Source organism: Petromyzon marinus, chromosome 17 (genome assembly GCF_048934315.1).
Source record: "Petromyzon marinus isolate PM22_M1 ecotype Great Lakes invasive population chromosome 17, UKy_Petmar_22M1.pri1.0, whole genome shotgun sequence".
In the NCBI taxonomy this organism is placed as follows: Eukaryota; Metazoa; Chordata; class Hyperoartia; order Petromyzontiformes; family Petromyzontidae; genus Petromyzon; species Petromyzon marinus.
The window spans coordinates 8,128,307-8,200,395 of record NC_133683.1 but is presented as its reverse complement, the minus strand read 5'-3'; the positions used below and the strand labels follow the sequence as shown (position 1 = coordinate 8,200,395).

General features: G+C 44.6%; 1 protein-coding gene across 1 annotated transcript; it reads left to right on the top strand.

Moving 5' to 3' along the window:
- Positions 1–31,698: 31,698 nt before the first annotated feature.
- On the top strand, positions 31,699–67,217 carry LOC142924851 (fructosamine-3-kinase-like). Its single transcript, XM_076067745.1, has 6 exons — positions 31,699–31,734; positions 48,424–48,571; positions 59,986–60,077; positions 63,167–63,289; positions 64,147–64,304; positions 65,058–67,217. The coding sequence occupies exons 1-6, from the start codon at positions 31,699–31,701 to the stop codon at positions 65,074–65,076; spliced, it is 576 nt and encodes a 191-aa protein (XP_075923860.1). The 3' UTR covers positions 65,077–67,217.
- The last annotated feature ends 4,872 nt before the right edge of the window (positions 67,218–72,089 follow it).

The window sequence follows — 72,089 nt, the reverse complement described above, 5'->3', positions numbered from 1 at the left end:
ACTGAGAATTTTATCATCGCCTGCAGCTGGGGTTGGCATGGTCCCCCACTCCTCCTGATGTCGAAGGTAAATGGGTGATGATTAAGGCTGTGACTCAAGCAGCTGCAATGGCTGCTTTGGGTACGCGGTCCAGACCTCCCCAGAAACCCTGGCTGACAGAGGAGGTGTTCAGAATGGTTGAGAAAAAGCGACAGGCCCACTGTCATCGGCTACAGAATCCCACGTCAAAGAATGAGGAGGCTTACCGCAGCCTTCGCTCGGAGGTTCGGAGAGCCGTGAGGCGCTGTAAGGATGGGTGGTGGTCGCGGGTTGCTGAGGAGATGGAGTCTGCCTCAGTGGCCCACGATCACAAATCTCTATTCAACGCCATCAAAAAAGTAACCTGCAGCGCCACACCTATTACCATCATTAGGGGAAAAAACGGTGATCCAATCTCCGACCCCCCGGGGAAACAGGTTTGCAGATTTGCTGAGCATTTCTGTGAGGTCCTGGGGGAGGAAAAATCCTTTAGCCAGGGAAACATCGTGGCACAAAGTGAGGATGACTCTGCTGAGGCTGAGGTGCCTCAAATATTGGAAGAAGTCACCGCCTGTGAGTGGCTGACTGAAGTGCCATCTGTTGAGGAAGTACTGAAGGCGATCCGGAGTCTGAGACCAGGAAAGGCAGCGGGCAGAGATGATCTCCCAAGCGAAATGCTGAGGGAGGGTGGCGTTGGTGCACAGACTGCCCTATATGACATCATAACAATAGTCTGGACCACTGGATGGGTTCCGCAGGATTGGAAGGATGCTCTGGTGATCCCCCTCTTTAAAAAGGGGGACCGCACAGACTGTAACAACTACAGGGGAATCTCACTCCTCAGTGTGCCGGGAAAGGTGCTGGCAAGGATTATTCAACATCACCTTGCCAGGAACGCTGAGGAGAGGCTTGCGGAGCCCCAATGCGGTTTCAGGAAAGGGCGGTCCTGCACAGATGCCATATTTTCTGTCCGTCTGCTACAGCAGAGGTGTAGGGGATTCCAGCAAGACCGACATCTCTGCTTTGTTGACCTGGTCAAGGCCTATGATACCATCAGTAGGCCTGGGCTCTGGGTTGTTCTTCGTGCTTTTGGAGAACCTGACCCTTTGCTCACGATCATTAAGGACCTTCATGATGGTGAGCGGGCCCGGGTAAAACTACATGGCCGGGAGTCCGAGCCATTCCCTGTATACCTTGGGGTGCGACAGGGATGTCCTCTGGCTCCCACATTATTTAACATCTATTTTGACCACGTAGTTCGTGAAGCCTTCAATAGCTGTACCGGGGGAATCTCCATATGGTACAAATATAATGGGAGGCTGATCGATGCCCGGGTGCGGTCAAGGGATGGCTCCCTATTGCTCAACCACGTTATGTATGCCGATAATTTGGTAATAGCTGCTCATTCAGAGGAGGAGTTGGAGATGCTGCTGCTAAGACTGGAGCGTGCCACTCAGAGATGGGGCCTTACCATCAGCCCCACCAAAACTAAGCACCTGCCTGGGTATTTTGTACCATCGGACACTCCACCCCCACAACTCCCAATCGGCGATGGGGCAGTTGTGGAGAGAGTAGAGAGTTTCCCATACCTGGGCAGTGTGCTTATGACCGGCTCCAGTTTAACAGCAGAGGTCTCACTCCGAATCAGTCGGGCGGCAATATCTTTTCATCGGTTGCGTAACGCTGTGTGGAAGCTACCTGGTCTGTCACTCCGCACTAAGCTTCAGGTCTTCTCGGCTACAGTCATTCCCTCCCTTCTCTACGCTTGCGAAACGTGGACCCCCCTAATGGAACATCTTCGCCGGTTAGAAACATTTAGGCTGGCCTGCCTACGATCCATCCTGGGTTTAACCAGACTGGATTGTGTGAGGAGCTCACAAATCCTTGAAAGATCTGGGCAAGGTCCCATCGGTGAGCTCCTCCGGCGGAGAAGGCTGCGATGGCTGGGTCATGTAGCGTGCATGCCCAGCCACCGCATGCCGAAACAGCTTTTGTTCGGCCGGATTGAGGGGGCTAAGCGGGCGTGGCACGGGCTAGAGAAGAGATGGAGTGATGTGGTACAGGAGGACGTGGAGCTGAGTGGACTTGCCGATGACTGGTACCAGCGGTGTCAAGATCGGCCTCTGTGGAGGAGGCTCATGAAGGACGCTATTGGGTAGTTGGAGGCAGTCGCCCTCCAACAACAACGGAGGACGGAAGAGCGACGCTCAGAACAACGAGCGGAGCGCCGGGTGGCTAAAGCACAGCAGGTTGGCACAGTAGGAGGCACAGGTGGTGCATCAGCCAGTCATCTCAGTCAGTCGACCCGTGGCACCTGGGTCTGCCCCGTGACCTCCTGTCCGCGGGCATTCGACACTTCACGTGGCCTCAAGGTGCACATGGCCTGGCACAAGCGTCGTGGTGATGTCACCGCCACTTAGTGATGAATGGCGGTTGTTGTTGTTATATATCTACTGTAATCACCCAGGAATGTATGTCCTTAACGTTTATGACGTCACTCCACATCGACAAGCCCCCCTCATTTATATTCATGAGAAGGTGACGTCCTCCAAATGGACACACCCCCACCCCTCATTCATAATCATGAGCGGGTGACGTCACTCAAAATGGAGTACTCCCCCCCTCACCAATAATCATGAACAAGTGACGTCACTCCACATCGAACAGCCCCCCTCAATAATCATGAACAGGTTACGTCCTCATGGACACCCCCCCCCCCTCATTAATAATCATGAGCATTTCGATTTAAATCTTTCGTGACTGCAGGGATTCATCTTCTTGGTTCTTTCGGTAAAGTCACGTAGAATGGGGAAAAAATAATTAAAATAATAAATAAATAAAATTCTCACAACGTTTCGGACACGACACAAGTAGCCTTCCTCAGGTGAAGAAACAGAACTGTCGGGAAGACAGCGCTTCAGTGAACACTGCCAGGCTTGGCAGCGTCTTTTAAGCTGGGTGGGAGAAGCAGAGCGCCTTGACAAAGGAGTTTACATATCAACAGTCGCTGTGTTAATGTGTTGGATTAGCAGGATGTTAAAGTCAAAAATTAGCATGTAACTGGGGGATTAGCATGATGTTAGTGCGAGGGATTAGCACCACGGAGAGCGACGAGCTTTGTTCAGACGGACGAGTCCATCTATGTTCGGAACAGAGGAGGGGGGAGTTAATGTGTTGGATTACCAAGATGTTAAAGTCAGAAATTAGCATGTAACTGGGGGCTTGTTAAAGTCAGAAATTAGCATGTAACTGGGGGATTGTTAAAGTCAGAAATTAGCATTTAACTGGGGGATTAGCATGCTAATTTCTGACTTTGGCATCCATGCTAATCCCCCAGTTACATGCTAATTTTTTACCTTAACATCCTGCTAATCCAACACATTAACTCTCCCCCTCCTCCGTTCCGAACATAGATGGACTCGTCGGTCTGAACAAAGCTCGTCGCTCTCCGTGGTGCTAATCCCTCACACTAACATCATGCTTATCCCCCAGTTACATGCTAATTTCTTACTTAACACCCTGCTAATCCAACACATTAACACAGCGACTGTTGATATGTAAACTCCTTTGTCAAGGCGCTCTGCTTCTCCCACCCAGCTTAAAAGACGCTGCCAAGCCTGGCAGTGTTCACTGAAGCGCTGTCTTCCCGACAGTTCTGTTTCTTCACCTGAGGAAGGTCCTTGTGTTGTGGCCGAAACGTCGTGAGAATTTCATTTTTTACTATTTTTATTATTTTATTTCCATTCTACATGACTTTACCGAAAGAACCAAGAAGATGAATCCCTGCAGTCACGAAAGCTTTAAATCGAAATTAACCACCTCTATGGGGAAGAATTCCACATAACCCTGAGATCCTTCAACAAACTCCGGGATAAGAAGGCTCAGCTAATCGAGTCTCTCACCTTTCTAAAGAGATGCCACGACTCTAAGGTAATACCAACCACATTTACACTAACCTCTGCTGCTGTAACTTCTTCTAATGCAACACGCATTATATCTAGAACTAGCTTAGCTCTTATCTCAGAAAAAAATCAGACTTACGCGCACTGAACTAGATCAGTTAAACGAGAAACTCTACAAATCACACTTATCATTGACGGCAACAATGTCGACATCGGATTGGGAACATGTAGACAATATGACTGCCTCTTCAGCTGCCACTATGTCGACCAAATGTAAGGACAACTTGATTTCCAAATTCAACTGCCTCTCCAACAAGAAATCGGACCCACATACCGAAAGCTAGACGTTAACAAAGTCCTTATTAATCGCAGTAACAGTTCTCTTTCTTATGGTCTGAAAACCGTTTTAGCTAAAGGACTAAACTTTGCAGTCACACCTAGACACATACTAGTTAATTATATCATTGCCCATGTCGACGTGGCACTCAAGGGCCTGGGTCACATCCCTGCAGACATAGCAAGATCTGAAATCACTGCAACCCTCAAAAACGCTAAGATGCCAGCTAGTAATATCAGCAAAGATGAGCGCTTTGAATTATCTCAATTAAAAAATAGGGATGACATTGTCATCCTCTCAGCCGACAAGGGCAATGCCACTGTCATCATGGACAAAATAGAATACAACAACAAAATTCAGGAACTACTCAACGATGGCAGCTATACAAAAATAATAAGAGAGTCCACCCAACAGCCTCATCACTTAAACCAACAAAATCATTTCTGATTCAACAGCATTAATTGATCAAACCAAACAGTTCTCATTGAAACCTTCTGCGGCCACACCACCAAGATTTTATGGCCTTCCAAAGATACATAAAGAAGATACACCCCTTCGTCCCATCGTCTCTACTATCAACTCCCCCACCTACAAAATGGCTCGTTTTCTGTATGAAATCCTGCGGCCTTTTACTGGAAAAACCACCTCTGCGGTACTAAACTCTACTCACCTGGTATCGACAATCAAAGGTATTTTCCTGTTCCCAGACGACCCGCTTGTCAGTTTTGATGTGGTTTCCTTATTCACTAAATTTCCTGTACCTGACACCATTGCAATCATTGATGACTTGGTTCATCAAGGACTGCATACTGATGTACCCCCTCTGGTGAGACACTGCTTAACCAACACATACTTCACCTGGAATGGAACTTTCTACAAACAAACTGAGGGCACCCCAATGGGCTCCCCCCTATCTCCGGTTGTAGCCAACGTTTTCATGGAAAAATTTGAGACTGACGCCATCCAGACTGCCACTCTACGCCCGACCTTATGGAAGAGGTACGTGGATGACACTTTTGTCATCTGGCCACATGGCCGGCCTGCTCTAGACCAATTCCTCGACCACATCAAATCCATACACCCAGCCATCAGATTTACCATGGAAGTCGAAAAAGATGACAAGCTACCCTTTTTGGATGTCCTAATTAAAAGGATGGTTCAATGAGCCACTCTGTCTACAGGAAAGCTACCCACACGGATGCTTACTTAAAACCGGATTCTCAACACCATCCATCCCAGAGGAATTCCCTCATCAAGATTCTATACCCTAGAGCCCAATGCATCTTCGACCAGGAACACATTGCCATTGAACTCAAGCACGTACACCAAGCTCTCAAGGCTAATGGTTACTCCGACTACACAATCTGCAAAGCCATCACTCCAACCATGAAGAAGGATCCTCTTGAGGACCCATTCAAAACCATCACCTTACCCTACATTGCGGGGGTCACAAAAAAGATCTACAAAATCCTGAATAAACACAAGATTCTGGTCCGATTCAACACAGTACATAAAATCCGTGATCTGGTTCCTTCGGTAAAAGATGCGGTTTCAGACATACAGTACCCGGGCGTCTACAAACTAAGTTGCCTTTGTGGTAGCAGCTACATTGGAGAAACCAAACGACATTTCTCGGACCGCATCCGTGAACATAAAGCAGACTTGAAACACGGTAGGACAAACACCTCAGCCGTGGCAGATCACTGTTATAATTCAGTGGGCTCACATGACATTGACTTCTCCAAAACGGAGGTGCTCTGCAAGCCATCCGGGTACCATTAGAGATTCGTTCATGAGGCCATCCACATATACAAACACAGAGACAATTTCAACCGAAAAGATGGATTCTGGCTTAGTAACCATTGGAAAGACGTTATAAACCATTTCGGTTCTTGATTGATTGTATTTTACGGTGACTTTCAGTCCGCAGTTCATTCGCTGGCACTGCCTCTTAGTACCTTTCACACGACGGTTAATAGTATGGTTTATAGCATTTTGTATAATAATAAATAGTATAACAGTGTAATGTTTAACATAATTCATAAGGCAATATATAGTACCGTAATTGTATAGTTAATATACAGCAGTGTGGTATACAGTAGGGTTGGTAGAATAATACACAGTGTAATACTACAAGTCTAATAATTGATAGTCTAAAGTATAGGGTAGGGTATAGTAACGCATTGTATAATTCAAGGGTGGGGTTTGTCTATGGCAGTGTATATTATGGTGTATAGTCGTGTAATTCAGAATAAAGTTTAGTTGGAGGCATATCAATAAAATTCATAATGTTAGAGCTTACATTGGGCTGTGTATACGATATTATACAATGTACTTTAGATTGGAAGGTATAATATTGTAATGTATAGTAGTCTAGTTTATAGCATAGTTATAACGCAATACAGGACAGAACATCGCATCGTGGCCGTTTCTTTCTCCCCCCCCCCCTCCTCCGTTCCGAACATAGATGGACTCGTCCGTCCGAACAAAGCTCGTCGCTCTCCGTGGTGCTTATCCCTCACACTAACATCATGCTTATCCCCCAGTTACATGCTAATTTTTGACTTTAACATCCTGCTAATCCAACACATTAACACAGCTACTGTTGATATGTAAACTCCTTTGTCAAGGCGCTCTGCTTCTCCCACCCAGCTTAAAAGACGCTGCCAAGCCTGGCAGTGTTCACTGAAGCGCTGTCTTCCCGACAGTTCTGTTTCTTCACCTGAGGAAGGCTACTTGTGTTGTGGCCAAAACTTCGTGAGAATTTATATTATTATTTTATTTCCATTCTACGTGACTTTACCGAAAGAACCAAGAAGAATCATGAGCATGTGACGTCACTCCACATGGAGCGCCCTCCCCCCTAAATAATCATGAGCAGGTGACGTAACTCCACATCCAACAGCTCCCCTCATTAATATCACTGTGTAACAAAAAATAGGTTCCTGGATAGTGTCATTTTCCAATTGCTTATGCATCAAAAGTACAAAACATGTTTGTGCAATTTGTAAGGGCGCAGTGACACACGCATTAATGCAATGAATATCACGTCGTGGTCTGCTTTTTCGCTTGTAAAATTTCAGATTTACTGCAATACACCCGTCCTTGGACGGGCAAAAGGCGAGTCTAACAATGGTTCCCTGTCAGTAACATCTGGCAGTTCACCAGTTCAAGCGAGCCTGACTGCTGATGAGACACTGAAAGACGAAGCCTGTTTCAGGGTGCTGCTTGTGTTGAGTTAATGTTGATGATGTGATTCACTCTCAGAAGCTTGTGCGGCTGAGTAGCACCACTCGCATTGTGTGCGTGGAGAAGTGGCGATGTGGAGGCTGTACAGCTCGGTTATCTTGTTCCTTGAGCTGCAGCAGCAGCAGCAGCTGTAGTTATGCGTTTGTCCACTAGAGAGCATCACGTGCCTTGTGGAGAACCTGCAGTGCCCCTACATCCTGTAGCCTTGACCCTATAGCCCTGACCCTATAGCCCTGATCCTAACCTAATACTTTGATTGTCCTTCCCCGGCACCTCCGATTAGCACGGTTGGCTATGTATGGTGCGAAAGAAATGCAGCCTTCAATAGCTGCCCCCAGACATGAGTTATCATTTGTGGTCAAGTGGCTTCTGAAAAATAAGCTAATAACTCATTAGACTTTACCTGATAACATTTTAAAAAATTGCTTAATTTATTCTTTTTTGTGATTTGTTTATTTTTCCTATACCTTGTTTGTTGCTGTAACGTACAAAGCCGTCCCTACTGGACATCTCTGAAAAAAGCTTTATAGCTCATCGGGTTCCTCCAGTATGATTACATATTCAGATTTTGATTCTTATATACATATCTGGGGCAGCTCGTGTTGGTAGTGAGCCCCGATGAAGGCCAGCAAGGCGCTCGAAGGGGACGGAATGGTCAGAACAGTGTCTGGTCCTCAGACTCACCAGAGACACTCACCAGGGACAGACTCACCACATATCGACACACTCACTCACCCACCCACTCATCCAATCACTCAATCTCCCACCCACCCACCCACTCACCCTCACTCACCCACCAACCTACTCTCACCCGCTCACCCACCTACTCACCCACCCACCCACTCTCACTCACCCACCCACTCTCACTCACCTACTCACTCACCGACCTACTCACCCACCCACTCACTCACACACACACTCACCAACTCACCCATTCACCCAATCACTCAATCATTCAAATACCACTTACCCACGTACTTATTCACCCACTCACTCAATTACCCACTCACCCACCCACTCAAGTACTCACCCACCCACTCACCCAGCCACCCACTCACTCACCCACCCACTCACTCACTCACTCACCCACCTACCTACTAACTCACCCACCCGCTCACCCACCCACTCACCCACCCACCCACGCACCCACTCGCCCACCAACTAAGTCATCCACCCACCCACCCAATCACCTCCCCACTCACCCACCACTCATTCACCCACTAATTTACCCACTCACCCATCCAACCACTCAATTACCCACTCACACACAGACTCACGAACTCACCCATTCACCCAATCACTCATTCAAAAATTCACTCACCCACATACTCATTCACCCACTCGCTCAATTACCCACTGACCCACCCAAGCACCAAATAATGTATCCACCTCCCCATTAATTTAATTAGCCACTCAACCACTCATTCATTCAAACTAACTCACTGACCCGCCCACTCCCTCATCCACCCACCTAATCATTCACCAACTCAACCACCCACTTACTCATTAACACATTCACACATCCACCAATCTACACACTGACCCACTCATTCAATTACCCATCCACCCATTCAACCACCAACCATCCACTCACCCAGGCACCAACTCATCCAATTACGCATCCAATTACCCATCCACTCACCCACACATCCACATACCGATGCACTCATTCATCCACCACCTACCCACCAACTTACTCAATTTCCCACTCACCCAAGCAGTAATGTGATGGTTTATTATGTGCAGTCAATGGCAACCGCGCTGAGACCATTAATTCACTAGACTTGAGAACCTGCTTTAATCGTAGGTGAATGCCTGGATTCAACCCCATTTTAGTGCTCTGACCTCTGAGCCACTGGACCATCTCTAGACAATCAACACCCCCCCCCCCCATGTTAAATACATATGCAGCCTGTTTAGTAAGCAGCATTATTGGAATACTTTGCCAAGGCAATTGGTATTGTGGAGCAGTCCTGCAATTGTTTTCTCATGCCTCTGCTGGCAGGAAGAATTTCCACAATAGATACCTCTAGAAAGGCGTTTTAACGATATTTTGGTCTATTCTTCCATACTCGTCATATGATTTTGAAGAGGAAGGAGTACCCACACATTTACCCACCACACGCAACTTGCCACTCGATTTTGGTGTACCCAGTTGTACTGTTTGGCGGACAGAGGCAGGGGAACTTCAGATACTCGACCATTTGTTTCAACTGCTGTGCCAGAAGGTGGAACCAGCAATCTCTCTATTGCCAGTGAAGTTTACGAGCCATTGCATCACAGCAGCCCCCTCCAGTATGCATTGCTAAACGAGGGTCTCTCTCTCTCTGCGTGCACATCAGGGTAATATTTAATGAGGTGGTATGGACGTTTCGCTGCTTCGTGATGGATGTGATGGCAGTGGGAAAGTGGAGCAATGGAACAGCGGGGCATTAGGGCAGAGTGGCACCAAAGCAGTGGGGCAGCGGAGCAGAGGGGCAGTGAGGCAATGGGGCAGTGGGCAGAGGGGCAGCAGGACAGCGGAAGCAGCTTGGCAGAGGGGCAGTGGGGCAGTGAAGGGGTGGATGTGTCAGACGAATCGCCTGATGATCTTTTCCCACCACTGCTTGTACACGTTCTGAAGAAGGGCCATTGCCTGAAACTTCTCTCATGACATAGTTGTCATTGTACCGCCGCACACATAGCCGGGACACTGCACACGAGCCAAGGCACATTGAACCAACCCAGGCAGCGCTCACACGCAATGCAAGGTTACATTGTTTCCTCATAGGTTTATGTCATAAAGTTTATAATAAAAACAACAATGATAATTATTACATAATGCATTGGATTGATCTTAACTCTTAACAGAGTTAGTCTGTTGGCAGCAGTCAGTGTCCAGTGCAGTCCTGGCATCTGCTGCTCAGTTTCCTTCCCCGGCTGCGGTCCCAGTGGCACCTCCATCACCCCAACTGTGCGGTCGACCGGCCGCAACCAAACAGCATCATGCTGCGGAAGAGCGCACGGATCGCGTTCGCCACACGAGCCAGGCCCTTTCGTTCCTGCACTACCACCGCCTCCTGCCACTCTGTCTCCTCTGTCTCCTCCTCTGTCTCCTTCCCCGTCGCCTCCTCTATCTCTTCCGTCTTCTCTTTCTCCGTCTTTTCGACCTCCTGCATCACCATCTCTTCCACCACCACCATCTTCTCCTTTTCCTCCTCCACAGCCATCTCCTCCATCTCCTTGTCGTCCTCTTCGTCCTCCACCGCTATCTCCTCATTTGTCTTCTCCAACTCCCTCTCCACCTTCTCCATTTCCTCTTTCACCTCCTCCTTCACTTCCTCTTTCATCTTCTTCTCCACAACCTCTCTCTCCTCTTCAACGGCCTGCGAGGATTGCTGCGCTGGCTCCGCTCTGTGAAGAGACGCGCATGACACCGTTCAACCTTCCTGCCATGGCTGACATCGCAGTCGTCTCCTTATAATCTGTAGGTGGACTGTGTGGCGGATTAATTCGAATTGAATAACCACACAAAACATCACAATCAGTGAGTACGCTTGGCATTGCAGCTGTCATTCTCTCAATGCAAGGCTAGCACGAAGAAAGGTGCTGCTGAATCTAACACAGACTGCTGTAGTTTCACAGTAGTAGCTGGCATTGCTGTGTAAATCCAATCGAATTACTTGCAGTGACATTTGTATATGTGTATTATAATTGATCCCTGGCACACGATGGCATACTCATTTACAATGACATCAGGGGAGATTTTTAACGTCTGCTACGAAGGAGAGGGTGTGCGTGTCTTTGTGGTTTACGCAGCAGCAGTAATACCCAGGGCAGTACGCCAGAGCTGAACGGTAAGCAGTGAGTGATGAACCCGCTATCGCTGGCCCGCTTCACGCATGCACGATTGTGGAAAATATCTATGGTGATTCGTGGTCGACTAAGTTGCCCCCTTTGACTTTGATGGCATCTCAGAGCGCTTTACACGTGATGAGCCACTCACATCTTGCATTTCTCGTTTCAATGCATTTGAAAGGGGGCACCCCCCTCCTCCCAATGGTAGCTATCCTTGTGCAGTAAAAATACATTTGGTAGTTGGCCAGGAAACGGGCATTAGTCTGGCAACAATATAGTGGATGTAAGGTTACAGGGTGAATGTATGACCGCATTGTTACGTGGTCTCACCCAGAAACCAATTATGGAGAACATTTCTATCGCCGAATGTACATGTGGGGTTTGCATTGTCTGTGTGTTTGTGCGGGTGGCAGAGCTGGAACATCTTTGCCTCATAGCTAGAGGGATCTGGGTTCGATTCCCAACTTGGGCCACTTTCTCTGTGTGGAGTTTGTTCTCTACCCCTGTTCTGGGTGGGCTCTGCAGCTTTCTCCCCATAACTGAAACCACATAAGCAATGCAAATCAATCAATTGAGATCGCAAACAAAAGCTATTTTATTTTGATTTAAAGCTTTCGTGACTGCAGTAATTCATATTCTTAGTTTTTTCGGTAAAGTCACGTTGAAGGGAAACAACAAAATAATAAAATATATATAAAACAATAAAAAATTCTCACGACGTTTCGACCATAACTCAAACGGTCGTCTTCAGGTGTGTTGGTTTGCATAAATTTATTTTTAAACGGCGCATTTATTTATTTATTAAAAAAAACGTTAGCGCCACGCGCAACGATTTGGCAATTTATTTAGGACTAGTCCATCTATATTCTGAAAAGAGGAGGGGGGAGACGAATTTTTTTATAATGTATGCTGTCTGAAAGCCACTGTAAGCGTGAACAATCAATTAAGACCTGAAATGGTTTATCAAATCTTTCCAATGATTGCTAAGATAGAATCCATCTTCTCGGTTGAAATTGTCTCTGTGCTTGTATATGTGGATAGCCTCATGAACGAATCTCTCATGGAAGCCAGATGGCTTACAAAGAACCTCTGTCTTGGAAAAGTCAATGGCATGTGAGCCTACTGAATTAGAACAATGATCTGCCACGGCCGAGGTGTTGGTCCTACCGTGTTTAAGGTCTGCTTTGTGTTCACGAATGCGGTCCGAGACATGGCGTTTGGTTTCTCCAATGTAACTACTACCACAGAGGCAACTTAGTTTGTAGACACCAGGGTATTGTATGTCCGGAATCACATCTTTTACAGACGGAACCAGATCACGGATTTTATGTAATGTGTTGAAACGGACCTGGATCTTGTGTTTATTCAAGATTTTGGAGATCTTTTTTGTGATCCCTGCAATGTAGGGTAAAGTGATGGTTTTGAAAGGCTCCTCAAGAGGGTTCTTCTTCATGGTTTGAGTGATAGCTTTGCGTATTGTATAGTCGGAGTAACCATTAGCCCTAAGAGCTTGGTGTACGTGCTTGAGTTCATTGCTTATGTGTTCCTGGTCGGATATGCATTGGGCTCTATGATACAGAGTCTTGATGAGAGAATTCTTCTGTGATGGATGGTGGTGGGAATCCGGTTTCAGATAAGCATCCGTATGGGTAGTGTTGTTTATATAGGTGTTATGAAAATTGATGAAAATAATGAAAATTAAATGAAATTTGAAATTTGCATAATTTATCCGAAATTATGTTAATTGGTGTAATTATGCACATAATTATGCTGATTCGAGAGATAATCGTATTAATTTATGCGAGTGGGCGTGGTTAGGATAATGCAGGTCGTTATGGATTATCAGGTCGAGCCTCGGTGACTAGGATTGTGTTATGAATTGGAATGACGCAATTAATCGTATGCAGTGACGCAGGCGTTGTGAGCGTGAATGAGAGAGAATCGATTCGACTCTGCTCTTTAATTCCGTATTATCGATAAGGATACGATTACTCTCGATTGAACATTACGAATTATGTGTGTTATGGATTATGTGTGGTGATAGTGTGCTTATGATAGGTCCCCAGGATTCAGATCTCATACGCAGAACAATATTATGCAGAATTTCAGGAAGAATCACACACAAACCTTCTGCTTTAATCAATTTTATTTTCTAGCTAACTTTAATTTTTGGATAATATGAAACTCAATCTCGGGATTTTGGAATTTCAACACAGCGTTAACATGATACCATCACGATTGCGTTGTTTCACCTCGATAGCGGCACCTGTGGTTAATTCCCGACGCGTAACGCAATCAATCGGTTGTTGAGAGAGAGAGAGATTAAACATGCATACTATTCTATCAAAACCTTAACCTTATAATGTAAATTCGTATTTAACATTGCCCACACAGTACCACATCCATTCATAGACCTTCAAGTCAATTCTTATCACGTTGTTAACAGTAGGACGATTGGTTATTATCCAACTCAATGACAGCAGTATTTCCTTTATGAATTTATTTTTAATGCACCACCTTGGAATGGCACCCTTCTTGATTATCCCGATATGCGTATCGTGTCTTCTTTATCACTGGTTCAATTCCTTGCGTAAAGCAGACGCCGAGGTTAGCATCTCTTGTGTCCAAAATGTGTTTCCTGTGTGTTGCGGCGCGGTGGGGGAGTGAGGGGGAGAGTGTGGAGGAGGGGTTGCATACGACCGGCTGCCAGTTTCTGTCCACCGCTGGCTGGATGAGTCAGCGCGACGCTCGCCGTCGTCGCGCCGATGGATGTTGAGTGCGGGGCCGCTTCCCTCTCAGCCCTGGTGACGCGAAGTTGCGCGCTGTAGCACGCTGGTGGCACGCTGTTGGCACGCGCTGGTGCTGATGCTGGTGCTGATGGCACGCTGGTGGCGCGCGCTCCCTCTCCTTGAAGATGCGCGAACGCGCCCGTGCTGGTTCGCTGACAGCAGGTTTCCTCCACTGCTGGCTGAGCTGCTGCACGCTCTTGCTTGGCGTTGCTGGCCGCGCTCTTTCTCCTTGAAGATGCGCGAACGCGCCCGTGCTGATTCGCTGACAGCAGGTTTCCTCCACTGCTGTATGACTCACTTTTGTTGATACATCGCGACTCAGCGATCCTCGCTACTTAGCGAGGCTCGGAGCCAGCCGCTCCATGCGACTGCTCGTCCTGTGGACGTCTTGACTCGCTGATCTGTCTTCACTCTTGACTGTTAACTTCACTGACTTTTGAAAATGCGGCTGACCGTTATATTCAAAGACAATTCTCTCTGCGCAGTGGAAAAGGGGGGGGGGGTCTGTGTGTGTGAGTTCGTGTGTGTGTGTGTGTACAGATGGCTCCTGCGATAACGATCTGTTTGCCCTGGCGTGAAATTCCTCTCTCGCGCTCTTCGGGAGAGAGACAAAGGTGGTCGGGAGCACCTATCTTCTTATACTTTAGACTTTATTTCTCAAATGCCATTTGGTCCCATGTTCGCCAAGACGTGTTTGTAACTACGTCCTCCCGACACCTCTCGGTTTACCGAGGTTCGCATTGTTATGATGGAATTATTAAAAAGAAAAATAATTTTCATCCTGAGTTTAAGAGGTCCGTTTCCAGATTGTTGGAATCCATATCCCTTGGTTCTGTAAGGTTCTATAATGGAATATCGTTTAAGGTTAACACGTTATTATTAATGTTATATTGCAATTTCTTTAAAACTTGTTTGTCTGGTTGCCGTGTGTGGGGTGGGGTGTGTCTCCTCATCAAACCCGGCTGGCTTTTCCAGATGGCCCCTTGTGATAAGGTGTAATTCCTGCTTCTCCGCGCTGTGAGAGAGACAAAGGTGGTCGGGGTTGCTTGGGATATTGGTTAAACTCTTTCGTAAGTTTGCCCGTTCGCCTCATTCCTTCTCGATAACCTTTGATGTGACTCGGTATTTTGTTTCCAAGCTTTGTTTTAACAGTAAACGTATTAAAGGTGAAAATCATTTGATAGCGAATTAATTATTGGATAATAATTCACTGATGTATCTGGTGTCCTGGTCTTGATTGGAGTGAGCGCGAGGACCGCTAACTTTAGCTTATTCTTGTTATTGCATTTTAAATTTGAACTGTTGTTTAAAAAAAAAATAGTTTAACCCGTGGGCGTCCTCATTTCTGGATTGCGGAGGGCTTCCCTCTGCGTGACCTCCCTTAGGGCACATCAAACTCTTGTTCATCTGGAGATCTTCGCAGATAGCTGCTAACATCCTCGCCTGGAGAGTTTTATTATTTGTTTATTTATTAACGGCCTGTTTATGACCGACACCTGGTTTTTCGTGTGCCTGGCTTACGGGTTTTATTAATTATTTTTTTTATATGATATATATATAATGGCAAATATTGTTGTTAATATCAATTTTGGAAAATGCTCATATACAACAGTAGCTTTCCTGTAGACAGAGTGGCTCATTGAACCATCAGGTCTCTTTTTAATTAGGACATCCAAAAAAGGTATCTTGCCATCTATTTCGACTTCCATGGTAAATCTGATGGCTGGGTGTATGGAATTGATGTGGTCGAAGAATTGGTCTAGAGCAGGCCGGCCATGTGGCCAGATGACAAAAGTGTCATCCACGTACCTCTTCCATAAGGTTGGGCGCAGTGTGGCAGTCTGGATGGCGTCAGTCTCAAATTTCTCCATGAAAATGTTAGCTATAACTGGAGAAAGGGGGGAGCCCATTGGGGTGCCCTCAGTTTGTTTGTAGAAAGTTCCATTTCAAGTGAAGTATGTATTGGTTAAACAGTGTCTCACCAGGGGGGGTACCTCAGTGTTTAGTCCTTGATGAACCAAGTCTTCAATGATTGCAATGGTGTCAGGTACAGTAACCTTGGTTAATAAGGAAACTACATCAAAACTGACAAGCAGGTCGTCTGGGGACAGGGAAATACCCTTGATTGTCGATACCAGGTGAGTAGAATTTTGTACCGCAGAGGTGGTCTTTCCAGTGAAAGGACGCAGGATTTCAGACAAAAAACGAGCTAGTTTGTAGGTGGGGGAGCCGATGGTAGAGACTATGGGACGAAGGGGTGTATCTACTTTATGTATTTTTGGTAAGCCGTATAATCTTGGTGGCCTGGCAGCAGAAGGTTTCAACGAAAACTGTTTAGATTGATCAATTAATGCGGTTGAATCAGAAATTATTTTGTTGGTTTGTGTGACGAGGCTGTTGGTGGGATCTCTTTTTATTTTTGTATAACTACCATCGTTGAGTTATTCTTTAATTTTGTTGTTGTATTCTATTTTATCCATGATGACAGTAGCATTGCCTTTGTCAGCTGAGAGGACTACAATATCATTCCTCTTCTTTGGTTCTTTCGGTAAAGTCACGTAGAATGAGAATAAAATAATGAATTGATAAAATAAAATAACACAATAATATTCTCACGACGTTTCGGCCACAGCACAAGCGGCCTTCATCAGGTGAAGGGATGAGACTGTCTGGTAGGACAGCACTGGAGTGAAAGAGCCACGTTCAGATCACGGCCTTTAAGCTGTGTAAGAGGAACAAAGCGCCTTGACAAAGGAATTAGCATATAATTTAGCATTGAAATGGCTGAATGATTAGCTTGTGACTGGTCACAGAAATAGTTATGTTAAAAGTTAAAGCATACACATCCGCAGAGGCACCCCTTGACAATGGAATTAGCATAGAATTTAGCATTGTTCAAAGTCCCGGTACCTGACACCATCGCTATCATTGAAGACCTGGTTCATCAAGGACTGCATACTGATTGTCCCCCCTGGTGAGACATTGCTTAACCAACACATACTTCACCTGCAATGGAACTTTCTACAAACAAACTGAGGGCACCCCAATGGGCTCCCCCCTATCTCCGGTTGTAGCCAACGTATTCATGGAAAATTTTGAAACTGACGCCATCCAGACTGCCACTCTACGCCCGACCTTATGGAAGAGGTACGTTGATGACACCTTTGTCATCTGGCCACATGGCCAGCCTGCTCTAGACCAATTCCGCGACCACATCAATTCCATACACCCAGCCATCAGATTTACCATGGAGGTCGAAAAAGATGGCAAACTACCCTTTTTGGATGTCTTAATTAAAAGGAGACATGATGGTTCAATGAGCCACTCTGTCTACAGGAAAGCTACCCATACAGATGCTTACTTGAAACCGGATTCCCACCACCATCCATCACAGAAGAACTCCCTCATCAAGACTCTATACCATAGAGCCCAATGCATTTCCGACCAGGAACACATTACCAGTGAACTCAAGCACGTACACCAGGCTCTCAGGGCTAATGGCTACTCCGACTACACAATCCGCAAAGCCATCACTCCAGTCATGAAGAAGGATCCTCTTGTGGAGCCACTCAAAACCATCACCTTACCCTACATTGCAGGGGTCACTAAAAAGATCTCCAAAATCCTGAATAAACACAAGATCCAGGTCCGATTCAACACAGTACATAAAATCCGTGATTTAGTTCCATCTGTAAAAGATGCTCTTCCAGACATACAGTACCCGGGCGTTTACAAACTAAAGTGCCTCTGTGGTAGCAGCTACATTGGAGAAACCAAAAGACATATCTTGGACCGCATCCGCGAACATAAAGCAGCCTTGAAACACGGTAGGACGAACTCCTCTGCCGTGGCAGATCACTGTTATAATTCAGTGGGCTCACATGGCATTGACTTGAGAGATTCGTTCATGAGGCCATTCACATATACAAGCACAGAGACAATTTCAACCGAGAAGATGGATTCTGGCTTAGTAACCACTGGAAAGATGTTTTAAATCATTTCTGTTCTTAATTAATTGTATTTTTACGATGACCTTCAGACCGCAGCTCTTTCGCCAGCATTGCCTCTTAATACCTCTCACACCACGGTTAATGGTATGGTTTTACAACATGGAGTATACTAGGGCCTCGCAGCTGTCTCTCTCCCCCTCCTCTGTTCCGACCATGGACGAACTCGTCCGTCTGAACGGGGCCCGTAGCTATCCGTGGTGCTAAAGTTGAGGGTAAGAATCCACCCATTTTTTCACCATATAGCATTGTGATATATAACGACTTATTGTTGGTAGCCTAGCTGATTGGAGAATATAGAGTTTATTGATAACATTAAGGTAATTTATATTTTAGTTTTTATTGGTTCACTATATAGTACTGTGAATAGCTCAGATGTGTAGGCCTTGACTTCAACATAGTCATTTCTGTGACCAGTCACTAGCTAATCACTCAGTTATTTCAATGCTAAATTCGCCTAGTTATTTCAATGCTAAATTCTCCTGTTTGATTTGTACTAAGTGCCTCGGTGAATGTGTATGGTCTGACTTTAACGTAGCTATTTCTGTGAGCAGTTACAAGCTAATCAGTCAGCTATTTCAATGCTAAATTCTATGCTAATTCCATTGTCAAGGGGTGCCTCTGCGGATGTGTATGCTTTAACTTAGCTATTTCAATGCTAAATTCTATGCTAATTCCATTGTCAAGGGGTGCCTCTGCGGATGTGTATGCTTTAACTTTTAACATAACTATTTCTGTGACCAGTCACAAGCTAATCATTCAGCCATTTCAATGCTAAATTATATGCTAATTCCTTTGTCAAGGCGCTTTGTTCCTCTCACACAGCTTAAAGGCCGTGATCTGAACGTGGCTCTTTCACTCCAGCGCTGTCCTACCAGACAGTCTCGTCCCTTCATCTGATGAAGGCCGCTTGTGTTGTGGCCGAAACGTTGTGAGAATATTATTGTGTTATTTTATTTTATCAATTTATTATTTTATTCTCATTCTACGTGACTTTACCGAAAGAACCAAAGAAGATGAATCATTGCAGTCACGAAAGCTTTAAATCGAAATTTAACCGCCTCTACGGGGAGGGATTCCACACATCCTTAAGATCATTCAAGAGACTTCGGGATAAGAAGGCTCAACTAATCGAGTCTCTCACCTTTCTGAAGAGATGCCGCGACTCTAAGGTAATACCAACCGCATTTACACTAACCTCTGCTGTTGCAACTTCTCTCAATGCAAAACGAATTCTAGCTAGAACTAGCTTCGCTCTTATCTCGGAAAAAATCAGACTTACACGCACCGAACTCGATCAGTTAGACAAGACACTCTACAAATCACACTTAAAATTGACAGCAACAATGTCTACATCGGATTGGGAACATGTAGACAATATGACTACCTCTTCAGCTGCCACTATGTCGAACAAATGTAGGGACAATTTGATTTCCAAATTCAATCACCTCTCCAGCAAAAAATCGGATCCACACACCGAAAAGATAGACGTCAACAAAGTCGTAATTAATCGCAGTAACAGTTCCATTTCTGATGGTCTGAAATCCGTTTTAACTAAAGGTCTAAACTTTGCTGTCACACCGAGACACTTACCGGTTAATGATATCATTGCCCATGTCGACGTTGCACTCAAGGGCTTGAGTCACATCTCTGCAGACATAGCAAAATCTGAAATCGCTGCAACCCTCAAAAACGCTAAGTTGCCACCCAGCAACATCAGCAAAGACGAACGTTTTGAATTATCTCAATTAAAAAAGAGGGATGGTATTGTCGTCCTCTCAGCCGACAAAGGCAATGCCACTGTCATCATGGGCAAAACAGAATATAACAACAAAATTCAAGAACTACTCAACGATGGCAGCTATACAAAAATAAAAAGAGATCCCACCAACAGCCTGGTCACCAAAACGAACAAAATTATCTCTGATTCAACAGCATTAATTGATGAGAACAAACAGTTCTTGTTGAAACCCTCTGCTGCCAGACCACCAAGATTATATGGCCTTCCAAAGATACACAAAGAAGATAGACCCCTTCGTCCCATCGTCTCTACTATCAGCTCCCCCACCTACAAACTGGCACGTTTTCTGGCTGATATACTGCAACCTTTCACTGGAAAAACCACCTCTGCGGTACTAAATTCTACTCACCTGGTATCGACAATCAAAGACATTTCCCTGTCCCCAAACGACCTGCTTGTCAGTTTTGATGTGGTGTCCTTGTTCACCAAAGTCCCGGTACCTGACACCATCGCTATCATTGAAGACCTGGTTCATCAAGGACTGCATACTGATGTACCCCCCCTGGTGAAACATTGCTTAACCAACACATACTTCACCTGGAATGGAACTTTCTACAAACAAACTGAGGGCACCCCAATGGGCTCCCCCCTATCTCCGGTTGTAGCCAACGTATTCATGGAAAAATTTGAAACTGACGCCATCCAGACTGCCACTCTACGCCCGACCTTATGGAAGAGGTACGTTGATGACACCTTTGTCATCTGGCCACATGGCCAGCCTGCTCTAGACCAATTCCGCGACCACATCAATTCCATACACCCAGCCATCAGATTTACCATGGAGGTCGAAAAAGATGGCAAACTACCCTTTTTGGATGTCTTAATTAAAAGGAGACATGATGGTTCAATGAGCCACTCTGTCTACAGGAAAGCTACCCATACAGATGCTTACTTGAAACCGGATTCCCACCACCATCCATCCCAGAAGAACTCCCTCATCAAGACTCTATACCATAGAGCCCAATGCATTTCCGACCAGGAACACATTACCAGTGAACTCAAGCACGTACACCAGGCTCTCAGGGCTAATGGCTACTCCGACTACACAATCCGCAAAGCCATCACTCCAGTCATGAAGAAGGATCCTCTTGTGGAGCCACTCAAAACCATCACCTTACCCTACATTGCAGGGGTCACTTAAAAGATCTCCAAAATCCTGAATAAACACAAGATCCAGGTCCGATTCAACACAGTACATAAAATCCGTGATTTAGTTCCATCTGTAAAAGATGCTGTTCCAGACATACAGTACCCGGGCGTTTACAAACTAAAGTGCCTCTGTAGTAGCAGCTACATTGGAGAAACCAAAAGACATATCTCGGACCGCATCCGCGAACATAAAGCAGACTTGAAACACGGTAGGACGAACTCCTCTGCCGTGGCAGATCACTGTTATAATTCAGTGGGATCACATGACATTGACTTCTCCAAGACGGAGGTTCTTTGCAAACCAACCGGCTACCATGAGAGATTCGTTCATGAGGCCATTCACATATACACAAGCACAGAGACAATTTCAACCGAGAAGATGGATTCTGGCTTAGTAACCACTGGAAAGATGTTTTAAATCATTTCTGTTCTTAATTAATTGTATTTTTACGATGACCTTCAGACCGCAGCTCTTTCGCCAGCATTGCCTCTTAATACCTCTCACACCACGGTTAATGGTATGGTTTTACAACATGGAGTATACTAGGGCCTCGCAGCTGTCTCTCTCCCCCTCCTCTGTTCCGATCATGGACGAACTCGTCCGTCTGAACGGGGCCCGTAGCTATCCGTGGTGCTAAAGTTGAGGGTAAGAATCCACCCATTTTTTCACCATATAGCATTGTGATATATAACGACTTATTGTTGGTAGCCTAGCTGATTGGAGAATATAGAGTTTATTGATAACATTAAGGTAATTTATATTTTAGTTTTTATTGGTTCACTATATAGTACTGTGAATAGCTCAGATGTGTAGGCCTTGACTTCAACAGTCATTTCTGTGACCAGTCACTAGCTAATCACTCAGTTATTTCAATGCTAAATTCGCCTAGTTATTTCAATGCTAAATTCTCCTGTTTGATTTGTACTAAGTGCCTCGGTGAATGTGTATGGTCTGACTTTAACGTAGCTATTTCTGTGAGCAGTTACAAGCTAATCACTCAGCTATTTCAATGCTAAATTCTATGCTAATTCCATTGTCAAGGGGTGCCTCTGCGGATGTGTATGCTTTAACTTAGCTATTTCAATGCTAAATTCTATGCTAATTCCATTGTCAAGGGGTGCCTCTGCGGATGTGTATGCTTTAACTTTTAACTTAACTATTTCTGTGACCAATCACAAGCTAATCATTCAGCCATTTCAATGCTAAATTATATGCTAATTCCTTTGTCAAGGCGCTTTGTTCCTCTCACACAGCTTAAAGGCCGTGATCTGAACGTGGCTCTTTCACTCCAACGCTGTCCTACCAGACAGTCTCGTCCCTTCAACTGATGAAGGCTGCTTGTGTTGTGGCCGAAACGTCGTGAGAATATTATTGTGTTATTTTATTTTATCAATTTATTATTTTATTCTCATTCTACGTGACTTTACCGAAAGAACCAAAGAAGATGAATCATTGCAGTCACGAAAGCTTTAAATCGAAATTTAACCGCCTCTACGGGGAGGGATTCCACACATCCTTAAGATCATTCAAGAGACTTCGGGATAAGAAGGCTCAACTAATCGAGTCTCTCACCTTTCTGAAGAGATGCCGCGACTCTAAGGTAATACCAACCGCATTTACACTAACCTCTGCTGTTGCAACTTCTCTCAATGCAAAACGAATTCTAGCTAGAACTAGCTTCGCTCTTATCTCGGAAAAAATCAGACTTACACGCACCGAACTCGATCAGTTAGACAAGACACTCTACAAATCACACTTAAAATTGACAGCAACAATGTCTACATCGGATTGGGAACATGTAGACAATATGACTACCTCTTCAGCTGCCACTATGTCGAACAAATGTAGGGACAATTTGATTTCCAAATTCAATCACCTCTCCAGCAAAAAATCGGATCCACACACCGAAAAGATAGACGTCAACAAAGTCGTAATTAATCGCAGTAACAGTTCCATTTCTGATGGTCTGAAATCCGTTTTAACTAAAGGTCTAAACTTTGCTATCACACCGAGACACTTACCGGTTAATGATATCATTGCCCATGTCGACGTTGCACTCAAGGGCTTGAGTCACATCTCTGCAGACGTAGCAAGATCTGAAATCGCTGCAACCCTCAAAAACGCTAAGTTGCCACCCAGCAACATCAGCAAAGACGAACGTTTTGAATTATCTCAATTAAAAAAGAGGGATGATATTGTCGTCCTCTCAGCCGACAAAGGCAATGCCACTGTCATCATGGGCAAAACAGAATATAACAACAAAATTCAAGAACTACTCAACGATGGCAGCTATACAAAAATAAAAAGAGATCCCACCAACAGCCTGTCACCAAAACGAACAAAATCATCTCTGATTCAACAGCATTAATTGATGAGATCAAACAGTTCTCGTTGAAACCCTCTGCTGCCAGACCACCAAGATTATATGGCTTCCAAAGATACACAAAGAAGATACACCCCTTCGTCCCATTGTCTCTACTATCAGCTCCCCCACCTACAAACTGGCACGTTTTCTTGCTGATATACTGCGACCTTTCACTGGAAAAACCACCTCTGCGGTACTAAATTCTACTCACCTGGTATCGAAAATCAAAGGCATTCCCCTGTCCCCAAACGACCTGCTTGTCAGTTTTGATGTGGTGTCCTTGTTCACCAAAGTCCCGGTACCTGACACCATCGCTATCATTGAAGACCTGGTTCATCAAGGACTGCATACTGATGTACCCCCCGTGGTGAGACATTGCTTAACCAACACATACTTCACCTGGAATGGAACTTTCTACAAACAAACTGAGGGCACCCCAATGGGCTCCCCCGTATCTCTGGTTGTAGCCAACGTATTCATGGAAAAATTTGAAACTGACGCCATCCAGACTGCCACTCTACGCCCGACCTTATGGAAGAGGTACGTTGATGACACCTTTGTCATCTGGCCACATGGCCGGCCTGCTCTAGACCAATTCTTCGACCACATCAATTCCATACACCCAGCCATCAGATTTACCATGGAAGTCGAAATAGATGGCAAGATACCTTTTTTGGATGTCCTAATTAAAAATAGACCTGATGGTTCAATGAGCCACTCTGTCTACAGGAAAGCTACCCATACGGATGCTTATCTGAAACCGGATTCCCACCACCATCCATCACAGAAGAATTCTCTCATCAAGACTCTGTATCATAGAGCCCAATGCATATCCGACCAGGAACACATAAGCAGTGAACTCAAGCACGTACACCAAGCTCTTAGGGCTAATGGTTACTCCGACTATACAATCCGCAAAGCTATCACTCAAACCATGAAGAAGAACCCTCTTGAGGAGCCTTTCAAAACCATCACTTTACCCTACATTGCTGGGATCACAAAAAAGATCTCCAAAATCTTGAATAAACACAAGATCCAGGTCCGTTTCAACACATTACATAAAATCCGTGATCTGGTTCCGTCTGTAAAAGATGTGATTCCGGACATACAATACCCTGGTGTCTACAAACTAAGTTGCCTCTGTGGTAGTAGTTACATTGGAGAAACCAAACGCCATGTCTCGGACCGCATTCGTGAACATAAAGCAGACCTTAAACACGGTAGGACCAACAGCTCGGCCGTAGCAGATCATTGTTCTAATTCAGTAGGCTCACATGCCATTGACTTTTCCAAGACGGAGGTTCTTTGTAAGCCAACTGGCTTCCATGAGAGATTCGTTCATGAGGCTATCCACATATACAAGCACAGAGACAATTTCAACCGAGAAGATGGATTCTATCTTAGCAATCATTGGAAAGATTTGATAAATCATTTCAGTTCTTGATTGATTGTTCACGCTTAAAGTGGCTTTCAGACAGCATACATTATAAAAAATTTCGTCTCCCCCCTCCTCTTTAAAAAAAAAATAGATGGACTAGTCCTGGGCAAACTGCCAATCGCTGCGCGTGACGTCAACGTTTTTTTTTTATATATAAATAAATAAATGTGCCGTTTTTAAAATAAATTTATGCAAACCGACACACCTGATGATGACCGTTTGAGTTATGGTCGAAACGTCGTGAAATTTTTTTATTGTTTTATATATATTTTGTTATTTTGTTGTTTCTCTTCAACGTGACTTTACCGAAAAAACTAAGAATATGACTACCTCTTCAGCTGCCACTATGTCGAACAAATGTAGGGACAATTTGATTTCCAAATTCAATCACCTCTCCAGCAAAAAATCGGATCCACACACCGAAAAGATAGACGTCAACAAAGTCGTAATTAATCGCAGTAACAGTTCCATTTCTGATGGTCTGAAATCCGTTTTAACTAAAGGTCTAAACTTTGCTGTCACACCGAGACACTTACCGGTTAATGATATCATTGCCCATGTCGACGTTGCACTCAAGGGCTTGAGTCACATCTCTGCAGACGTAGCAAGATCTGAAATCGCTGCAACCCTCAAAAACGCTAAGTTGCCACCCAGCAACATCAGCAAAGACGAACGTTTTGAATTATCTCAATTAAAAAAGAGGGATGATATTGTCGTCCTCTCAGCCGACAAAGGCAATGCCACTGTCATCATGGGCAAAACAGAATATAACAACAAAATTCAAGAACTACTCAACGATGGCAGCTATACAAAAATAAAAAGAGATCCCACCAACAGCCTGTCACCAAAACGAACAAAATCATCTCTGATTCAACAGCATTAATTGATGAGATCAAACAGTTCTCGTTGAAACCCTCTGCTGCCAGACCACCAAGATTATATGGCCTTCCAAAGATACACAAAGAAGATACACCCCTTCGTCCCATTGTCTCTACTATCAGCTCCCCCACCTACAAACTGGCACGTTTTCTTGCTGATATACTGCGACCTTTCACTGGAAAAACCACCTCTGCGGTACTAAATTCTACTCACCTGGTATCGAAAATCAAAGGCATTCCCCTGTCCCCAAACGACCTGCTTGTCAGTTTTGATGTGGTGTCCTTGTTCACCAAAGTCCCGGTACCTGACACCATCGCTATCATTGAAGACCTGGTTCATCAAGGACTGCATACTGATGTACCCCCCGTGGTGAGACATTGCTTAACCAACACATACTTCACCTGGAATGGAACTTTCTACAAACAAACTGAGGGCACCCCAATGGGCTCCCCCGTATCTCTGGTTGTAGCCAACGTATTCATGGAAAAATTTGAAACTGACGCCATCCAGACTGCCACTCTACGCCCGACCTTATGGAAGAGGTATGTTGATGACACCTTTGTCATCTGGCCACATGGCCGGCCTGCTCTAGACCAATTCCGCGACCACATCAATTCCATACACCCAGCCATCAGATTTACCATGGAGGTCGAAAAAGATGGCAAACTACCCTTTTTGGATGTCTTAATTAAAAGGAGACATGATGGTTCAATGAGCCACTCTGTCTACAGGAAAGCTACCCATACAGATGCTTACTTGAAACCGGATTCCCACCACCATCCATCCCAGAAGAACTCCCTCATCAAGACTCTATACCATAGAGCCCAATGCATTTCCGACCAGGAACACATTACCAGTGAACTCAAGCACGTACACCAGGCTCTCAGGGCTAATGGCTACTCCGACTACACAATCCGTAAAGCCATCACTCCAGTCATGAAGAAGGATCCTCTTGTGGAGCCACTCAAAACCATCACCTTACCCTACATTGCAGGGGTCACTAAAAAGATCTCCAAAATCCTGAATAAACACAAGATCCAGGTCCGATTCAACACAGTACATAAAATCCGTGATTTAGTTCCATCTGTAAAAGATGCTCTTCCAGACATACAGTACCCGGGCGTTTACAAGCTAAAGTGCCTCTGTGGTAGCAGCTACATTGGAGAAACCAAAAGACATATCTCGGACCGCATCGGCGAACATAAAGCAGACTTGAAACACGGTAGGACGAACTCCTCTGCCGTGGCAGATCACTGTTATAATTCAGTGGGCTCACATGACATTGACTTCTCCAAGACGGAGGTTCTTTGCAAAGCAACCGGCTACCATGAGAGATTCGTTCATGAGGCCATTCACATATACAAGCACAGAGACAATTTCAACCGAGAAGATGGATTATGGCTAAGTAACCACTGGAAAGATGTTTTAAATAATTTCTGTTCTTAATTAATTGTATTTTTACGATGACCTTCAGACCGCAGCTCTTTCGCCAGCATTGCCTCTTAATACCTCTCACACCACGGTTAATGGTATGGTTTTACAACATGGAGTATACTAGGGCCTCGCAGCTGTCTCTCTCCCCCTCCTCTGTTCCGACCATGGACGAACTCGTCCGTCTGAACGGGGCCCGTAGCTATCCGTGGTGCTAAAGTTGAGGGTAAGAATCCACCCATTTTTTCACCATATAGCATTGTGATATATAACGACTTATTGTTGGTAGCCTAGCTGATTGGAGAATATAGAGTTTATTGATAACATTAAGGTAATTTATATTTTAGTTTTTATTGGTTCACTATATAGTACTGTGAATAGCTCAGATGTGTAGGCCTTGACTTCAACATAGTCATTTCTGTGACCAGTCACTAGCTAATCACTCAGTTATTTCAATGCTAAATTCGCCTAGTTATTTCAATGCTAAATTCTCCTGTTTGATTTGTACTAAGTGCCTCGGTGAATGTGTATGGTCTGACTTTAACGTAGCTATTTCTGTGAGCAGTTACAAGCTAATCAGTCAGCTATTTCAATGCTAAATTCTATGCTAATTCCATTGTCAAGGGGTGCCTCTGCGGATGTGTATGCTTTAACTTAGCTATTTCAATGCTAAATTCTATGCTAATTCCATTGTCAAGGGGTGCCTCTGCGGATGTGTATGCTTTAACTTTTAACATAACTATTTCTGTGACCAGTCACAAGCTAATCATTCAGCCATTTCAATGCTAAATTATATGCTAATTCCTTTGTCAAGGCGCTTTGTTCCTCTCACACAGCTTAAAGGCCGTGATCTGAACGTGGCTCTTTCACTCCAGTGCTGTCCTACCAGACAGTCTCGTCCCTTCACCTGATGAAGGCCGCTTGTGTTGTGGCCGAAACGTCATGAGAATATTATTGTGTTATTTTATTTTATCAATTTATTATTTTATTCTCATTCTACGTGACTTTACCGAAAGAACCAAAGAAGATGAATCATTGCAGTCACGAAAGCTTTAAATCGAAATATCATTCCTCTTTTTTAATTTATATAATTCAAAACGCTCATCTTTGCTGAGGTTGCTAGCTGGCATCTTAGCGTTTTTGAGGGTTGCAGCGATTTCAGATCTTGCTACGTCTGCAGCGATGTGACCCAGGCCCCTGAGAGCAACGTCTACTTGGGCAATTATATCATTAACTGGTATGTGTTTAGGTGTGACTGCAAAGTTTAGACCTTTAGCTAAAACGGATTTCAGACCATCGGAAATAGAACTGTTACTGCGATTAATAACGACTTTGTTAACGTCTAACTTTTTGGTGTGTGGGTCCGGTCTTTTGTTGAAGAGGAGGTTAAATTTGGAAATCAGGTTTTCCTTACATTTGGTCGACATAGTAGCAGCTGAAGAGGCAGTCATATTGTTTACATGTTCCCAATCCGATGTGGACATTGTTGCCGTCAATGATAAGTGTGATTTGTAGAGTATCTTGTCTAACTGATCTAGTTCGGTGCGTATAATCTGATTTTTTCTGAGATAAGAGCTAAGCTAGTTTTGAAAAGAATTCGTTTCGCATTAGAATAAGTTACAGCAGCAGAGGACAGTGTAAATGTGATTGGTATTACCCCAGAGTCGCGGCATCTCTTCAGGAAGGTGAGAGACTCGATCAGCTGAGCTTTCTTATCCCGGAGTTTGTTGAAGGATCTGAAGAGATCGCTGCAACCCTCAAAAACGCTAAGATGCCAGCTAGCAACCTCAGCAAAGATGAGCGTTTTGAATTATATAAATTAAAAAAGAGGAATGATATTGTAGTCCTCTCAGCTGACAAAGGCAATGCTACTGTCATCATGGATAAAATAGAATACAACAACAAAATTTAGGAATTACTCGACGATGGTAGTTATACAAAAATAAAAATAGATCCCACCAACAGCCTCGTCACACAAACCAACAAAATAATTTCTGATTCAACCGCATTAATTGATCAATCTAAACAGTTTTCGTTGAAACCTTCTGCTGCCAGGCCACCAAGATTATACGGCTTACCAAAAATACATAAAGTAGATACACCCCTTCGTCCCATAGTCTCTACTATCGGCTCCCCCACCTACAAACTAGCTCGTTTTTTGTCTGAAATCCTGCGTCCTTTCACTGGAAAGACCACCTCTGCGGTACAAAATTCTACTCACCTGGTATCGACAATCAAGGGTATTTCCCTGTCTCCAGACGACCTGCTTGTCAGTTTTGATGTAGTTTCCTTATTCACCAAGGTTCATGTACCTGACACCATTGCAATCATTGAAGACTTGGTTCATCAAGGACTAAACACTGAGGTACCCCCCCTGGTGAGACACTGTTTAACCAATACATACTTCACTTGGAATGGAACTTTCTACAAACAAACTGAGGGCACCCCAATGGGCTCCCCCCTTTCTCTAGTTATAGCTAACATTTTCATGGAGAAATTTGAGACTGACGCCATCCAGACTGCCACTCTGCGCCCAACCTTATGAAAGAGGTACGTGGATGACACTTTTGTCATCTGGCCACATGGCCGGCCTGCTCTAGACCAATTCTTCGACCACATCAATTCCATACACCCAGCCATCAGATTTACCATGGAAGTCGAAATAGATGGCAAGATACCTTTTTTGGATGTCCTAATTAAACAGAGACCTGATGGTTCAATGAGCCACTCTGTCTACAGGAAAGCTACCCATACGGATGCTTATCTGAAACCAGATTCCCACCATCATCCATCACAGAAGAATTCTCTCATCAAGACTCTGTATCATAGAGCCCAATGCATATCCGACCAGGAACACATAAGCAGTGAACTCAAGCATGTACACCAAGCTCTTAGGGCTAATGGTTACTCCGACTATACAATCCGCAAAGCTATCACTCAAACCATGAAGAAGAACCCTCTTGAGGAGCGTTTCAAAACCATCACTTTACCCTACATTGCGGGGATCACAAAAAAGATCTCCAAAATCTTGAATAAACACAAGATCCAGGTCCGTTTCAACACATTTCATAAAATCCGTGATCTGGTTCCGTCTGTAAAAGATGTGATTCCGGACATACAATACCCTGGTGTCTACAAACTAAGTTGCCTCTGTGGTAGTAGTTACATTGGAGAAACCAAACGCCATGTCTCGGACCGCATTCGTGAACACAAAGCAGACCTTAAACACGGTAGGACCAACACCTCGGCCATGGCAGATCATTGTTCTAATTCAGTAGGCTCACATGCCATTGACTTTTCCAAGACAGAGGTTCTTTGTAAGCCATCTGGCTTCCATGAGAGATTCGTTCATGAGGCTATCCACATATACAAGCACAGAGACAATTTCAACCGAGAAGATGGATTCTATCTTAGCAATCATTGGAAAGATTTGATAAACCATTTCAGGTCTTAATTGATTGTTCACGCTTACAGTGGCTTTCAGACAGCATACATTATAAAAAAATTCGTCTCCCCCCTCCTCTTTTCAGAATATAGATGGACTAGTCCTAAATAAATTGCCAAATCGTTGCGCGTGGCGCTAACGTTTTTTTTTATAAATAAATAAATGCGCCGTTTAAAAATAAACTTATGCAAACCAACACACCTGAAGACCACCGTTGGAGTTATGGTCGAAACGTCGTGAGAATTTTTTTTATTGTTTTATATATATTTTATTATTTTGTTGTTTCCCTTCAACGTGACTTTACCGAAAAAACTAAAAATAACAGCAATTTTGTTCCCGATTACTAACAAAACTTGGCAGGACCCTGCTGAAAAAAGGTCTTGAGACTCAGTGATGCTTATCCTGCGTAAACAATAATAATAAATACACACAGGACACACGCAGAGTTGCTTACCCTGGCTCAGCGGCTCCTTCTCTAAAGACATCTTCTCCAATGTGCAGTGTGATTGGGCCCTGCACAGGAGTGGTAGTGGTGGTTGTAGCGGTAGCGGAGGAGGTGGCGGCGGTGCGGGCGGCGGTGCTGGCGGTGGTGCTGGCGCTGGTGGTGGTGCTGGCGGTGGTGCTGGTGGTGGTGGTGCTGGCGGCGGTGCTGGTGGTGGTGCTGGTGGTGGTGGTGGTACTGGTGGTGGTGCTGGTGGTGGTGCTGACGGTGGTGCTGGCGGTGGTGCTGGTGGCCGTGGTCCGGAGGCAGTGGTGCTTCAATTTGGTGATGCGCTTCTCCTCCTCGAGAGGCTTCACTTCCATGAAATGCTTTAATTGATCGAGGCGCTTCTCCATGAGGTGGTTCACATCTTTGAGGAGCTTTTCCACTAAGCGCTTCACTTCCTCGAGCCGCTGCTCTGCAAGCCGCTTCTCCTCTGCAAGCCGCTTCTCCTCTGCAAGCCGCTTCTCCTCTGCAAGCCGCTTCTCCTCTGCAAGGTGCTTCTCCTCTGCAAGCCGCTTCTCCTCTGCAAGCCGCTTCTCCTCTGCAAGGTGCTTCTCCTCTGCAAGATGCTTCTCTTCCTCGAGACGCTTCACCTCGCCAAGGTTATTCACCTCCCGAATGCTCCTCTGGTTCTTGGGGCGCCTACACTTCAGCTGCTTCTATTCATACATATGCGCAACGATAAGCACAGGAACATTCACACATGCACACACATGCACAAAAGCATACCCACACGCACGCAAACATGCATTTCCACCCATACACAAATGCATACTCACACACCTATGCATGGACGCAAACATGCATATTGACTCATCCAAATATGCTGAGCACACACGTACATATACACAACCACCCGATGTTAAAACAAACCTTTACCAATCAGTACTTTTGAACACATAATTAATGTAGCCCTAACCCCTAATTCACCTAAACCCTACAAACTAATGATACATGTTACACCCTCATATATTCCCACAGACACCTATCGACCCCACAGACCTCATGAACCCCATTGAGACCTTGATCAACTGCGATAATTGAATGGCGATTGTTATCAACATTCATCACGGACAATAGGTGCCAGAGGATGTTCCATTGTAAGGATCTAGCTGCCCATAATCTAGAAAAATCTAAAAGCAGCGCTCATAGTGGGCAACTGGAATAGCACCTTCCAATGAGCTCACAGACTGAGGTCGCGTCACTGCCTGAAAAAAAAGGCCAATTTATGTGCATGCACAAGTGGAATATGGCATGACATGGTGGCAAGATGGGGTGATGTCGGGAGATGATGTGGTGGAATTTAGATGTGATGTGTTGGAATGTTATGGAGAGATCGTGTCATGTGATGGTGTAGACACATGGTGAGGTTCTATGATGGGTTATTGACTGGATGGTGGGGTGGTATGATGGGAAAGGTGGTGTGGAGAAATGGTTTGATGTGATGTAGTTTGATCGTGTGGTGGCATGGTGTGCTATCGTGTAGAGACGGTGTCTTTGACCCTCACCGACCACATACACACCTTTTGGTCGCCATTGTTGTCACCTTGGTCCGGGAAAGGGTCAACTCTGTCCATAATGTCCCCCCACGTGGTCGTTTGGAGCTGCGACTTCCGGGCTACAGAGCACAGACATTTCATTCAAAGGATGAGTAATGGATTAGAGAACGAAGCACATGGAGATTTCACAGAACTCATTCTGAGATCCCTCTAGTTACCTCTTATCACACTACAGGCCCTGCTATTGAGAAATATTCATCACATGGCATTAACACTTTACATGTCATATTTTTTGTGAGCATGTTAAGATCATTCATTCCATAAACTTGAGACCCTAGTTTAATTATAGGTTGCTGAAACCCAGAGCTTAACCAACGTTCTCTGCCATGCTGGATCAGTGTCTAATCCCTTACCCACCAAGCCAGTTCTACTGAATGTCATTATCAGGGAGTTCTCCTCTGCCTTTCGTAGTAATTTGTGAAAAGTAAGTTTATAGCTCAGAATATATAAATATTCTGATTCTAACAAACTATTTTATGTAGGTATATGTAACTTACTCTCATAGTGCTCCAAGATATCAGCCCACTTAAGTTGTTTGTCCATGTTGTAGGTGTTGTGTTTGTTTGATGGTGGTGGCCTGGAGGGGTTAGAACAAGAATCAAATTTATCAACTCAACGAATCACTCATCCTCTCAATTATTACCATTTCCCACTCACAGTACCAGTTCACTCACTCTTGTGCATGTTGATTTACAAGCCCCTTTATTTACTTGCTTACTGCCAACTCACTCACTTGTGCACCTGCTCACTCACTCATTCACTCACCCACTCACACATGTTTATTCCATTCTAGATTTAAAGCTTTCGTGACTGCAAGGATCCATACTCTTTGGTTCTATTCGGTAAAGTCATGTAGGTAAATAATAAAACAACAATAATCACGACGTTTCGGCCACAACACAAGCGGCCTTCATCAGGTGAAGGGACGAGCCTGTCTGGAGGACAGCGCTCGAGTGGAAGAAGCCACGCTTAGATCACGACATTTCAGCTGTGTGAGAAGAAGAAGACCACGGGCTTTGACAAAGGAATTAGCATATAAATTAGCATTGAAATGGCTCATTGAAATAGCTAAGTTAAAGTATAGACATCCGCCGATAAAGGAAACGCTAGTGTTATTATGGATAAAGATTCATACAACAACAAAATCCAGAATCTGCTCAACGATGGAAGTTACTCAAAAATAAAAAATGACCCCACTAATAGCCTAGCGATAAAAACCAACAAGATCATCACAAGTTCGACCTCCCTAATCGACCCAACTAAACGTCCCTCCCTAAAACCTTCTGCTGCAAGACCCCCTAGATTCTATGGTCTTCCCAAGATTCATAAAGAAGGCACCCCACCACGACCCATCGTATCCACGATCAACTCCCCTACCTATAGACTAGCCCGTTTTCTGTCAGATACCTTGCTGCCTTTCACTGGCAAGACCGCCTCAGCAGTACTTAACTCAGCCCAATTGGTCTCTATGGTCAAAGACGTTGTACTGTCCCCTGACGATATCCTTGTCAGCTTCGATGTGGTCTCTTTGTTCACCAAGGTCCCAGTACCTGATACCATTGAAATAATTGAAAATTTGGTCCAACATGGACTAGACCCCGACACACCTGCACTGGTTAGGCACTGCCTCAACAATACCTACTTTACTTGGAATGGCTCCTTCTACAAACAAAATGAGGGTACCCCCATGGGTTCCCCCTTGTCACCAGTGATAGCCAATATTTTCTTGGAGAAATTTGAATCAGACGCCATCCAGACTTCCACCCTCAGACCTTCCCTGTGGAAGAGATATGTGGATGACACTTTCGTCATTTGGCCACATGGCCTCCCAGCTCTGAACCTTTTCCTACACCACATCAATTCCAGACATCCCGCCATCAAATTCACCATGGAAGTGGAGAAAGATGGCAAGCTACCATTCTTAGACGTTCTGTTTGAGAGGAGACCTGATGGCTCATTGGGGCATTCTGTCTACAGGAAACCCACCCACACAGATTCCTACTTGAAACCTGATTCCCACCACCACCCAGCCCAAAATAATTCTCTCATCAAAACTTTATACCATAGGGCTCATTGCATTTCGGACCAACACCACCTGACCAGTGAATTAAAACATGTACACCTGGCCCTCAAAAGGAATGGTTACTCTGACCGTACCATCCGCCAAGCTGTCTCTCCTTCCATACAGAAACAACCACTTGATACTCCGGTCAAAACCATCACACTTCCATATATAGCAGGCGTTACTAAAAATATTTCCAAAAATCTAAACAAACACAAGATCCAGGTCCGGTTCAATACAGTACACAAAATTCGTGATCTGATCCCATCCGTGAAGGATGTCATTCCTGATTTACAGTACCCCGGGGTTTACAAATTGAGTTGTACCTGCGGTTATTGCTACATCGGTGAGACAAAGCGACATGTCTCTGACCGAATTCGCGAGCACAAATCAGATTTGAAACACGGCAAAACGAATTCTTCTGCCGTAGCTGATCACTGTTACAACGCTGTGGGGGATCATGATATAATTTTTTCCGATACCAAGGTTCTTTGCAAACCCACGGGCTTTTATCAGAGATTTGTTCATGAAGCAATTCAGATCTACAAACACAGACACAATTTCAACCGAGAGGATGGTTTCAAATTAAGCAACCATTGGAAAGATGTTCTAAATCGAACTAAACATTAAACTAATTTCAATGGTACAGTATATTTATTGAGTAGTGGTACCCCAAACTTTCGCAGCTCTTATAAATTCCCATTTTCACACCATCAATGGGTAAAATCCCCCTCCCCCCTTCCCCCCCCCCCCCCTCGCCAAACTGCAAGTCCACCGGCACGTACACCACCTCTTTGCTCGCACACAGGTCCGATGTCTGAGCGTGGTTGTGTTTCGCTAAATTCTCCTGTTTGATGAGTACTAGGTGCCTCGGTGAATGTATATAGTCTGACTTTAACATAGCTATTTCTGTGACCAGTTACTAGCTAATCACTAAACTATTTAAATGCTAAATTCCATGCTAATTCCCTTTGTCAAGGGGCACCTCTGCGGATGTGTATACTTTAACTTAGCTATTTCAATGAGCCATTTCAATGCTAATTTATATGCTAATTCCTTTGTCAAAGCCCGTGGTCTTCTTCTTCTCACACAGCTTAAATGTCGTGATCTAAGCGTGGCTTCTTCCACTCCAGCGCTGTCCTCCAGACAGGCTCGTCCCTTCACCTGATGAAGGCCGCTTGTATTGTGGCCGAAACGTCGTGATTATTGTTGTTTTGTTATTTACCTACGTGACTTTACCGAATAGAACCAAAGAGTATGTTTATTCCAATCCACTATTCCATTGAGCATAATCGTCAGACTTAACCATGTTCATGGAGAATCCATTTGTATGAATCCACTGGTTGATAAACGCCTCCCAATGCCTCATGGATGATGAGGGTTTTGTAACCATACTTTAAAACGCTGGTCAGTGTGGGTTGGTGAAGGTCGGGGAGACTACAAAGAAAATATATTTCTGCACTGCCCTCCAATGCTCACAATGGCTATTACACCATTTATAGCACGTGGTGGCCACCCAATGCTAGGACATCCAATCACTCCCCAAGCTAGACCCTGCTTAGCTTCTGAGACATGATGAAATCAGGAACATAACGGGTAATATATTCAGAGGTCAACCAATCGAATAACCTGAGCAATATCCCTCGCCCAGACATCGAAATACTATTACTCAAGCATAACCCGAACACCTGATAGGCAACCCTAACCCCTCATACCGAACACTAACCCTTAATACACAAACCCTAACACACAACCGTAACTCTAACTCCTAAACCGTAACTGTATCACACTTACCCCTACGGCAAACTCCAACCTCTAATTATAACTGTGAACTCTAACCCTTCAATCTATCCCCAAACACTAAAACTCAGCCTGTAACCCATAACCACAACTTTTAATCCCTAATTATTAACAACGATCCCTGATCATTTTTAAAACGCCCGTGTCGGGCTCACTTTTCAGTTGTGATGAAGACCAGGCGCACTACTGACGAGATAAACTTTACTTTTATCACCGGTTGTGCATCTTTTAAAAACTAGAATGCGAAATAATCGCGTCCAGTTGCACATTATTTAATTGTAAATGCATTTACATAATTTTGCTTTACAAACAATGTTTTCTATCAATTGAATAATTGTAGCATAATAAGACAAAATGCAGGAGTATCTGCATTATTATGAAAAAACTATTGTAACATTTACAATATTATAGAAATAAAAGAGAAAATAATAAATTGTGTCAAGCAGACGATCATACACTGTAACAAATAAATTAACAATTGGGAATTGTTTAATGATTAATGTTCACCTTTTTTGCATACCGTTTCTATTTGAAACAATTTTTTACAACAAAGTAAGAAATATCTACATCAATATTAATTCTATCGTCAAGAATCCAAAAATCACAATATCCACGACATTGTACTTTGATTTTCTAATAACATTTGCTAAAATTATATATTTAAACGTATTTGTTACAACACGTTACCATAAGCTGAGCGAAACCCCCAAACCCCTCATGCTCATGTAGTGAGTGAGACCCCCACACCCTTGAAAGCCTCAATAATAAACCCAATTAACACGCAAACAATCCTTAAACCACCTCTTTCAGGCTCACCGGTTAAATGATGTGCAGGCTGACAACGGCTGAGATTAATTTCAGTTTCATCAACAGTAGTGGAGGCTTTAATAACCACGAGGCTAAATAATATCACGTTTATTTTAGCTGAGACAAGAAACACAGCGACCAATAAACACAGCTCTTCCAATATGAATGACACGTGGTACATGACGTCATAGACATCATAATGTCAAAGGTACCACCCACATGACTGTGACACAGACTGGAGAGAACTACGTCATCAGCCAGGATCTGACCTGAACAGCAGACCCCTTCCTAATGTTAAATGTAATGTAACTCAGATTATTTCGGGCACAATTGTCCCAGTAATAAGAAAATTATGATTGTGTACATTTTATTCGTAATCTAGATGACTTAAACAGGCTCGTTATCAACGTTTTGAAAGGTTACACGGTTACGGTCTAAACAATGTTAGAAACAGCAATATATGAAGCGATATTCCAAGTTACCAATCTAATTGTCTTAATTTGATGGCAGACAATCCAATTACCACAATATTATTAATATTTGAGTCTAGTTTGAGGTGACAATGTAAAATTATATTTTTAAAATGGCATCTTATGAAAAAAACTATTGTAACATTTACAATATTATATAAATAAAAGAGAAAATCATAAATTGCGTCAAGCAGATGATCATACACTGCAACACAAATTAACAATTGGGAATTGTTTCATGATTAATGTTCACCTTTTTTGCATGCCGTTTCTATTTGAAACTAATTTTTTACATCAATAATCAGTCACATAAAACGACAGTCAGAAATATGCACATCAATATTAATTCTACCGTCAAGAATCCAAGAATCACAATATCCACGACATTGCAGTTTGATTTTCTGATAACATATGCTAAAATTGTATATTCAAAAGTATTTGTTACAACACGTTACCTTAAGCTAAGCTAAACCCCCAAACCCCTCATGCTTATGTAGTGAGTGAGACCCCCACACCCTTGAAAGCTTCAATAATAAACCCGATTAACACGCAAACAATCCTTAAACCACCCCTTTCAGTTTGATTTTCTAATAACATTTGCTGAAATTATATATTTAAACGTATTTGTTACAACACGTTACCATAAGCTGAGCGAATCCCCCAAACCCCTCATGCTCATGTAGTGAGACCCCCACACCCTTCAAAGCCTCAATAATATACCCCATTAACACGCAAACAATCCTTAAACAACCCCTTTCAGGCTCACCGCTTAAATGATGTGCAGGCTGACAACGGCTGAGATTAATTTCAGTTTCATCAACAGTAATGGAGGCTTCAATAACCACGAGGCTAAATAATCTCACGTTTATTTTAACTGAGACAAGAAACACAGCGACCAATAAACACAGCTCTTCCAATATGAATGACACGTGGTACATGACGTCATAGACATAATGATGTCAAAGGTACCACCCACATGACTGTGACACAGATTGGAGACAACAATGTCATCAGCCAGGATCTGACCTGAACAGCAGACCCCTTCCTAATGTTAAATGTAATGTAACTCAGATTATTTCGGGCACAATTGTCCCAGTAATAAGAAAATGATGATTGTGTACATTTTATTCGTAATCTAGATGACTTAAACAGGCTCGTTATCAACTTTTGAATGGTTACACGGTTACGGTCTAAACAATGTTAGAAACAGCAATATATGAAGTGATATTCCAAGTTACGAATCTAATTGTCTTAATTTGATGGCAGACAATCCAATTACCACAATATTATGAATATTTGAGTCTAGTTTGAGGTGAAATTATATTTTTAAAATGGCATCTTATGAATAAAACTATTGTAACATTTACAATATTATAGAAATAAAAGAGAAAATCATAAATTGTGTCAAGCAGATGATCATACACTGCAACACAAATTAACAATTGGGAATTGTTTAATGATTAATGTTCACCTGTTTTGCATGCCGTTTCTTTTTGAAACTGATTTTAACATCAATAATCAGTCACATAAAACGACAATGTCACAAATATCCACATCAATATTAATTCTACCGTCAAGAATCCAAGAATCACAATATCCACGACATTGCAGTTTGATTTTCTGATAACATATGCTAAAATTGTGTATTCAAAAGTATGTGTTACAACACGTTACCTTAAGCTAAGCTAAACCCCCAAACCCCTCATGCTCATGTAGTGAGTGAGACCCCCACACCCTTGAAAGCTTCAATAATAAACCCGATTAACACGCAAACAATCCTTAAACCACCCCTTTCAGTTTGATTTTCTGATAACATATGATAAAATTGTATATGTAAGAGTATTTGTTACAACACGTTACCTTAAGCCAAGCTAAACCCCCAAACCCCTCATGCTCATGTAGTGAGTGAGACCCCCACACCCTTGAAAGCTTCAATAATAAACCCCATTAATACGCAAACAATCCTTAAACCACCCCTTTCAGGCTCACCGGTTAAATGATGTGCAGGCTGACAACGGCTGAGATTAATTTCAGTTTCATCAACAGTAGTGGAGGCTTTAATAGCCACGAGGCTAAATAATATCACGCATATTTTAGCTGAGACAAGAAACACAGCCACCAATAAACGCAGCTCTTCCAATATGAATGACACGTGGTGCATGACGTCATAGACATCATGATGTCAAAGGTACCACCCACATGACTGTGACATCACAGACTGGAGTCAACTACGTCATCAGCCAGGATCTGAATGTAATGCAACTCCTATTATTTAGGGCACAATTGTCCCAGAAATAAGAAAACGATGATGCTGAAAATTGTATTCATATTCTAGATGACATAAACAAGCTAGTTAGCAAAAGTTTAAATGGATACATGCTTGCGGTCTAAACAAAATATCAGGGAATATGCGACGCAACGAATCTAATTGTAATTTGGTGGCAGAAAATCTAATTATCACAATATCATAACCATTATAGCCTAGTTTGTGGTGAAAATCTAATGATCACAATATCATAACCATTGTAGCCTAGTTTGTGGTGAAAATCTAATTATCACAATATCATAACCATTGTAGCCTTGTTTGTGGTGAAAATCTAATTATCACAACATCATAACCATTGTAGCCTAGTTTGTGGTGAAAATCTAATTATCACAATATCATAACCATTGTAGCCTAGTTTGTGGTGAAAATCAAATTATCACAACATCACAACCATTGTAGCCTAGTTTGTGGTGAAAATCTAATTATCACAATATCATAACCATTGTAGCCTTGTTTGTGGTGAAAATCTAACATTTTTTTCATTTTATTTTTATAGCACTACTGTAAAATGTACAATAATATAGAAATAAATGTGAGATCCTCAGAAATTGAGTCGAGCAGACAATCATACACTACAACAAATAAATCAACAGTTGCGAATTGTTTAATAATTAACTGTAACCTTCTTTGCATGCCGTTTAAATTTGAACCTATTTTTTACATCAATAATCAGTGGCATAAAACGAGAATATAAGAAATATTCGCAATAATATTAATTCTACCGTCAATAATCCAAACATCACAATATCCACGACATTGGAATTCGATTTTTGTTTAATAAAATATGCCAAAAAATAACCCGTACCCATGACCCAAGCCGAAACCTACAACCCCTCACTCTTATGTACTGAGAGAGGCCTCCACTTCTTTGAAACCCTCAGCAACAGACCTCATAAACATCCATGAAATCATATTCCTTGGGTCTTTCGGTAAAGTCACGTAGATAGGTTGAAAGAAATAATTTTTAAAAAATAACAAAAAAACTACGACGTTTCGATCACAGCACAAGCGATCGTCATCAGGAGGAGAAAAGAGGAAAGCTGCTGAGGCAAAACAGTCTGCGACAATTCTGTAAGCAGCCAGGGCCTTAAACGAAGGGCAGACCCCTTCCCAATGTTGAATGAAATGCAACTCGTATTATTTCGGGAACAATTATTTTGGAAATCAGAAAACGATGACTGTGGACATTTAATTCACATTCTAGATGTGAGTGGGGACCGGTGGCACAGCGGTGAGCACACTGTGTGAGAATGTGGAGATTGGTGGCGTAGTGGTTTGCACATTGTGCGAGGGGGGAGTGGTGGCACCGCGGTTAGCACACCGAGTCATTGGAGAGCGGTGGGCACAGCGGTTAGCTATAAATGCTCCGATACGTGTGGCATTGCCTTTGTACTGTTCGCCTTTTGGCGATCTCTGGTCTGACACTGGTGGTGAGTGTTGTATACGGCCCTTTTTCCACAATTAATATCCATAAGAATATTTACGGATGCATACACCTAGATTTCTTTTTCCTTTCTTTCGTGACAAACAATATATATATATTTTTTTTTTATGAATCAAACCCGTAAGCCAGAAACACGAAAAACCATATGTCGGTCATAAACAGGCCATTAGTAAATAAAGAAATAATAAAACTCTCGAGGCGAGGATGTTAGCAGCTATCTGCGAAGATCTCCAGATGAACAAGAGTTTGATGTGCCCTAAGGGAGGTCACGCAGAGGGAAGCCCTCCGCAAGCCAGAAATGAGGACGCCCACGGGTTAAACTATTTTTTTTTTTAAAACAACAGTTCAAATTTAAAATGCAATAACAAGAATAAGCTAAAGTTAGCGGTCCTCGCGCTCACTCCAATCAAGACCAGGCCACCAGATACATCAGTGAATTATTATCCAATGATTAATTCGCTATCAAATGATTTTCACCTTTAATACTTTTACTGTTAAAACAAAGCTTGGAGCAAGAATACCGAGTCACATCAAAGGTTATCGAGAAAGAATGAGACAACGAGCAAACTTGCGAAAGAGTTTAAACAATATTCCAAGCAACCCCGACCACCTTTTGTCTCCCTCACAGCGCGGAGAAGCAGGAATTACACCTTATCACAAGGGGCCATCTGGAAAAGCCAGCCGGGTTTGATGAGGAGACACACCCACCCCACACACGGCAACCAGGCAAAGAAAGTTTTAAAGAAAATTGCAAAATAATATTAATAATAACAACGTGTTAACCTTAAACGATATTCCATTATAGAACCTTACAGAACCAAGGGATATGGATTCCAACAATCAAGAAATGGACCTCTTAAACTCAGGATGATAATTATTTTTCTTTTTAATAATTCCATCATAACAATTCGAACCTCGGTAAAACCGAGAGGTGTCGGGAGGACGTAGTTACAAACACGAGTCTTGGCGAACATGGGACCAAATGGTATTTGAGAAATATAAGTCGAAAGTATAAAGAGGTGCTCCCGACCACCTTTGTCTCTCCCGAAGAGCGCGAGAGAGGAATTTCACGCCAGGGCAACCAGATCGTTATCGCGGGGACCATCTGCCACACACGGAACTTAGTAATAGCCCCCACCCCACCCTGCACACGGGCAGTAAAAGAGCGAGCGAGCTTTAAGTTAAACTGTCACACATTTATAAACGCACAAAGTGACGAAAATTAATAAACTAAGTAAGAGCCAAGGTAACGGGGTGAATTAGGCTGGTAGAATGTGGAGTCGAAATGATATTTGCAAAGTATGGAGAAATGGGAAGATCCCGGCCACCTTTGTCTTTCTCTGCAGCACGTGATAAAATGCATACGCTCGGAAGAGCATCTTCACTTGGAAATAAATCAAATACTATGAATCACAAGCAGGATCATAACTGTGTATGATAAGATACCAACTGTGATGTGAAATGTTAAACTTAAAAAAAATCTTAACCATTTCTTTGTGCGTCGGAACGCGAACGGAAAAGGGGGGGGGGGGAACCCGCCCCTCTCTCTGGGTGGAGGGATTAGACAACCAGACGCCACCGAGATGAATCGAGGTGTCTGTTGTCTTGATGTTTATGGCTTGAGGAAAGACCCGAACAGGACCATGTCATAAATGACACACACACAAACATACACACTGACACACGAACCCCCCCCCCCACCGACATACGATCAGATCAAAGATAGCTCCACCTCGTGAGGGGGAGCCGAGAAGGGGAGAGATTGTTGGCATAAAAAGGAGCCGTTTCAGCATTGAAATCAACTCATCAGCCCTCGGGGGCAGCTCAACAGAAGAAAACTCATCAGCCCTCGGGGGCAGCTCAACAGAAGAAGACTCATCAGCCCTCGGGGGCAGCTCAACAGAAGAAGACTCATCTCAACTCAGCTCAACAGAAGAAGACTCATCTCTACTCACCTCAGCAGAAGACCCGCTCAACTCATCTCAGCAGAAGACGAGCCATCACCGACGCCGGAGATGTCTCTACAATTCGCCGAATTGGCGAGTGTCGCCGATTGGCGACCCGCTGCCGCTGTTAGCGGCCAGCGCCACCACGAGCGAATCGTGAGCCTGCAATCTACAACCGCCGACGACGGAGCACCAGCGCGCCGCTGCGGGCGTGCTTCTAACGCCGTCTACCAGACGGTCATCTCAGCTACAACAACGCATCTACTCGTTCACCAACGTCCGTCGAGTCCGAACCAACTACTGAAAGAAGAATCAACTGATACGTATGATACACTGCCCCCCACTACACACAAACCAGACGTCTGCTTGACGCAAAGAATCGATTCCGAACATTGGCCTACTCTTTCACCACTCACACCATTCAACACACACACACACGGGTCATTAACAAAGCCTAAAAAACCTCAAGCCATTGAACCATCCGTGATTGTGGAAACATCGCAACGACCGAGTGAATAATCTATCGTTTTTAAGAGTGTTCATAATTTCCTCTGTAATATTGTGCTGGGGCTGTACTTCTAACCGCATAAATTACCAACTGACCCATTAACAAGGATTAATTCTTGGCACCTCACCACGGAGCGCCGCTCGCGGGGTTGAAGAGCGGGTTCAACCGGTTCCCTGTCAGGGGTCTGGCCACAATCAATTAAAAGATTGGCCCGAGATAAGGATCTCAAAAGGAAACATCGCCACCCATTGAGTCGCGTTGAGAAGTTGATTAGGAATACTTGAGTCGTTCGTTAATATTTGTCTTTCTGCATAATCTTGCCGGTATCCACGAATGAAATAACGAATTCAAACGCATATTTGTGCCTCCAAGAATAATACTGGTTGGAGTGCCCTGTCAACGAGTAGCGTTGCATAATAATCAGTCATCCTATTGTTAACAACGTGACAATAATTGCATTAAGGGCCGCGCATGATCAGTGACCGAATGCTGTTTTGTGTGACAATTCAAGTAACGAAGCATTGTGGCCATCGAGTGGTGTTGATAAGGCAATTAGAAGTATTACAGTCGAACGCTTTAAATTCATAATCGTTATGAATCAATGAACGAACATCAACGTGGTACTGTGCTGACGATTTCAAGCATAATAACTTCGCATATCAGAATGTATTAAGGATTGGATACGAATCAAAGACCAAGTGCCGTGTTGTGTAACAATTCAAGCATACGAGTTTGCATATTATAAAGTTAAGGTTTGATAGAATAGTTCGCATGTTTTTAATCTCTCTCTCAACAACCGATCGATTGCGTTACGCGTCGGGAATTAACCACAGGTGCCGCTATCGAGGTGAAACAACGCAATCGTGATGGTATCATGTTAACGCTGTGTTGAAATTCCAAAATCCCGAGATTGAGTTTTTCATATTATCCAAAAATTAAAGTTAGCTAGAAATAAAATTGATTAAAGCAGAAGGTTTGTGTGTGATTCTTCCTGAAATTCTGCGTAATATTGTTCTGCGTATGAGATCTGAATCCTGGGGACCTATCATAAGCACACTATCACCACATAATCCATAACACACATAATCCGTAATGTTCAATCGAGAGTAATCGTATCCTTATCGATAATACGGAATTAAAGAGCAGAGTCGAATCGTCTCTCTCTCTCATTCACGCTCACAACGCCTGCGTCACTGCATACGATTAATTGCGTTATTCCAATTCATAACACAATCCTCGTCACCGAGGCTCGACCTGATAATCCATAACGACCTGCATTATCATAACCACGCCCACTCGCATAAATTAATACGATTATCTCTCGAATCAGCATAATTTATGCGCATAATTAAACTCAACATAATTTCGGATAAATTATGCAAATCTCAAATTTCATTTAATTTGCATTATTTTCATCAATTTTCATAACACCTATACATACAACATGAGACTGGGTCATAAAGAAGGCTGTCTCTGGTGTAGGCCAATCAGTTTCAAAGACAATTCAAATATTATCAGAGCATGTTTGTTTGCATATTCACCACAAGTCACGTGTGTGGTTAATGCAGTAACTTGATTCCTTGCAACAGGTTTCTAATTGGTTGCTTGAACATTTTAACACCACTTCCTGCTTTACTGCCACAAAGGGTAAAACCTTTTATTATTTTTCACACTTTGATTCTGGAAAAAGGTCCCATGACACAGCTTGTTTGGCTGGATGGGGCTAAATGGATGTGTCATAGGCTAGAAGAGAGATGGAATTATGTGATGGTAAGACCCCACCTCTTAGTGGCACACTCCAGTTTTAGCAGCAGCGCCTCCAACTCCTCCTCTGAGTGAGCCGCAATTATCACGTCATCGGCATACATAACGTGGTTGACCAATAGGGAGCCATCCCTTGACGGCATCCGGGCATTGATCAGCCTCCCACTGTATCTGTACCAGATGGAAATTCCTCCGGTACAGCTACTGAAGGCCTCACGAACCACGTGGTCGAAATAGATCTTAAATAATGTTGGAGCCAGAGGACATCCCTGTCGCACCCCAAGGTGAACAGGGAATGGCTCCGACTCCCGGAAATGTAGTTTTACCCGGGTCCGCTCACCATAATGAAGGTCCCTAAAGATCGTGAGCAGCGGGTCAGGGACTCCGAAAGCACGAAGAACCCAGAGCCCAGGCCTACTGATGGTGTCATAGGCCTTTACCAGGTCAATAAAGCAGAGATGTAGGTCTTGTTGGAATTCCCTACACCTCTGCTTTAGCAAACGGACAGAAAATATGGCATCTGTGCAGGACCACCCTTTCCTGAAACCACATTGGGGCTTCGCAAGCCTCTCCTCAGCATGCCTGGTAAGGCAGTGTTGAATAATCCTTGCCAGGACCTTTCCCGGCACACTGAGGAGTGAGATGCCCCCGTAGTTGTTACAGTCTGTGCGGTCTCCCTTCTTAAAGATGGGGATCACCATGGCATCCAATCACCTCACTTACACCACTATCACTAATACCACCAACACCAACACCACCATCACTAACACCAGTAACACCACCACTATCACCACTACTAACAACCACAATCACTAACACCACCATCACTAACACAACTAACACCACCACCATCACGAGCACCCCCACCACTAATACCACCAACATTAACACCACCACTCCTCCCCCTGCCAGTATGGGACACCAAAGGGTGTTGGATTGCCAGCACCATGCCCGGCCGCCTTTGTCTCCCCAGTGGCGATCTTTACACACCACACCAGGTACTCATTCGAGGTTGAGTCGATCTAGGGGAGGCCCAACACCGGTTGAGATAATCGTTACTGCTGTTGGCCTTTAGAGGGAATCCAACTCGGGTTCGCCGGGTTCATAGCGCGGCGCGCTGTCAGCTCCACGACCGTTCCACACACACACAGACTCACACAGATAGTCTCACACACACAGACTCACACAGAGAGACTCACACACACACAGACTCACACAGAGAGACACACACAGACTCACATAGAGAGACTCACACACACAGACTCATACAGAGAGACTCACACACAGACTCACACAGAGACTCACACACACACAGACTCACACAGAGACTCACACACACACAGACTCACACAGGGAGACTCACACAGAGGCTTACACGCACACAGAGACTCACACAGAGAGACTCACGCACACAGACTCACACACACAGACTCACACAGACTCACACACACACAGACTCACACAGAGAGACTCACACACACAGACTCATACAGAGAGACTCACACACAGACTCACACAGAGACTCACACACACAGACTCACACAGAGAGACACACACAGACTCACATAGAGAGACTCACACAGACTCATACAGAGAGTCTCACACACAGACTCACACAGAGACTCACACACACAGACTCACACAGAGACTCTCACACACACAGACTCACACAGAGAGACTCACACACACAGACTCATACAGAGAGACTCACACACAGACTCACACAGAGACTCACACACACAGACTCACACAGAGAGACACACACAGACTCACATAGAGAGACTCACACAGACTCATACAGAGAGACTCACACACAGACTCACACAGAGACTCACACACACACAGACTCACACAGAGACTCTCACACACACACAGACTCACACAGGGAGACTCACACAGAGTCTCACACGCACACAGAGACTCACACAGAGAGACTCACGCACACAGACTCACACACACAGACTCACACAGACTCACACACACACAGACTCACACAGAGAGACTCACACACAGACTCACACAGAGACTCACACACACACAGACTCACACAGAGTGTCACACACAGACTCATATAGAAAGTCCCACACACACAGACTCGCACAGAGAGACTCACACACACAGACCCGCACAGAGAAACTCACACCACCACCGCCACCACTCACCCACAGCTCGGTTCCACTCCCTGCTCTGGGGTCTGTCAGCGCCTCTCTAACGGCCAAACTGCAAGTGGGAAGCACGTGGCGCGAGAAGCGGGGGTGGTCCAAGGTAACCACGCCCCCCGTGACGTCAGAGCCATGAGCTCCTCCCCCTAACACCTGAGCTCCTCCCCCCCTCGCGACCACGCCCCATGGTCCGCCATTTCCCTCCCCCTCGCTACCCCCCTGCCCCCCCTGCCCCTCCTCGTGACCCCCCTTCCCCCCCGCCCCTCCACATTCGCAACCCCCATGCCCCCTCACAACCCCCCATGCCCCCCCTTTTTCTCCACCTAACGAACCCCATCTATGCCCCCCTCACCCCCCCCCTTGCCCCCCCTGCCCTCCCCCTCGTGACCCGCCCCCTCACCCCCCATGCCCCGCCCCCCTCTCCCGCTGCTACTTCCGCTTAGGCCGGGGCCGAGTGGAGGCGGCGCGCGCTGTGGATTGTGGGTGGCGAGCGGCTGATTTGGATTCCCGCTCACGGCCACCGTCAGTGGCTCGCGAAAGCTTCTGAAGCGGCGGCTCGCTGGGCCTCCTCTACGTCGACTCAGCCTGAAGGTGAGAACCTCGCGCGGTGTGTCCACATCAGCAGTGGCGGCGGCGGCGGCGGTGGGGGGAGACAGAGGAGGCGCCTGGCCCACAGCCGTCACGTTCTGCTGAGTTCACGGCGCTGCTTCAAGCAGAGCTCAGCCCTGCTCCTGCTGCTGCTGTTGAGAGGCACTCCCAGAGGGCCGTGTGGCTGATGGGAATTATAGTTGTGGTTAAATTATAGTTGTGGTTACAGTTGTTGGTAGTGGTTATTGTTGTGTGGTTGTTATTGTGGTGGTTGTGCAGGTGGTGGCACACGAGTTAACCCATAGCACCAGGGTCTAGCCCTCCTCTTGTACCTAGCCAGGCAGAGCAGTCAACCCATGGCACCTGAGTCTGGCCCGTGGCCTCCTCCTGCACTTAGCCTGGCACAGCCGTCAAACCTTGGCACCTGAGTTATTCTGGGGACATCACCGCCACGTAGTGGTGAATGGTGACTGTTGATGTGTGTGGGCTTGTGTGTGAGTATGATGGTGAATGCGTGAGTATGATGGTGAGTATCATGGTGAGTGTATCATGGTTAGTAATACTGAGTGTGAGTTTGACTAATTCTCCTCCCTCTCGCTGTCTCTGCTTTCCCCCCTAACTACCTCGCCTGGTGTACAGGAGGTTGTGGGTTCGACCCTGATGCCTGCTGTATATTTGGAGTTTGCGTGTCTCTGTCTCTCCCCGTGGTCGTGTGGACTTTTTCTCCGGGTCCTCCGGTTTTTCCCTCCACATTTAAAAACATTCGTTTAAAGTTTTGACTTAAAACTTTAGTGACTGTGATGATGAGCCACTTCGTTGAGCTATCATTGGTGCCAAGTCGCTTCTGAAAAAGAGATGTTTAGCTCAGTGGACCTTAGTCTAGTTTTCCCTCTCCTTCCCGAGCACAAGAACAAGCAGGAGCAGGGGTAGGAGCATTCTCCACTTAGTGGTGGTGACGACACCACGGCGCTTGTGCCAGGATATGTGCACCACAGATATCCATCACATAGAGACCCATAGAGTCATCACACATAGACCTATACACTCACCACGCACATACCCTCAGACTTGCACAGAGAACCATAGACTCACCACAGAGACCCATAGACTCATCAGACAGAGAACCACAGACTCAAACAGATCCACAGACTCGCACAGAGCCCTATAGACTCACCAAACAGAGACATAGACTCACCAAACAGAGACATAGACTCACCAGACAGATACCCATAGACTCAATCGTACCCATACTCACACAGAGACCCATAGACTCGCCACAGAGACCCATAGACTCACCACAGAGACCCATAGACACATCAGACAGAGACGCATAGGCTCACCCCACAAAGACGCATAGACTCACCCCACAGAGACCCATAGACTCAGAGAGAGACCCATAGACTCACCAAACAGACCCATAGAATCACCACATAGAGACTTATAGAGTCATACAAAAACGCATAGACTCATCACACAGAGAACCACCGAATCAAACAGACTCGCACAGAGCCCTATAGACTCATAAAACAGAGACACATAAACTCACCACACAGAGACCCACGGACTCTCACAGAGACCCATAGACTCACCACACACAGATCCATCGACTCACAGAGAGCCCCAAGGGCTCGCGTGTGTGGTTATTTAGTTGAAGGTGGAGGGGGGTTACCAGCCCCTTGCACCCATCCAGAACTCCCTGTTGCCACTGTGTGGCTGCGAGGCGACGTGAGGTTTACAGCTGGTCAGGTTTGGCTCCCCCCCCCCCCCCCCAAATGGCATTTCTGACAACCACCGCCGCGTTATCGACCATCGCCATTCGCCAATAAGTGACAGTGACGTCACCACGGCGCCTGTGCCAGGCCAAGTGCACTTTGAAGCCACGTGAAGTGTCGAAGGCTCGCTGACCGGAGGTCCTGGAACAGACCCAGGTGCCATGGGTTGGCTGACTGAGATGACTGGCAGATGCACCACCTGTACCCCGTACTGTGCCAAATTGCTGCATATTTATCATCCGGTGTTCCACTCGTTGTTGTGAGCGTCACTCCTCCGTTGTTGGTGGAGGGCGACTGTCTTCAACTGCCCAGTAGAAGCGTCCTTCACGAGCCTCCCCCGCAGAGGCCGATCCCGACACCGATGGTACCAGTCGTCGGCAAAGCCCACTCAGCTCCACATCCTCCCGTAACGCATCAGTCCGCCTCCACTCCAGCCCATGGCGTGCCCGCCCATTCCCCTCCATCCACCCACATACTCACCTACCGGCTTACTGACGCACTCACCCATTCATATCTGCTCACGCACCCACACATTACATTTTAAATGCAGGCCACGCAAAGCATCGTGATCAGTTTACACCAAAATCTACTCTCAACCACTTAAACCACATATTCGTGAATGATGCGCACCCTAATCTGCCACTACGGTTGTGTGCAGGGTGTTGTGATGTCACGTAGTACGACGTTTCTCCTGGTCCCCCCCCCTCCTCCGTTATAACGCGCCGTCTATCTATGGCCTCGTCGCATTGGCCTTCATGGACGAGTGGTGATGGTGAAAGATGATCAGTGGTGGACACTGAATTACTGGGGCCCCATTTAACGTTCAGGTGACATGGGACACGGTACGTGAAGAACCTTTTATCTGTCCTGTAAGCAGACTCCTCTGCGTGGGATATTTAACACCTCTTAATGCACAGACAACAGCCAACTCAGCCTCGCCTGCCGGAGGAGCTCACTGATGATCGGACAGTGTCCAGATCTCTCAAGCATCTGTGAGCTACTCGCACACAAAGATCCCCCGTGTAGCCTTTAACAGACTGTTGGGGCAAGTGCTTTATAACATCATCAAAGGGGCGCTGCAATATGATGCAATCAAAATCACCGATCAGAGATTTTCCTATATATGGTCTTTGTTGATCGTGAATCGAGACTAATTGTATTGATTCCACTCAATCGATCCGGCAGCAAGCTCAAAATGTCCGATTTTATCTGCAATATTCTGCGTTTCATAGATCATACAAAGCAACGGTATTGATGCCCGATTTGTATGAGCGGGTGGATGGCAGGGTGAGTGGGTTTGTGAGTGGGTGAGTGAGTGTGTGGGTGGCTTTAGTAGTTGAGCGGGTGGGTGAGTTAGATAATGAGGCGCCGCAGTGGCGAGATGTTAACTCCCTCGCCCAGAATACAGGATGTAATCAATTCGATCCCGACCCTGAAGCCTGTATATTTGGAGTTTTCATCTTCTTCCGTGGTCGCGTCGATTTTTTTGATCCCTTGGGGTTTGTTTTACACGTAGGCTTTCGCGACCAATATTATCCATAATAGAGGGGTTTTTTTGGGTTAGATCGCGTAAATATATAAATGTGTCGTTAAAACCCACCACCACCCGACACAGCCAACTAGTAAGGGTTGTCACGTAATCAGAACATTCCAATTTGTAACTAGTACAGCACACCGGTGTGTTGGAGAGTCAAGCCACAACATTTACAATCTGAGTACAACTTTTCGCCAGTAATTACAACTAGCTTCATCAGGCGACAGCCAGATTTGTGGAGAAGTTAGTCTGTTTCATTCCTTATAAAGAGGCATAGATGTGGTGACCACACTTTGGCGCTCTTGATGCAAAGTGGGGAGGGGGGGAGAGATTAATGAGTCAACGTAAATTATGCATGCGCATTATGTGAACCCTTTGCGCTTGTCCTTCTGGTCCATTGTGTGCATTAAGTTAGCCGGGTTTTCCCTCCGCATTTCAAACCAACATGCGTTTAAAGGATTTGAATGCAATAAATGTTTACGTGATAAGCCACTTCGTCGACCTATTATTTGTAACCAGGTCACTTGCTATACCTCTGTGGGCCTTACCTGGTAAAATAAAAAAAAAATGTTTAGTTTCAGTTTATTGGATGGTTGAGTGGGTAGGTGGGATTTTGAGTGCGTGGGTGGGTCAGTTGGAGATTGAGTGGGTGTCAGGGTGAGTGGGTGGGTAAATTGGTGAGTGAGTGAGTGTGTTTGAGATCCAGTGGGTGGGTTTGTGAGTGGGTGGGTGAGTAGGTGGCTGAGTCGGAGAGTGGAGTGCCATGGTGGCGAGATGTTAACTGCCTCGTCTTTTATAAACGAGGTCATGGGTTCGATCCCGACCCTGACGTCTGTATATTTAGAGTGAGTGGGTGTGTAGGTGGGTGCATAGGTAAGTTCTTGAGTAAGTGGCTTGGTGTGTTGATGAGTCAGTGGGTTAGTGAGTGAGTGGGTTTGTGAGTGGGTGAGTGAGTGTGTGGGTGGCTTTAGTAGTTGAGTTGGTGGGTGAGTCAGATAATGAGGCGCCACAGTGGCGAGATGTTAACTCCCTCGCCTGGTATATTGGAGTTCGTAAGTTCCCCCCAACCCTAAAGCCTGTATACATGTGGAGTTTGCATCTTCTCCCCATGGTCGGGTGGAATTTTCTCCGGGTTCTCCGGGTTGTCCCTCCGTATTTAGAAACATGCATTTATAGAACTTGGCTGCTATAACGTTCTACGTGAAAAGCCACTTCATTGAGCTGTTATTTGTGGGCAGATTGCTTCTGATAAAGATTTATATAGCTGTGGGCCTTACCTGGAAAAAAACTCGTTTTAGTTCAGTGTTTTTTTTTTATGATTGACTGGGTGCGTGGGTGAGTGGGTTGGTGTGTGAGTGGGTGGATGAGTGGATGGGTGAGTAGCTGGATGCATGAATGTGAGTTAGAGATAGAGAGAGTGGCTTGGTGAGTGTGTGAGTGGCTCGGTGGTTGAGTTTGTGGGTGGTTGAGTAAGTAGCTGGTTGAGTAAGTGGCTGGTTGAGTTAGTAGGTGGTTGAGTTCATGGGTTGTTGAGTTAATGGGTGGGTATTTGAGTGGGTGGATGTGTGGGTTCATGGATGGGAGAGTCGGAGAATGGAGCGCCATTGTGGTGAGATGCGAACCACTTCACCTGGAAAACAGGAGGTTGTGGTTTCGATCTCGACCCTTCTGCCTGTATATTTGGAGTTTGCACGTTCTCCCCTTGGTCGCATGGATTTTTCTCCATGTCCTCCGGGTTTTCCCTCTGCATATAAAATCAACATGCATTTATAGGATTTGGCTGCAATAAATGTCTACGTGATAAGCCACTTCGTTGGCCTATCATTTGTAACCAGGTCACTACTGAAAGCGATGTACAGTATATAGCTCTGTGACCCTTACCTGGTAAAATAAAATTAGTTTAGTTTATTGGCTGGGTTGGTGAATGGGTAGGTGGGTTGTTGTGTGCTTGGGTTGGTGGGTTAGAGATTGAGTAGTTGTCAGGGTTGAGTGGGTTTGTTGTGAGTGGGTGGGTGAGTGGGTGGCTACGTCAGATAGTGGAGTGCCATTGTGGCGAGATGTTAACTTCCTCGTATTTTATGCAGGAGGTTGTGAGTTCAATCCCGACCCTGACGCCTGGAAATTTGGAGTGTGCATGTTGTTCTGTGGTCGCGTGACATTTAATCAGAGTTCTCCGGGTTGTCCTGCTGCATTTGGACACATGCATTTATAGAATTTAGCTTCTACGTGAAAAGCCACTTCATTGAACTGTTATTTGTGGTCACGTGGCTTCTGAAAAACATCTATTTTGCTGTGGGCCTGACCTGGCAAAATAAAAAAAAATATTTAAAATTTAGTTTAGTATGTGGATAATTGGGTGGGTGGGTGAGTGGGCAAGTGCATGGGTGAGTGCCTGGGTGGGTTTATAGGTACTGAGTGGCTGGGTGAGTCAGTGCCTGGATGCATGTGACGGTGGGTGTTTAAGTGAGTGGGTGACTGTGTGGGTTAGTGGGTGGGAGAGTCATATAGTGGGGGGCCACAGTGGCGATATGTTAACTACCTCGCCTCGTATACAGAAGGTTGTGGGTTCGATCCTGACCCTAATGCCTGTATATTTCCCTCCACATTTAGAAACATGTATTTAGAGGAGTTGGTTGCTATAAATGTATACATGATAAGCCACTTTTTTGAGCTATAATTTTTGGCGATGGTGCTTCTGAAAACAATATTTATAGCTCAGTGGGCCTTACCTGGTAAAATAAACGTGGTTGAGTTAGTGGGTGGTTGAGTTAATGGGTAGTTTAATTATTGGGTGGCTTTATTATTGTTTGGTTGAGTGATGGGTGGGTGGATGATTAGTTATGTGGGTAGTGGGTGATTTGGTGAGTCGGTGAGTGGCTGAGGGAGTTGGAGGTGGTTGGGTGAGTGTGTGGGTTATAAATGGAGTGGGTGGCAGGGTGAGTGGATGTGTAAGTGGGTGAGTGAGTAGGTGAGTGGCTGGGTAATTAGGTGAGTGGCTCGGTAAATAATTGAGCAGCTGGGCGAGTAGGTGAGTGTATGGGTGAGTGTGGGTGGGTTTGTGGTTGGGTGAATGAGTGTGTGGGAAGGAGGTTAGGTGGGTAGTGGGTGGGTTATACATTGAGTGAGTGCGTTAGTGACTGGGTGAGTGAGTGGGCAGGTGGGTGGGTGAGTGGGTGGGTTAGCGATTGAGTGGCTCGGTGAGTGAGTGCTGGGTCGGTGAGTGGGTGAGTAGGTGAGTGTGTGGGTGTTAGTTAGTGGGTGGGTGATTGATGGGGTGGGTGTGTGAGTGACGAGATGGGTGGGTTGGTGAGTGCATGAGGGAGTAAGTGGGTGGTTGGGCGAGTGCATAAGTGAGTGGGTCAGTGAGTGGGTGTGTGGGTGTGTGTAGATTAGTTTGGTATGAGATTGAGTGGGATGCTGGGTGAGTGGTTGAGAAGATAGGTGGGCAAGTTAATGAGTGAGTGGGTGAGCGGAGGGTTGAGTGACGGGTTGGGTGAGTGAGTGAATGGGTGAGTGACGGCTGGGTGGGTAATTTAACATGGGAAGTTGAGTGGGTAAGTTAGCGTGTAAGTGAGTGGATGGTTGAGTCAGACAGTGAGGCGCCAAGGTGGTGAGATGTTCACTATTTTGCCTAGTATACAGGAGGTGGTGGATTCGATCCCGACCCTGTCGCCTGTATATTTGGAGTTTGTAAGTTCTCACCCGTGGTCGCCTGGATTTTGTTCTAGATCCTCAGGGTTTTCCCTCTGCATTTAGAAGCAACATGCGTTTAGAGGATTTGGCTGCAATAAGTGTATCTGTGATAAGCCACTCGTATATCTATCATTTGTAGCCAGGTCTATTCTGAAAAGGATCTATATAGCTCAATGGGCCTTGCCTGGTGAAATAAAAAGTAAATTTCGGTTTAAAGCTTTCATGACTGCAAGGATTCATCTTCTTGGTTCTTTCGGTAAAGTCACGTAGAATGGGAATAAAATAATAAAATAAAATAAGACAATAAAATTCTCACGACGTTTTGGCCACAACACAAGTGGCCTTCTTCAAGTGAAGAGACAGGTCTGTCCGGAAGACAGAGCTTGAATGAACGCTGACATGCAAGGACCGCGTCTATTAAGCTGTGTGGGCGGAGTTAAAATATGAATTTGCATGTTACCAGCATCACCTCCGGAGAGGAGGAGGGAGGGGGCTGGGAACACAGGCAGAGAGGAAACAAGAAAAGGGGCAAGTGCAACAGCCAAGGTGCGCTGTTGTGTCCTGAGTTGCCTTATGACTATGCTGTAAACTGGACTACTATATAATACAATATTATACCTTCCAATCTAAACTACATGGTATAACATCATATCATAGACAAATTCCACTTTTGAATTATACAATGCGTTACTTTACACTACCCTATACTTTAGATTATAAACTATTAGACTTGTGATATTACACTATGTCTTATTCTATGAACCCAACTATATACCACACTGATGTATATTCATTATGCAATTACGATGCTATATATTGCCTTATGAGTTATGTTAAACTTTACAATGTTATACTATTAATTATTATACTACATGTTGTAAACCATACCATTGACCGTGGTGTGAGAAGTATTAAGAGGCAGTGCCAGCGAAAGGGCTGCGGTCTGAAAATCACCATAAAATACAATCAATTAAGAACCGAAATGGTTTAAAACATCTTTCCAATGGTTACTAAGCCAGAATCCATCTTCTAGGTTGAAATTGTCTCCGTGCTTGTATATGTGGATGGCATGAACGAATCTCTCATGGTAGCCGGTTGGCTTGCAAAGAACCTCCGTCTTGGAGAAGTCAATGTCATGTTAGCCCACTGAATTATAACAGTGATCTGCCACGGCAGAGGAGTTCGTCCTACCGTGTTTCAAGTCTGCTTTATGTTCGCGGATGGGGCCCGATATATGTCGTATGGTTTCTCCAATGTAGCTGCTACCACAGTTGCACTTTAGTTTGTAAACGCCCGGGTACTGTATGTCTGGAACCACATCCTTTACAGATGGAACCAGATCACGGATTTTTTTGTTCTGTGTTGAATCGGACCTGGATCTTGTGTTTATTCAGGATTTTGGAGATATTTTTGTGACCCCCGCAATGTACAGTGAGGGAAAAAACTATTTGATCCTCTGCTGATTTTGTACGTTTGCCCACTGACAAAGAAATGATCAGTCTATAATTTTAATGGTCGCTTTATTTGTGGTGAAGGTTGTTTTGAAAACGAGTTATGTAGCTCATTGGGCCTCACCTGGTAAAATAAACATAATTTAGCGTGTAGGTGAGTGAGCGGTGTGTGAGTGAGTGCATACGTGTGTAGGTGAGTGGGCGGTGGGTGAGTGAGATATTGGGTTAGATATATAGTAGTGGGTGGCTTGCTGAGTGGGTGAGTGACTCGGTGGTTAAGTTAGTGGGTGGTTGAGGTAGTGGGTGGTTTAATTAATAGGTGAATTAGTTTGTGAGTGGTTGGATTATTGGGTGGTTGACTGATGGGTGGGTGAATAATTCCGTGGTAATGGGTGAGTAGATGAGTGGGCGGGTGGTTGGGTGAGTGGGGGATTAGAAATTGAGTGGATTGCAGGGTAAGTGGATGTGTAAGTGGGGTGGGTAAGTAGGTGAGTGGCTGAGGGAGTGGGCAGCTGGTTGGGTGAGTGGGTGGGTTAGAAATTGAGTGGGTGGCAGGGTCAGTTGATGTGTAAGTACTGGGTGAGAAGGTGAGTGGCTCATTGAGTAAGTGAGTGGATGGGCGAGTAGGTGAGTGGATGGATGAGGGAGTGAGTGGGTGGGTGAATTAGTGGGTGGGTGAGTGGATGTTTGGGTGGGTGGATGAGTGAGTGAGTGTGTGGGTGAGTGAGTGAGTGTGTGGGTAGGTGGTTAGGTGGTTAGTGTATGGGTTAGAAGTTGAGTGGGTTAGTACCTGAGTGAGTGAGTCGGCGGGTGGGTTGGTGAGTTCGTTGTTGGATGAGTGGGTGAGTATTAGTGGGTAGGTATGTAGGTGAGTGATTGACTGTGTGGGTGGGTGAGTGAGTGAAGAGATGGGTAGGTGGGTTGGTTGGTGGGTGCGTGAGTGCATAAATGGGTAGGTGAGTGAGTTAGTGGGTATGAGATTGCGTGGGTGGCTGGGTGAGTGGTTGATAATTAATTTTGATGAGTTAGTGGGTGGGTGAGTCGGTGCGTGGTGGGTGAGTGAGGGGGTGGTTGAGTGAATCGGGGAGTGACTGGTGGGTGAGTAAGTTAATTTGGGAGGTTGAGTGGGTGAGTTAGTGTGTAATTGGGTGAGTGGGTCAGAGAGAGGGGTGTTACTATGGTGAGATATTAACTACCTCACTGAGTATACAGGAAATCGTGTATTCGATTCTGACCCGGCTGCCTGTATATTATGAGGTTTAATGTTTTGCCTGTGGCCTCGTGGATTTTTCTCCGGGTCCTCCAGATTTATCCCTCCGCATTTAGAGTCAAGATTTGTTTAGAAGATTTGGCTGCACTAAATGTCAGCGTGATCAGCCACTTCGTTCACGTATCAGTTGTAACCAGATCACTTCTAAAATGTTTTATATAGCTCTGTGGGGCTTACCTGGTAAAATACAAAATAGTTTAGTTGTAGTTTATTGGATGGGTGATTGGGTAGGTGGGTAGTTCGGTGCGTGGGTGGGTTAGAGGTTGAGAAGGTGGCAGGATGAGTGGGTGGGTGAGTAGATAAGTGGCTGGTGAGCAGGTGGGTGGGTGAGTGCATGAGTTATAGATTAAGTGGGTGGATGGGTCAGTGTGTGATTTGGGGCATGAATAGGTGAGTGGGTGGGTTAGTGGAGTGTTGAGTGAGTGGGTCGTTGAGTTAGTGAGTGGGGGGTATGCAGGTGGGTTCGTAGGTAAGTGGTTAAGTGAGTGGCTGGGTGTGTTGATGAGTGAGTGGGTTTGGCGATTGAGTGGGTGCCAGGGTGATTGGGTTCATGAGTGCTTGGCTGGGTGTTTGAGTGGGTGGGTGGGAGGCTGAGTCAGAGTGGAGCGCCAGGGTAGCAGAATGTTAACTCCCTCGCCATTTGTATAGGACATCGTGGGTTCGATCCCGATCGTGACGCCTGTATATTTGGAGTTTGCATGTTCTCCCTGTGGTTGCATGGATTTTTCTCTGGGACCTCCGAGTTTTTCATGCATATTTAGAAATATACATTTAGAGGCTTTGGCTGCTATAAATGTCCACGTGATAAGCCACTTCTTTGAGCTATCATTTGTTTGCCACGTCGTTTCCGACAAGGATCTGTATAGCTCAGTGGGCCTTACCTGGTGAATTTTAAATAATTCAATTGTAGTTGAACTATTTTAAGTGAATAGGTGGATGAGTGGGTTGGTGGGTTGGTGAGTGGCTGGTTTAGTAAGTGAGAGGTTGGATGAGTGGGTGGGTGGTTGAGTTGTTGGTTTAGAAATTTAGTACATGGCATGGTGAGTGAGTGGGTGGGTGGTTGAGTTGTTGGTTTAGAGATTCAGTACGTGGCAGGGTGAGTGAGTGGGTGGGTGGCTTTACGAGTGGGTGGGTGGGTGGATAAGTCAGAGAATGGGGCGCCATGGTGGCTAGGAGATGTTAACTACCTCGCCTGGTATATTGAACTTCGTAGGTTCGATCCCGACCTTGACGCCTGCTGTATATTTGAAGTTTGCATGTTTTCCCCGTGGTCGTGCAGGTTTTTCTCCAGTTTCTCCAGTTTTACCCTGCACATTTAGAAACATGAGTATTTTGAGCATTTGGCTGCTATAAATTTCCATGTGATAAGCCACTTCGTTAGGCTATCATTTGTGGCCAGGTCGGTTCTGAAAAATAGCTCTGGTAAAATAAAAAAATGGTTTCATTTATAGTCTACATAGGATTGACTTCCCAGGAAGTAACACTCATTGTATGAACCCCAGAAGAATATTGTTTTGAGTCACCCAAACCAGAATGTGAACTGATTTATTCGTATTTTCAAGCGAGGTTCTCGGCCACAGACCACCTGGACAAATATGATGTAGTTTAGTTTGCATATGAATTATTACTTGGGGTTTGTTGACATGATAAAGTTAATGTTTTCTTTGACAGGTCTATTGTGTTGTACACTCTGACAGGGGCTCAGCCTTGTTGGGGCAGCATCTGGCTGAAATGCACCTTCACAACAGGAAGATTGGAGAGAGGCTTCACAAGGAAGAGAAAACTATCGGTATTGAATCATGAAAATGTAAAACATGTGTAAAACTAGGCCCACCGATCCAACCCTAGCATCATGTCAACTATGTATTATGTTGACATTCCTTCGCACTGAGAGTAGGCATGCTAATCAGATCTAATGAATATGTGTAAACAGGCGATGTGTGTGTAAACAAACACACATTTCATACAGCTGTTTATTAATCGTAAAAATCAAGCGATTGAGCTAGTGAATGAGATAGACACATGCTGTCATTATTTCATACATGAACACAACCAGCCAGCCAGCGGTCATGATTTTCCACACCTAATCACATTCATCTCTTTGTTTTAGCTATCTTTGTGATGAAGGGAACTGTATTGTTCATGTGTGTGCAATGTACTTTTCAGAATATGAATTATGTTGGGTAATATATGAATTATGGCTATTAAAAGTATCTGTATTTAAGTCCATCAGGGCAAACTCTTCTGCAAAGGAGACTTAGAGCATTCAACATTGCGTCCCTTTATATTTTTTCTAATCGCATTATTTTTCGATTTAAAGCTTTCGTGACTGCAGGGATTCATATTCTTGGTTCTTTCGGTAAAGTCACGTGGAAGGGAAATAATAAAATAATACAAATTAAACATATAATAAAATTTTCACGACGTTTCGGCCACAACGCAAGCAGACGTCCTCTGATGAAGAAACAGAGCTGTCGGAAAGACAGCGTCTTAATGAACACTGCCCAGTGTTCATTAAGACGCTGTCTGAGGACGGCTGCTTGCGTTGTGGCCGAAACGTCGTGAAAATTTTATTATATGTTTTATTTGTATTATTTCCCTTCTACGTGACTTTGCCGAAAGAACCAAGAATATAATCGCAATATGTTCAGGAGAAAAATGTCAAGGTCTGCTAGCCAAAAGAAGGCTTTAGGAGAGAGTTCATGTAGTTTTGCTATTCATTCATTAAAGGGCAATAGAGTAAATGCTAAAATAAATGTTTCCAGCTATTTTTTTTATATACGCTAGATTTACAAGTCTATAATGTACAGAAAATACCATGGTTGGCCAGACCATCGCTCGGCATCTGCATGTGGCTCCTGGGCAGTTCAAGTGTGGCTCTGCAGAGGCGCTGCTAATTTGTAACTCTTCAATTTAACTTTATATGAAGTGAGAACAATCTGGTATCGGAGGCAGGCCATGAGTACTCCCAGGGCACTGAGATTTCTAAACTCAAAATTCCACAGCCAGTCGACACGAATCAACTTCTGTATGGCTAATCTTTATCTCTTGTGGCTCCCGCGGCCATCTGAAGATTATGGTATGCTGCTGGTAGGGTCAGGAAAGTTGGTCACCCTTGGTATATGTATATGCGTTGATGATTTTGTGCAATGTTCAGCTGCTCCGTTAAGACAGGGGTCCCAGTCAGTTTGAGACTGCTAAATTAAGGTTCTCATGTGCTTTACAGATTTTGATAAAAAAATTTCAGTCTTGAATTTCTCCCAACAGGTATGGACCCTGGGTAGGAGGATGTAGAGTATGTGGATTCATACGGCTCTATGCTGTGGTTACATCCCACATGTGATCTCCGCTTTAAAGTCATGAAACTGGTTGTAGCCCATTTAAATTTTAATATACCCGTTTAACACGTAGGCTTTCGCGACCAATATCATCCATAATATCGTTTTTTTTTGGGTTAGATCGTTGAAATATAAATGTGTCGTTAAACCCGCCACCACCAACACAGCCAATTCGTAAGGTTTGTCACATAAACATAACATTCCAATTCGTGAAGGGCTCACAAGTGACGTCATCACATCTATCCCTCCAAGGAATGAAACAGGAGGATTTCTCTACGAAATTGGCAGTCCACCTAATGATGATAGTTGTAATTACTGGCGAAACGTCATACTCAGATTGTAAATGTTGTGGATTTTCTCTCCAACACTTCGGTTTGCTGTACTAGTAGCGGATTGGCATGTTCCGTTTACGTGACAACCTTACTAATTGGCTGTTAGGTGGTGGTAGGTTTAACGGCTCATTTATTTTTATGCGATCTAACCCAGAAAAAACTATATTATAGATTTAATATACCCTTTTGTTGAAGGACAGCCTGGGTGACCAAAGTTTTATAGGAACGGCAATAATGTTTACTTGATTATATTAGTTTTATCATGGAGCGGTGAAATCAGCTGTTGTTCAGATGTCAGTCTAATTAGTATTACATCGTAGAAATATGAGAGTCCTTTGTGTAATAGTCTATTAACCACTGATGATGGTAACATTGGTTTAAGGTTACATTTTAAGAAGAACTAGATTGGCGTACATTTTATCTTGTGTAAGTACACAAATTTATAAAACAATATATTTGATTAAAAAATGCATATATTTTCTTCCATTGCACACAGTTGTACCATTGATAACAGGGCACACAGTTACAACTGACATCACCAGATGTCACTGAAGTTCCCTCAGAGATCGATCTTGCATAACCAGTGTTCACGTAATCAGTTATGTTTTCGCTAATTACCAATTACACTCAGCCGGGTTTGACAGACTTGTATGAATGTATGTTGAACTTCCTTTCCACCGTACATAGCCAACCGTGCTAAATGGAGGTGTGGGAATTAAGCGCAGAACCTATCGTTAGGATCAATGCTGTTGTAATTTTTTATGAGGATATCAATTGGTGGCTGAAATGAGATGTTCAAAGACTACAGCATGATAATCGGTACATAACATGAGTGTCGAATTATGTCTTAAGAATTACCCAGCCATTTGTATGTAAAATTCAACGTTTCTGGGTGACATCTTAAGTCCGTGTTCTTCATTGCAAGGCCCGTGGGCCGGTGGCAGTCCCTGGTGTCCTTTTTACTACGACCCCTGACGTGCAGTCCCCGACAATACACACAAGTGAAAACACCCCATCATGCTGTCAAACCCCCCAATGGTTTCAAATGTGAGATGGCTCTTTCACTGATAATGTCTTATTCGCGAAAGTGCCCCCCCTCCGAAAATCAGTGAATATCACTGTTTTAGGTCAAGGATTGGCCAAATAAAGTAGGTATTATTTGCTTATGTTTTTAAATGTCCGTAATAAAACTATATTTATGCCACCAGCTGAATGAGTGGCAGGAGGACTGGGTGACGTTCTTCTCACGGCAGCAACTGCAGCTTCAGCTGGACATGATAGAGAAGGACTACGGTGAACGGGAAACCCGCGAGCTCTGGTCTCGGCTTCAGGTTCGTAAGCTGTTTCACTCTCGCCCTTAATCCTTTCCCGTTCCGAGACGACTGCTCATTTCAGGATGGGTCTCGTTCACCACCGAATCTCGGAACGCGCAAGCGGTTCAGCGGTAATTTTATTTAGAGAGGCATAGCGCCGTTGTTTTTAAAGACATTGTACTCGCCGCAGAGCACCGTAGCGACAGGACAGCACTCTATTATAGCTGGTACCAAACTGTGCTACACACCTTCCCGCACGGCCTTGTGGGATCCTCGGTACCGATAAAGTTATTTAATATTTACTTCCTATTACGTTCCGATGACGTACACGAGATTCAGCGGTGAACGGGATGCACCCCGCAACTTGCAGTCATCTCGGAGCAGGAAAGAGTTAATACATGCAGCAGTGTAGCTCATCATGTGCACAGCCATATGGGAAACCCATTTGATAGCAGTGGGTTTTCGAGGTGACTTTAAAGTTAAAGTGGTGTTTCACACGCAGGCTTTCGCGACCAATATTATTCATGATAAAGTTTTTTTTGGCTGAGATCGCGTAAGTGTAAATGCGTCGTACACCCACATCCACCCAACACAGCCCATTAGTAATGTTTCTGACATGAACAGAACGTGCCATTTATGTTATTGCTCGGCACTCTGGTGTGTTAGAGAGGAAACGCAGAACATTTTCAAACTAGTACGACCTTTCGCTGGTGATTACAACCAGCATCATCAAGCAATTGCCAGAAGCGTTCTGACTTCTGGCAATTGCCTAATGGCAATTGGAGTGGGTGTACGACGCATGTAAATTTATGCGATCTAACTCGAAAAAAACGGTATCATGAATAAAGTGGTGTTGTTTTTTGCGTGGTGTGCAGCTTCGGTTGGGGGAATTTTTCCGGGACGTAGAGGTGGTTCCGGCACTGCTCCACGGTGACCTATGGACTGGGAACGCTGCAGAGATAAATGAAGGGCCCGTCATCTTTGACCCAGCCTCCTTCTATGGGCACTCGGAGTACGAGCTTGCCATCGCTGGGTAAGAAAAAACTACAAACAACCAAAACAATAGCAGCAACTGCCGTTCACTGCCCTGTCTGTGGCATGCAAGGTTCATTCGTATAACCTCAGTGTGGCAAGGGCTGGCTCATTAAATAAATAACAGAGACCAGGTAGAGTTGTGGTTGAGATGTCTACATGCTGAGGTCTCCACCCTCTCTATTTGCTAACTTACAAAGACTCATCCTTCCTTGCTAAGGCTTTTTGGGCAAATCCTGTTAAAGCTGATACGGTGCACAAAACAATAGTGGAACGATAAAACTCTTACTTATCCACGGCACTTGAGGATGCTTGAATGTTCCAGAAACACAGTTTGTCGAACAAGGAACCCCTGTTTCAGAGACAAGTTGCCACTGATGTGCTTTACCAGAAATCCAAGCTGAAGATAATTCATTACACGTCAAATGGAATTCAAACCCTCAGAGCTGGGATATGCTTCAGTGAACAAAAACACATTTGACATTATGTTTACTGAGCAGCCATTGGTGACCAAGTTGAGACCACAGCATTCCTGCCCTCAATTCGCAGGAACGTTTGTTGATAGATGGCTCACTGAATTTTGAACGGAGGACCTCAATAGCATTGGCTCGGTGCTCTGACATTGAAATTAACCTCGAGCCACTCAATTTCCTGCATTACGTTGAATTTGTGAAAATGTTGTTCATTGTTATGTTGTTCGTGCTGGAACAGCAGCATTGTAAGATTTTGAATGTTTGGTGTTGTTTGGGTACAGGATGTTCCAGGAGCTTTAGCTCCACGCTTCACTCATCCTACCACGCTCTCATCCCAAAGTCACAAGGCTTTGGCAAGAGCCAAAAGCTCTAGCAACTCTTCCACTACCTGAACCACTGGAATCACTTTGGGACAGGTTGCCGAGGGTCATCCATCTCCACCATGCGCAGTCTCCTTAAGTGAATGAACGGTGCAGGATTCGTGGGCTATGGTGTATGACTATAAAAATTCTTATTGGCCATGATATACATGATATACATTGTTGAATAAAGGCCTTCCCTAAGCCACCACTAAATCTCACGAAACTAGTCCATTTAAATGCTGTGCAATGCCCTAGGCATTCCACGTGAGTGTGACCGGTGGTCCCTTTGTTCCGCATCCTGGCCGTGATCTCCACGCGAAAACTGGGTCAGTTAATGTCCGAATCAGAATCTTTAATTAGGCTGGACGAATCTGATGAGCTATGAAGCTCTTTTTTCACAGATGTCCAGTCGGGGCGAGTCAGAAAGTTACAACAACAAACAACAATACAAACAGATGGGAGGGCAAAGTAAAGGAACGCGAAGCAAATTTTGACTTAACTTTCGTGACTGCAGGAATTTATATTCTTGGTTCTTTCGGTAAAGTCACGTAAATAGAAAACAAAAAACAATAAAATAAAGACCGCTTGTCTTGCGATTGAAACGTCATGGGTTTTTTGCTTTTATTATTTTTAATTAATTTTTAATTTGTTATTTTTTAAATTTATTTTTTTTATTTAATTTGAATTTTATTTCTTGTTTTCTATTTACGTGACTTTACCGAAAGAACCAAGAATATGAACGCTAAGCAAGTCATGAAATAAAAATATATAAGAGTTCAAATTGCATTAGTGCATCAATTCCTGCCAAATTTTTTTTATCACCAAATGCCATTTTGGGCAAGGCAGCATAACAAAAACAATCCCAGATGTTTGGCTAGTACCAGTTACATTGTATGTGTTTGTTGTTGTTTTGCTATGGGAGTAAACCCTTGCAGAGAAAGGGACCAGAATTAGGAAAGTGAAACCAGGCACTCCTTCAGAAGATGCCATGCACGGGCGTGACCACTGCACCACCCTGACGCCCAAACAAATGTATTTCAAATAATCTACAATACTGGCAAATAAACCCTATTAGTATCAACCGAATGTCTGGACAATCTGACCCCCTCTACACAAGTAACAGTTGAGAGTCAACGCTGTGATGTTGTGCGATTGGTGCAAGCGGGGTGAGGTCAAGGTCGATGACTGCTTCCAGCGGTGTCAAGATGAGCATTTTGAAGAGGCTCGCGAAGGATGATACTTTGCAGTTGGGTGCAGTCTCCCTCCATTAACAACAGAGGGCAGAGGAGCGACGCTCACAACAATTGACTGAGCACTGGGCGTATACAACGCATGAAGTCGGCAGCAAGTTTATCTCAGGGAGTTGACCCGCACACGACAACTGGGTCTGTCCCGCGTGTTCACGCTATAACGCGGTTGCCTTCATTTAGGGAACGCGCACCGCCATAAGGCGACTTGTGAGCGGTCGACGCCGAACTACTTTCTTGAGCTGCGCGGTTGAGCGAGACGAGACGGTAACGCGGCGGCGTCCCCTCAAGTTGTTTGTAACCCAATTCTGACTGCGCTTGGACATTCATTACGGGGGAAATAGTTTTCGCTTAACGCGGCACTTTTCAGGAATGCATCTACTGCGTTAAACGAGGCTCGCCGTACAGGTGCTGTGCACACTGTACTCGGAATCAAAATCCGAAGCGCTATCAAGCTCTCACTCACAGGTGTCCAGTAAGAGGCGGTGGGGGGGTCACCAAGTGACACGCAGCTTGACCGTGGAGTAGACCGCGAGGACGCCAACGTCGCCTAGGCAACGCCTCCCCCCCACTCTGGCTCTGCCTGCCTCGCTCTGTGCACGTGAGGTGCCAACCACGTGACGCGGGCCACTGCGCGCGTTGCGTCACCGCTCACCGTGGGGGGCCCCTCCACTACGTCCACATCGTACAGTCGCACATTCATTAATAGTCACACTCTTAATCATGTTTATGGTCATCGTTATTAAAGGTGAGTTTAATAATAATACCACTACTACACAATGTGTGCATTAATATATACGGCATGAATAAAACGCACCTGTAAATATCCTAAGTAAGTTTGACCTGACATTATTGCACAACAATTGCCCAGCCACCGTGGGATGTTTATCCTCCAATGTGTATCTGGCTCTGACCTGACTTATATAAAAGTGCAGCTCTGCAATTGCTTGGTCACACCACCGCTGGTGAAAAGACTTTCATGAGAGCGAACTCTTTACGAGTTTTTGGTCTACTTTTCCATATAACAATAGGTTTTACCCTTTCTGGCAATACAACAGGTGTCAAGATGTTAAAACACCAAACAGAATCCTCATTCAAGGAATCCTGTCTGCATTAACCACACGTACTTGTGGTGAACATGCAAACATGCTCTGATAATATATGCATTGTCTTTGAAACTGATTAGTCCACACCAGGAAGGTCCCATATTCTACTTTTCCACGTTGACCAGATGTGTTGGAAGAGCCGGCTGAAAGCCACACTTTGCTGCATCACACGTGACTTGCCGATCAGCTAACTGTGGTGTACCCATTTAGCGACCTCCGGTCTGTGAGTTCAGTTTACTAACCATTAACAGCATGGCAGCTTTCTAATTGGCTTGTGTGACAATTCACCCATGTCATTATCTCTTGCACAGCCTGAAATAAGTTTTGGCGTCAGGGATGGAAATTATGACTCACCCACCTGCACCTGCCTTGTGCTCCCAGACACCTAAGGACCTTACTACCGCTGTGAGAAATTGACGGGCGTAGACTGCTGCATGGCGATGATGTATTCACGTCGTTCCTGCTGTTTTCCTCTTTTGCTAGGTGATGCAATTGGTGGGCCAACACCTCCAGATGCAGTTCCTGAAGGAAGTGGGCATTCGGGACATGTTCGTTTTGCCTGTGATGAATGAGTTTGTCCGAACACACAGGGAAGTCAGCCTGTTCATCGAGGTGCGTTTCCCATGTTTATTTCACTCGATTGGTCGTCTGTTTGCAAGGTCATGCTGTGCCCAAAGGTCACCCACTGAGTTTTTTTTACGGTAACATTACCGTCACTTGGGTTTGGTGATCGATTCAACAGGGCAAATATATTTGTAAGAAGCGCAAACATGGCAACGTGATCATTGTCAGACCACGGAGGACCTTCAGAATGCCGAGTATGATCTTTAAATTGATCCTGGACTCGTTCGGGGGATATTTGAACAATTTGAATATTGGGGCGATATCGTCTTGCTACGGGTCTGAGTGAGAAGTCTGCCAGCGGTTTTTTGAGTCCATAATCGAGATTTTTGGGTTAGAGCACGTGAACATGCACTCAATGATACACTATATATGCACTATTTATTTATATATACAGTGAGGGAAAAAAGTATTTGATCCCCTGCTGATTTTGTACGTTTGCCCACTGACAAAGAAATTATCAGTCTATAATTTTAATGGTAGGTTTATTTTAACAGTGAGAGACAGAATAACAACAAAATCCAGAAAAACGCACGTCAAAAATGTTATAAATTGATTTGCATTTTAATGAGGGAAAAAAGTATTTGACCCCTCTGCAAAACATGACTTAGTATTTGGTGGCAAAACCTTTGTTGGCAATCACAGAGGTCAGACGTTTCTTGTAGTTGGCCACCAGGTTTGCACACATCTCAGGTGGGATTTTGTCCCACTCCTCTTTGCAGATCTTCTCCAAGTCATTAAGGTTTTGAGGCTGACGTTTGGCAACTCAAACCTTCAGCTCCCTCCAGAGATTTTCTATGGGATTAAGGTGTGGAGACTGGCTAGGCCACTCCAGGACCTTAATGGGCTTCTTCTTGAGCCACCCCTTTGTTGCCTTGGCCGTGTGTTTTGGGTCATTGTCATGCTGGAATACCCACCCATGACCCATTTTCAATGCCGTGGCTGAGAGAAGGAGGTTCTCACCCAAGATTTGACGGTACATGGCTCTGTTCAGCGTGCCCTGCTGTGGAAGCCAGCCACATGAGTTTGATAACCAGTCATGGCTAGTATCAGTGGAAAGCAAAATCTGAACTGGTTCAATGCTTCGCTGACCCAGACTGAGCAGTATGGAGTGCTAATAAGTTAACCGGATGATACATTATTATTTGGCAATGCTGCTGCTGCGTTGGCAGTGGTGCCCAAGAACAATTAACTAAAAAACTCAACACATTAGTCAGTAATGTTGTGGCCTCAATAGACACAACATTATATGCAACGTTGCGGGCCATGGTCCGTCTCCCATTTGTACAATGAAAAAGGGCCATTGCCCAAAAGTCTACATTTTTTCATTTTTATTTAATTTTAAGGTCATTGTTATTGACGAATTTGTTGAGTTCCCATGATAATTAAGAACAGATTTTGGTAGAAAGGTCCTGTTTCTATGATGAATGTATCCTCTAGACAAACATACAAATTAATCACAGGGTTGCCTAAAGCTTGCCAATAGAAAATAATGCCGATTAAGTTGTGGGCACCCGACATTCACTTGCCCTGCGGCCACTCCCTCAATGACACGAGTCGCATCGACTCAGGGTCCCGCGGGTAGTTCCACGACTCGGTGGTCCAGGAGAGTGGCACGAGCGATGCGGGCATCAGCTGGGCGCCACAGGGGCAGCCACGCTTCGAGTCACTCGCACAACTCCCTGTTCAGCACGACGTGAACGCATTGCCAGCATTCTGATCTATGTGGCTTTTCCAAATCAAGCAAATTGTCACTGATAATTTGGCACATTTGCTATGCTATTTAAAAAATATCTAGCGATTCATTTTATATAGCGTCGTTCATGATAATTGCATCTCAGAATTGCTGAGGAGCCAAAGACCAAGCTGGAATATTGCAAGGGAGGTGAGCCTGCGCAGACAATTGCCCTGCATTTCTATATATGTTCAGATGTTGCCAGCCAATTAGTGAGTGTGTATATATGTGGAAGGAAACTGGAGCACACAGATAAGTCACTGCTGAGTGCATTAATCACCCTTTGTGACATTTGACACAGCATGTAATTGAAATATATTTCCAATTTGTCTTCGGATGATTTTGTAGGTGTTTGTTTTTAAGCAAGAGGAGAGCGGAGTTTTAATGCCATGTCCTGAATGGGCCTTCCACAACAAAGTCCTCATTCAGGATCCCAGTCCCATAACATTTCAAGCCTGCCTCTCAATTGTACTGCTCTTTGTGCTGAACATTTAAACCTACTTATTGGGCCTTCTGATATGCCTTCTTTGGTATCATGACATGCCATTTCCTATACTGGATCATTGTAATCATTGCTCCATCAAGCCTCCTTGTCAGTCAGTAAACTTCTAACATTGGTGTCGTGTGTGTCTGTTGCAGGGATACTCTGGGGGGCCCTTTGTTTGCCAGGACTCAAACGGCCGCTGGTTCCTTTCTGGAATCACCAGCTGGGGCGTTGGCTGTGCACGGGCTTACCAGCCAGGTGTCTAGCGCACAGTCGCCAAGTTCATGGACTGGATTCACCAGAACATGCAGTAGTCTCTTACACATTTCTGCACCAGCAGAATACTATAGATCAGGGATATAAATATTATGGGAACTATACATCAAAATAATTAAGGCAATAAATATATTTTTCAAAAACTGATTTAAAGTAAATGTTGAAAGGTTAATTTAATGAGCTGAATACTATATTTTAACTGCACCATAATGCAAAAAGATTTCCAAGTGAACACGGATATTAGGTCAAATCAGAAAAGTATTTTTTTTACATGCATTGTCAATAGCGTTTTTATTTTATGGGTTTGCCACACATGTCAACGAGCCTGGCAAAGCAAACATGAGCGTGATGTTGGCATTGGCAGGAGATGAAGACAGAGCTTGCTATTTTTCAATGTTGCTTAATTCTTTCAAAACTGACACAATGGACAATGAATACACTGTCTAAATATTTGGCCCAACCTGATTATACATGATAGCAAAGCGAGTGTTGTCCAAACTACATATGATACATTTATATTCTTGTTATATTTTGACCTGGGTCATCAACTCGCATTTCTCATACATGAATTGCCATGGATGTTGAGCAGTAGGGGTACTCAGAGGGGGTCTATTGGCCTTCTAGGGGACCACTGCAATGATCGGGGCATCCAGAAGGGATGATGAGTTCCACAGGGAGAACGTCCTTCAGAGGTTGTCTTAGAGTGTCCATGGCAAGGTTATTGGTGATTACCTTCACCTCCCCCGGTCAACACAGTCCATGAGTTTGTGAGTTTTGCTTTACTAACGACGTGAAAACAAGACTGGTTTGCACAAGGAGCCTGCAAAAAATTTAATTTAGAAAACCTCATGAAATGTGATGCATGGCACTTATCTGAGACGCCCCTTATCTGAGACGCTCCTGTGTAAATGGCGTGATATCAAAACCATTATTATCATAGTGAACTATATGACGCGTGAAAGAAAACTATATAAACATCTATTGGAAACATTTCATGAAAATATGTACAAAAATGAACACTTTAATAGTGTTTCATGGTATTCCAAAAATCATAGCATATTTGATTGGTTAAGATGGTTTACTCGTGGGGATGATAAATGGCAATGATCCTTCATCATGTAAAAGACTGTAAGCTGCTTTCAAAAATACATATTTTTTGAAGATCGTATTCACACTCTGCAACAGTCTATTTTCCACGTCAAACCATAATGTGTCTGTCGACTGCAATTGGAAATTGATGCATGCTTAGTAGCAATCGGGTAAATAAACATTGAAATGTGTCACATGTTCGTGTCTGGGTGGCTTTTTGCTTGAGATTAGGGATCTTGTGAAAAAAGTTATAAGACTTTATATGAAAACCTCCACAGAGGCCGATTTTGACACTGTTGGTACAAGTCATCAAAGTCCAATTAGCTCCATCCACATCCTTCTGTACCACATCATTCCATCTCTCTTCTAGCCTATGACACATCCATTTAGCCC

Coding starts and splice junctions, on each gene's coding strand:
- LOC142924851 (XM_076067745.1), top strand. CDS start 31,699: ATGCTTCTCTTCCTCGAGACGCTTCACCTCGCCAAG. Junction 31,735..48,423: donor AGACGCTTCACCTCGCCAAG/GTTATTCACCTC, acceptor ACTTCCGCTTAG/GCCGGGGCCGAGTGGAGGCG. Junction 48,572..59,985: donor TACGTCGACTCAGCCTGAAG/GTGAGAACCTCG, acceptor ACACTCTGACAG/GGGCTCAGCCTTGTTGGGGC.